The 53449-nt window shown below is 55.3% G+C and overlaps 1 protein-coding gene across 1 annotated transcript; it reads right to left on the bottom strand.

Moving 5' to 3' along the window:
- Positions 1 to 3789: 3789 nt before the first annotated feature.
- On the bottom strand, positions 3790 to 41728 carry TMPRSS2 (transmembrane serine protease 2). The gene is made up of 14 exons (XM_043593557.1): positions 41584 to 41728; positions 32775 to 32845; positions 30378 to 30600; positions 25552 to 25638; positions 24531 to 24650; positions 19164 to 19290; positions 17813 to 17923; positions 15371 to 15414; positions 11277 to 11448; positions 9704 to 9879; positions 8507 to 8602; positions 6320 to 6462; positions 5714 to 5866; positions 3790 to 5263 (listed from the first exon to the last, which is right to left on the bottom strand). The coding sequence occupies exons 2-14, from the start codon at positions 32787 to 32789 to the stop codon at positions 5252 to 5254; spliced, it is 1479 nt and encodes a 492-aa protein (XP_043449492.1). The 5' UTR covers positions 32790 to 32845; positions 41584 to 41728; the 3' UTR covers positions 3790 to 5251.
- Between the last annotated feature and the right edge of the window lie 11721 nt (positions 41729 to 53449).

Here is a 53449-nt window from a genome sequence, read left to right as displayed (position 1 = left end):
GGGGGAAGTGTACGGTCCCTTCTCCCGTGTGTTCAGGACCCAGGGAGAGAGAGCCCTGGAGTCCACTTTGGGTCACTTCTTTGCTCCGAGGGCAGCCAGCCTCAAAGGGTTCACGTGCCTCCGCAATCTCCCCTCCGCCATCCCTGCCCCACCCATGAGGGACACTGCCAGGATTAGAGCCTGCGTGCCTCTCCAGATTCTGCTGCCCACCCTAGAGCACTAGTAGGAAGGTCCATCCGTCTGTGAAGACTGTGCTAGAATGTCCGTGATGCCCACTCCCGAACCCTTTACGTTCGGTACATCTGGGGCTCTGCTGAGCCCACAGGACGGCACCGAGTCTGGAGCAGAGCATGGAGAGGGGCCACATAGAGCGGACTGACATAGAAAGCCTGGGTTTTCCAGAACACAGGGTCTGATGTGCTGTCGGTGCTTAATAAATGCGATGAGAGGGAGCGGGGCACGGGACACGCTGGGCATTTGTTCAAACGGCTTTCTGGATTCGTGACTATCTTCTAAGATGCTTCAGAGCACCTGTTTTGTTTTGTTTTGTTTTTAAGTTTATTTTGAGTGAGAGAGAGCGAGCACACACAAGTGGGCTCATAAGCGGGGGAGGCATAGAGAGAGGAGAAGAGAGAGACTCCCAAGCAGGCTGCCCGCTGTCAGCACAGCAGCCCCAAACTCCCGAACTGTGAGCTTGTTCTGGTCTCACGGAGTCAAAGCACGAGTCCCGCAGACGACAGAGAGTGAGCAGAGTGGCAGAGTGTAATGCGAGAAAGCACGAAGCTCTCAAGAGGGAGAGGGGTCCCGACTGGGTAGCCGCCCGAGCATTTCTGTCCCTGACTTTTTATGGGGACCTGATCAGGAAGTCCGTGAGGCTCCAGGCGGGGCTGGAATACCTTTCTCCTGTTGTCCCTCTCAAACCCCGCTGCCGCTCTAGCCTTCCACCTGCAGCTGCCCACGGCCTCTCCCTCACCTCCCCCTGCCTAATGTTCACCCTTTCCCCGCTCAAGGTCACCACCCGAGCTGAAGTCAAGAGTCAGACGCTTAACCGACTGAGCCCCCCCGGGCGCCCCCTGAGCACCTGCCGTTATATTGTCCTCGAGGAAAGGCAGACAAAACAATCAGGCACCCAGAGAATTCCCCCAAACGTCAGGTTTTGTTTCAGAGGAAAGGAATCCAGGCGGCGAATGTTGCACCAGGTCGCAGGGAATGAGGCACACAGCGCAGCTTCTGTCAGACCTGTTCTGTTTCTCCAGGGAAGAAAGGTCCAAGCGGTTCTGTGGGATTTCGGTTGGTTATAAGATGCATCTCTGTAGTCCCAGTGACTGACGAACACCATTTATGGGGGTGGTTCGTTAAACATGGGGCAGCTGGTACATCAGTGAATCTTTAAATGTCACTTTATTCTAGCACTTCTCTTAAAACACTGGGGAAGGGGAAGCCTCGATCAGAAGGGGAAGAGACTCTGAAATCGGAGTGGGGGCAAGGAAGCCACAGGGGGACAGAGGAAGAGCTGGGAGCAGACCCGGAACCTGGGTTCGAGGCAGGACTGTCCCCCATTGACAACTCAGCCAGGCACAAATCGAGGCGGATACATGCTTCTATAATTTATTTTAATGCTTGTTTATTTTTGAGAGAGAGAGAGTCAGAGCACGAGTCGTGGAGCGGCAGAGAGAGAGGGAGACACAGAATCCGAAGCGGGCTCCAGGCTCCGAGCCGTCAGCACAGAGCCCGACGCGGGGCTGGAACTCATAACTGTGAGATCATGAACTGAGCGGAAGTCAGACGCTTAACTGACTGAGCCACCCAGGCGCCCCTGGAGGGCACATGTTTCAGTGCTGGAAACCCACCCACTGACCCAGTGGCAAGGAGAGACACAAATCAGCACAAATGATTCACTTTTATTAATACATGTGTTTTCCCTTTAATGATGAGTGTTTGGGGTTCATTTATATCAAGCAAATTAACTTACATCTTTTATAAAGCCTTTAATCCAAAAATATCAATATTTCCCTAGCTCCAGCGTCCTGGCTAGATCTTTGAGGTGCAATCAGCCTCATCCAAAGGCCACTCACCCGGCGACTCTAGCGTGAAAAATACAACTGAAGATTGTCAACTGCCTTGGCCCATGTGGACTTTCTAGGTATACGGTTCACTGCTCTTCACAGATCCTTTATTTCTGAGTCCCCCTACCTGCTAACATTTATTTGTAATTCCAAAACCAGCACTCACGGCGCTATGGCGGCCAGGCGTGCGGGGTGGCAAAAAAAGGGGAGGTGGCTCGCCGAGGACACACAGCGGGGTCCTCCGTCTCGTTTCAGCTCTCGCTGTCAATAAATGTCCTTTTGTGATCTGATTGGTGCCAGGTTTCCAGCATTTTTGCACTTTTGGCTGGTGATCTCTGGGTTCGACACGGCCCCAGGTGTCGTGGAGAAGCGTGGTCTCCGTGAAGCGCCTCACGGGGAAAACACGCGTGCAGATAAGCAAGTTCGGGAGGGATGGAGCCATCTGCTCGGGCTCAGTGTTGGTGCAGCAGCTATATATCCAATTAGGCGTCTCTGAACAGAAGCACCCACCAAACAAGGTCATGAACCCATCGGTTGACAAAGACCGGAGGCTCGTCGACACCTGACCTTGTCTCTGTCCCCCAGAAGCAACGATTCCCCATTCACGAATTCAGCGTTCGTGATGGGTTTATGGAACATAATTACCATGAGTGAGAATCCACTGTATTTAAGGGTATTGTCTAGCAAAAATGTGTGCTTTTCCCTGTTTTTAGGACCGCTTTTTCCATAATTTTAACACGTCTTAACATAAAATTTTTAAACTTATTTTGAGGGAGGGAGAAAGCACGAGTGGGGGGGGGGAGGGGCAGGGAGAGAGAAGAAGAGAGAACCCCAAGCAGGCTCAGCACTGCCAGCACAGAGCTCGATCCGGGGCTCGAACGCGCCAATCTTGAGATCGTGACCCGAACTGAAATCAAGAGTTGGCCGCTTAACCGACTGAGCCACCCAGGCGCCCCACGTGTCTTTCCACAATTCTAACACATAATGAAAACAATCACCTGTCACGGGTGCAGGATTTGGGGGATGCAAAGGATCCGAATGGAGTTCTGTTCTCAGGCAGAGAAAAAAACTCAGTGTTTCTCTCCTGCCCACAGTCCCAGTCCCATCTCTGTGGGACTGGCGCCCAAGAGAGCTGAGGAGGCAGCTCGGTCACCCAGAAATAACAGGGACTTTGGGGAGACAGCTTCAGGGTACAAGATGTTGGGCGCGGGTTTGGACAGGCTGGGGCTGAGGATGTGTGGCATACCGGGCAGAGAGATCTGGAAGACAGTGGGGTCTCAGGGTCTGGGTCAGGGGGAAGCGGGAGCCATGGGTGACAGCCATGCGGGAGTTACCACGGACCGGGACACCAGGGTGGCTCAGTCGGTTAAGCATTTGACTTCGGCTCAGGTCATGATCTCACGGTTGGTGGGTTTGAGCCCCGCGTCGGGCTCTGTGCTGACCGCTCGGAGCCTGCTTGGGATTCTCTCACTCTCTCTGCCCCTGTGCTGCTCATTCTTTCTCTCAAATAAATAAACTTGGAAAAAAAAAAAAGGAGTTACCACGGGACACCTCCGACGGGACCACATCCACCAGCCCCTCCCAGGCCGCCCCGCACCTCAGTCCTCAGCCCCGCCCCCCTCGCCCCTGTCCCCGCCCGCAGCCGCCCCCCAGCATCACCGCCCTCCAAGGAGGTGCAGACTGGTTCTGCTCACCATCCCCATCTGCAGGGACTCCATAAATACTTGGAAAACAAATGTATAATTTATTTGTACAGTATCTCACAATTGAATTTTACAGTTTAAAAAAGGTACAAAACAGAGGACAAACAGGCGTCACATAAAAAGAAGCCAGGGACGCAACACGTTCTCGCCACGACAATGCATTTTAAGATCCGGCTCGGGGAGCGGGCACCTCGCTGTGTGGCGGGTCACGCGGAACGGAAGCATCCATCCGGGGAGTGGGGCCGCCACCGCCTCCCGCTTCAAGGTTAAGCCCTAGCCCTCCGGGGCTAAGCCCTAGGCGGTGGGATCGTTCATTTCCTTCTTGGAAACCAGTGCGCTTGAGTCCCCCCCCCCCCCCCCCCCCCCCAAGCAGGACTCAGCGCAGAGGCAATTAGGCTCCACACTTGGCAATTCAACCCCAGCCCTTCCCTCCCGGGGAAGCCTGAGGGGCTGGAAGGGGCCGCAGGTTCTCCTCTCTGTGGCCAGCACAAGCCACACCCCCGGCACAGAACACTTTGGAAAGCGCCTCAAGTCCCCCGCGCGGCCCACTTGGCAAGGCCAAGAGTGTCAAAGAGCCAATGTAGCAACTACTTAGAGACATCACAGCCAAGACTCCCGGAGCACTGAGGTAGTAACACGTAGGAACTTTACATGGAAACAGTGTATCTTTAATCACACATCCCTGATTCCCGCGCCCCCCCTCCCAGGGGGTGACCTCAATTTCCACGTAATCAGCAGGCCCCAAGAGGGTCAGCACAGCACCCCACTCCGCCGCACCCCACAATCTGAAGGGAAGAGGGTGAGGGAGTGGGGCTGGCTCTCCCCGGGGGCGCCCAGCCCCACATACAGTGGCGTCTGCGTTTGCAAGGACTTCCCTTGCCCCGAGGGGTCTGTCTACACTCTCACCCTGTTGAGCGGGAGAGAAGGTTCTTGCTGCCTTTCCATCTTGACCCGTGAAGGGCTGGTCCCTTTATCTTCAGCCACCATCCAGGGCTGCTAAGAAGGCACTAAAAAATGATCAGCGAAAACCCCTGGGGGGCGCGGGGAGACTGGCCCTCCCTAGCAGTGGCCCCAGCAGGCTGACCCTGAAAGTCCCACCTGGCTTTCTTCCCTTTCTGTCCCAAGCCGACCAGCAGCTGAGAAGTCACCAGCCCCAGGCGCATCCAAAAGGTGCATCGGCCCCCCGAGTGGGCTTAGAAGGAAGACCCCACCGGGCGGCCTCTATCCCTCTGCCCTGCGGTGGCCCTGGGCGCCCACACCCCGCTGGGCCTGGTCACGCCTTGCAGACCAGGCGTCCAGGAGCGTGGGCCTGTGGCCTGCACAGAACTATGGAGAGTGCCGAGGACAGACAAATACACTATTTAATAACAACGAAAGGACCTTCGAATCGTTTCTAAAAATACAGCACGTCACGCACGGGGAGTTAAAAATCAGCCCCTTCATTTTCTTGTGGAACGGTGTCGAGGACAAAGGCCACGCGGATTAGCCGTTTGCCTGTTCAAAAAGGAAACGAGAAAAAAAGAAACGGCTTAATTTTCTCAAGACACAAAAAGGCAGCAAATTCGTTTTGTCTCCTAGACTGACTTACAACCGAAGCAGCAAGCTTAGCGGGGCCAAGAGACGTTTTTTTCCTACAGGGCAACGGTCAAGGACTCGGGCTGCCGAAGGAAGGGGCTCCAGGCGGACAGGGCCGGACGGGGCAGGAGCGAGAACATGTGGACGTGAGCCGTGTAGCCTCGTCTGGGAGGCGCAAGTCGACCGCAGCCCATGAAGGTGCAAGTGCTTACTCAGTGCCGGCTTCCCTCTGCCGTCTGTCCCGCCACCCGGCCCTGTCCCTCCGTGCCCTGGCCAGCCTGAGCCCCCGGCAGCCACACCACACCCCACGGACTTCTGGGCTTTGGGACGAGAGTAGAGAGCAAGGTGGGGAGGGGGACAGGAACTTACCCTCATTTGTCGATAAATCCAGTCCGTAAATACGGTCACATTTCCATACACGCCTGGTCTGTTGGCTTTGGCACAGCCTGATCCCCAGCTCGTGTCCCCAATCAGCCACCAGACGTGACTCTTCATAGTGACCAGGGGGCCTCCACTGTCACCCTGGGGGAGACAGCAAGGGTGGAAGTTTAAGCCACAGCCCGCACACACAACTGGCCACACCCGGAGGGATGGGGTCAGGGCGGGGGTCGGAGTGGGGGTCCCCGTGGCAGCTATGACACAGTGTGCGGGTTTTGTGTCCCCCCCCCCAAGAGGGACAGTAATATAATCCCCAAAAGAGACTCTTCCAGTGACGACTTTTAGCCTGCACCAGGTAGCAGTTAGTTACTAAGTAAATTGTTGGCCGTATTTTAAAACGGTTGCAAAACTTATTTCTGTTCCGCTCCCAAGCCGACAAAATAAAACCCTTCGGGGCCGGTGGCCGGGCACGCGCGTGCTTCTATACCATCAGTGTCACGGCGGCTGGCCGCGGCCACCCCGGAGCTGCCCCCCCCCCCACGTGCCAGGGACATGGACCCCGTGCCCGTGGGGGCTGCGAGGGCACCCTCCAGTCACCTGGCAGGAGTCGATGGTCCCCTGCAGGTAGCCCGCGCAGATCATGGCCGGCGTGACCAGGTTGTTGTAGACATACTTGCTGTTGCAACGCCAGGGCTCGATGAGGGGCACCATGACAGCGTTCAGCTCGTCCGAGGTTTTCCCTGAGACGGAAGACAGCATCGGGTGGCCGTGCGGCCAGCGGCTCCCGTGGAACGGTGGCCTCCCTCCTGGGGACGCGCCAGTGCGCACCCGAGACCGGGGGCCACGGCCCCTCCCTCCTCCTCCTCCTCCTCCTCCTCCTCCAGGGAGGCCGGGTCATCCCGACAGCTGACGGCTCGGACTTGGCACAGCTCTTCCCAACCAGGGAGGCCTTCCTGGCCCTGGAGCTCCGGAACGCTCTGTGTTCTAGAATCTTCCTCCCTCTCCGCCCAGCGCCTTGGTTCTGGGGCTCCGTCCTCGCCAGACCGCTCCCGGGCCCACAGGGGCCAGGCTGTGTTTCCGTAGCCCCACGGGGCTCCACCGACGGTCCGGTCCCGCTTCCCGGCCCCCCTGCCCACTAAACCTCTCCACAGCAGGGTGGGCCCTTGTGTCCGTCTACCTCTTCCCTCCCATCTCGCTCCCTCCGCGTGGGGTTCTTCCAGGCGCCACGGGCCTCACGTGACAAAACAGAGCCTCTCACCGCACCCCTCCACCCCAAGTCCTCACCACCCCATCCTCCCTGGCTCGGAAAGTGGCACCACACCCACCCTGGGGCTCAGATCCCCAAGCAAGAAGCTGACCGCCCTGGATCCCTCCCTCTCCCCCTGCTGATCTTCAGTCCACCTGCAAGGTGGTGGTGGTGGGGTCTGCCCCAGACATGGTCTCCTGCCTCCAGGCCCACCTCCCACAGCTGAGCCTCCAGCGCGTCCCAGACATGATTCCCCTGCACTTGGGGTCAGCCCCCTCCTGCCTGCATCCTTTCTGTGACTCCCCAGAAGCCCACCAGCTCATGCCATTCCCCTTAAAAACTCCTGACGGCTCCCTAGCTCACGCAGAATACAAGCCAGGGTCCTCCCCAAAGCCCGTGAGGCCCCCCCACAGCCTACACCGTCACCCCTGACTCGCCATCCCCCCCCACCCCGCCACACAGCCTCATCATTCAGATCTCAAGTGTCGCCTCTTACCAGAAGCCTTCCCTGATCACCCCTTCAAAGCAGCCAGGCCCCCGCCGTGACAACTTTCTGCCCTTTGAAAGCACCCAGTTCAGCTCTTTGTTTGCTGGCTGACCACATCCCGCACCCCCCCCCCCCAGACATCCACGAGGAAATGCGACATTCCTGAGGGCAGATGTTCCTGTCTTGTGTTGTGCGGTGACGGTGACGCCCTCCCAGCCCATAGGAGGTGCTCCACAAACACGTGTCGATTTTCCCACTCGTCCGGGCTGCTGTGAGCCCAGGGTAAGGCTCAGCTGCACTAACTTTCTTTACACCAGGTGCCTGGATGCCCGGCTCGGCCACCGTCGCCCCGATCTGCCCCCACATCACCCAGCTCTCGTGCTTTCCGCCTTGTTCTAAAGGGTCTCTCGGGTGTTGCCTTGAACACTTTCCAGAAGGACGTAGACAGTGCGTGAGAGGCCTCTTTGTACCACCAAGCGCTTCTCACGCTCCGTGAAAGTGGAACCGCTAAGCTCCCCTTCTCCGGAAAGTATTCTCGGAGAGGAAAGTCAATCGTAGCAAAGCCCGCTGAGCGGGTCTGCACCACGACTGTGCAGCTTCCCCCCTTCTCTGGGGCGTCGGGGCGGACGGACGCAGCTCCAGCGGCCTGCGGCTGGCCATCGCGGGTCATGAAAGCCCACCCTCACCGAGCCCACTGTCCCTGAGCCCCCGGAGGGCACGGCCGGCTTCCGGGGCAAGCCGTTAGCAACAAGGGGACGCGATCACACAGCCTGTACGTCCCTCGCATTGATGCGGCCTCTACGCTTCGAAAAGCAGTTTCCACACACGTTGCTTCCCTTGCGTCTTAGTAAGGACACAGTGCCAGGTAAGGCAGGCACGGGTTGTTTTTTTTTTTCCCATTTAGCAGATGGGGAAACTGAGGCACGGAGCCTGAGCGACGTGGCCGAAGTGATCTAATCGCGTGGGAGCGGATCCGGGATCGACCCCCCGCCCCCCCCCCTTCCAAGCCCGGTGCTGGGCTCCGTGGGACCCGCGTGGCCAAGAGCCTCACCTTTCTCGTGGGTGGCCCCCCACCCGGAAATCCAACACGGCTGTTCCGGCTCGAGCATCAAGCCTGGGTTGGGCAGGCACACCGGCTTCACTTTGTCTGTTCCAAGGAGAGAAAACAGCCTGAGCCAGTCTGGTCTAACTGAAGGCTGTGTGCAACGACCGTCTTCAGCCCGGACCCCCCCCACCCCATCTGCACGCCGCGGGGCCCGGTGCCACCACCATCACCCCAGGAGAGTCCCAGACCCCGACCTGTCCCCGCACGCCCACGTTCTGTCCCTGCCGGGCCCCTCCTTCTCACAGGCGAGGTGCTCCCTTCTCTGGAAGTTAAGCTGCTTAGAAACAGAACTGTTTGCTAGCTCTGCTTCTAGAAATTCACGCTGAACTCTTCAAGAAACAGCACTAAGAAAGAGGCTGCAAGTAGTGAAGCGTTTTTCAAACTTAAATCTTCAAGGAACAAAAATTTGACAGTAGACCCTGTCGGCAGGGGACGAGGGGCAGAGAGGACACGCGTGTGGCTCGAGAAGCTGGTGGGCACTCCCAGCCTGCACCTCGGAGGCCATGCTGGACACGGCCCCCGTGGACCGGTTCTTCTGGGTCCACATGGTGTCCCAACTTGAATGCAAACACCTTGATGGGGGGGGGGGGGTGGTGGTGGATGAGGGTCTGGTCTGTCTCTGCCCGTGTGGGCTGGAACATTCCGGAGGACCCCTTGGATGGACTAGAATGGGGGCCCAAGCTAAGGGAAACCATGGCTTGCTTTTCGTTGTTGTAAACTGTTAAGTTTCTTGTTTTCAGGATTTCTATGAAAAAGTAAAGGCCTGACAAATTTTAGATCAGCGGTTCTCAGCTAGAGGTGATTTCACCCCCAGGGCAGGTCTCTCGACGTCCGTGTCACAACTGAAGGGCACCAGTGGCATCTGGTGGATGGGGACCAGGCCAGGACGGCTCCAAAGCGCCGTCCGACCCCGAAGGCCGGCAGCGCTGTGGTTGGAAAGCCCGTCTGGACTTTGACGCGAGTCGATTAAATCACGACTCTGGACAGTAGAGGAAAAGCACGCCACTCACTCCCTCCCCCAGCCCGTCACAGGTGCACGCCCCCCGCACGCAGCGCAACCCCCCTCCCTCTGGTTCCATCTTCCCTGGACGCGCGGTCAAAGTCGTCCACACGCCCCCGAGCCCCACGGACGCGGTCACGTACCATCAAAAGTCAGAGGCGTCTGCAACTTCATAAGAGCGATGTCGTTGTTCTTGGTCTTGGAATCATAGTTCGGGTGGGAGATCACTTTTCCCACTCGGTACCCGTGTCCGTAGAACATGAAAGATTGCCTCAAAATTCCCACGAAGGCTGTCCAGTGCCGTGGGTTGTTCAGTGGTCTGGAAGGTAAAGCCGAAGGCCACTCAGCACCGCAGAAACGCAAATGGGAAACACTCCTTGGGTGACTTCCAAAGTCACAAGCCGGAGCCAGGTGTCCCGGAGGCGCCATGACCCTCTAGAAGCAACACGGCCAGGCCGGCGAGGTCTGGGGCTCTTGTCCCTTGGCGCCTTGCCGTGGCCCCACCCACCCCTGCACCTCGACAATGAGGTCCATTCCTCCTGTGCCTCTCTCTTTTTTTAGTGTTTTTATTTATTTTAGGAGAGAGAGAGAGAGAGAGAGCAGGGGAGGGGCAGAGAGAGAGGGAATCCCAAGCAGGCTCTGCGCATCAGCACAGAGCCCGACGGGGGCTCAAACTCACAAACCGTGAGATCGTGACCTGAGCCGAAATCGAGAGGGGGTCGTTTAACTAACTGAGCCACCCAGCCCCTCCACCCCCATACTTCTGTACCAGCCGCAAACCCTCAGAACATCGAAGAACGCTGTTTCTTGGCCTGACTGCCTCCCTGAGGTTCCAAACCTCGTTTCTTGCAGGACTGGGTCTTACTTGCCTTCACGTATCAGGTGCTTAATAAGTGCATGCGGATGGCTAGATTGTAGGCCTCACAGCCATTAGGGCATTAGCTTCGTCTAGGTGTTTCCCTTTTAGGAGAACCCCAGATCCCGGGAGCTACCGGAATCCGGTGGAAGGAAGTCAGGAAGGGAACACCAGTGGGTGACAAACGTCGCTCCTTCCCCGCCCCCCACCGCCAACGGCCTTCGGGAGGGGCAGGTACACCTGTCCTGCAGGTGTGCAAAGGGGACACTGCGGTCAGACACCTTGCGTGAACGGTCCGGGGCCACACAGCCAGAGGACGGCATGGCCAGGACCGCAGCCGGCTCGAGGTCACGCTAAGTCGGAAAGACCTCTCTGCCGAGTGGTTTCCTCCAAAGGAGGCGTGTGGCCAAAAAAGTCTGTGTTTAAGGAGAAAGGAGGGGGCAGCGTCGTCCACAAAAGCGGACACTGTAAATTACGGCTGCCCCGTCCTGAGGGCCACGCTGTGGCCAGGGATGCTTGACCGTGGGTCCCAGGGAGCCTTGGGGCAGGGCAGCGGGAAGTCCCCTGGCCTGCGGCGGTGAGGACAGGCTTCCAGGGAGTCCGGCCCTCCCAGAAGGAGGGGGCTCCCGAGAGAGGCAGGAGCCGCGAAGCCGGCGGCAGGAGGGGGTCCCGCTCCCCGCGCTCCAGCCCACCAGGCCCCCCCCCCATCACGCCGCGAAGGGGGCGCCGGGCCCCACGCACGGGCCAGGACACCAGAGCTTGAAGAGATCGGAGACTCCGCCCCAGGTCACACGGCCCCAGAGCCACCTCCAAACCCTCGCCCCCCCCCCCCCGACCTCCCCCCGCCCCCGGGGACTCACTCCTCCACACAGTGGGCGGCCGTCACGATCCACTCGGGGCTGATGATGGAGCCTCCGCAGACGTGGACGCCCTGGACGTGCAGACTGGCCTGCCACGGCCAGTCCCCCGGGGAGGCGCTGCTCCCGCCCACGATGCGGCTCTGGCGGCCCATCTTCGCGGTGACCCCGCACTCTGAAGGCGACCAGCGCGGGGCAGGTGAGCGCAGGCGGGGCCGCCCCGCCGCCCCCGCAGGGTGGGCCCGGCCCCTCCACCCGAAGTCCGGCCAGGCTGGGGGAGCACCCCACGCGTTTGGGTTTGAACTACAGAGAATGCGTCCTGGTCTGTTTCCAGTTGAGGGGAGGAGGGGACGCTCCCCCAGCCCCCCCCCCCCCCCGAGGAAGCAGCACTTCCGCTGCCACTTGACGACCCCTCTCGCTGTCCCCTGCACACCCAGGCGACCATCCTGGGGAGCAAAGGCCCTGGGGCCTGCTGGAGTCGTGGACAGACTGAACGCTCAGGGGCCCCAAGACTCCTGAACGTTGCAAAAGAGGGTGGGAAAGAGGGAGGAGGGAGAAGGAGGAGGGAGAGGGAGGAGGAAGGCGAGGGAGAGAGGAGGGGAAGGCAGTAGGGAGAGAAAGGGTGGAAGAGGCAGGAGGGAGGAGGAGAGGAGGAGGGATAAGAAGGAGGGAAGAGGAGGAGGGAGAAGGAGGAGGGAGAGGGAGGAGGAAGGCGAGGGAGGGAGGAGGGGAAGGGAGGAGGGAGAGAGGGTGGAAGAGGCAGGAGGGAGGAGGGATAGGAAGGAGGGAGGAGGGAGGAGGGAGAAGGAGGAAGGAAAGGGAGGAGGAAGGCGAGGGAGAGAGGAGGGGAAGGGAGGAGGGAGAGAGGGTGGAAGAGGCAGGAGGGAGGAGGGGAGAAGGAGGGATAAGAAGGAGGGAAGAGGGAGGAGGGAGAAGGAGGAGAGAGAGGGAGGAGGAAGGCAAGGGAGGGAGGAGGGTAAGGGAGGAGGGAGAGAAAGGGTGGAAGAGGCAGGAGGGAAGAAGGGAGGAGGAAGGATAAGAAGGAGGGAAGAGGGAGGAGGGAGAAGGAGGAAGGAAAGGGAGGAGGAAGGCGAGGGAGAGAGGAGGGGAAGGGAGGAGGGAGAGAGGGTGGAAGAGGCAGGAGGGAGGAGGGGAGAAGGAGGGATAAGAAGGAGGGAAGAGGGAGGAGGGAGAGAAGGAGGAGAGAGAGGGAGGAGGAAGGCAAGGGAGGGAGGAGGGTAAGGGAGGAGGGAGAGAAAGGGTGGAAGAGGCAGGAGGGAAGAAGGGAGGAGGAAGGATAAGAAGGAGGGAAGAGGGAGGAGGGAGAAGGAGGAAGGAAAGGGAGGAGGAAGGCGAGGGAGAGAGGAGGGGAAGGGAGGAGGGAGAGAGGGTGGAAGAGGCAGGAGGGAGGAGGGGAGGAGGAGGGATAGGAAGGAGGGAGGAGGGAGGAGGGAGAAGGAGGAGGGAGAGGGAGGAGGAAGGCGAGGGAGGGAGGAGGGGAGGAGGAAGAGGAGGGGAAGGGAGGAGGGAGAGAAAGGGTGGAAGAGGCAGGAGGGAAGAAGGGAGGAGGAAGGATAAGAAGGAGGGAAGAGGGAGGAGGGAGAAGGAGGAAGGAAAGGGAGGAGGAAGGCGAGGGAGAGAGGAGGGGAAGGGAGGAGGGAGAGAGGGTGGAAGAGGCAGGAGGGAGGAGGGGAGGAGGAGGGATAGGAAGGAGGGAGGAGGGAGAAGGGAGGAGGGAGAAGGAGGAGGGAGAGGGAGGAGGAAGGCGAGGGAGGGAGGAGGGGAGGAGGAAGAGGAGGGGAAGGGAGGAGGGAGAGAGGGTGGAAGAGGCAGGAGGGAGGAGGGGAGAAGGAGGGATAAGAAGGAGGGAAGAGGGAGGAGGGAGAAGGAGGAGAGAGAGGGAGGAGGAAGGCAAGGGAGAGGAGGGGAAGGGAGTAGGGAGAGAAAGGGTGGAAGAGACAGGAGGGAGGAGGAGAGGAGGAGGGATAAGAAGGAAGGAGGAGGGAGAAGGAGGAGGGAGAGGGAGGAGGAAGGCGAGGGAGGGAGGAGGGGAAGGGAGGAGGGAGAGAGGGTGGAAGAGGCAGGAGGGAGGAGGGGAGGAGGAGGGATAGGAAGGAGGGAGGAGGGAGGAGGGAGAAGGAGGAGGGAGAGGGAGGAGGAAGGTTAGGGAGGGAGGAGGGGAGGAGGAAGAGGAGGGTAAGGGAGGAGGGAGAGAAAGGGTGGAAGAGGCAGGAGGGAAGAAGGGAGGAGGAAGGATAAGAAGGAGGGAAGAGGGAGGAGGGAGGAGGGAGAAGGAGGAAGGAAAGGGAGGAGGAAGGCGAGGGAGAGAGGAGGGGAAGGGAGGAGGGAGAGAGGGTGGAAGAGACAGGAGGGAGGAGGAGAGGAGGAGGGATAAGAAGGAGGGAGGAGGGAGAAGGAGGAGGGAGAGGGAGGAGGAAGGCGAGGGAGGGAGGAGGGAGAGAGGGTGGAAGAGGCAGGAGGGAGGAGGGGAGGAGGAGGGATAGGAAGGAGGGAGGAGGGAGGAGGGATAGGAAGGAGGGAGGAGGGAGGAGGGAGAAGGAGGAGGGAGAGGGAGGAGGAAGGCGAGGGAGGGAGGAGGGGAGGAGGAAGAGGAGGGGAAGGGAGGAGGGAGAGAAAGGGTGGAAGAGGCAGGAGGGAGGAGGGGAGGAGGAGGGATAGGAAGGAGGGAGGAGGGAGGAGGGAGAAGGAGGAGGGAGAGGGAGGAGGAATGTGAGGGAGGGAGGAGGGGAAGGGAGGAGGGAGAGAAAGGGGTGGAAGAGGCAGGAGGGAAGAGGTGAGGAGGAGGGATAAGAAGGAGGGAGGAGGGAGGAGGAGGGAAAGAGAGGAGGAAGGTGGGAAGGGGGAGAGGGAGGAGGGAAAGGGAGGGAGGAGGGGAAGAGAGGAGGGAGAGAAAGGGTGGAAGAGGCAGGAGGGGAGGAGGAAGGGAAGGGAGGAAGGAGAAGGAGGAGAGAAGAGGGAGAAGGAGGAGGGAACAGAGAGGAGGGAGGAGGAGGGAGGAGGAAGAAGGAGGGAAGAAGGAAGGAAGAGGGAGGAGGGAGGAGGGGAGAATGAAGGAGGAGGAGGGAGGAAGGAGGAAGAAGGCAGGAGGAGGGGAAGAGAAGAGGGAGGAGGGAGGAAGGAGAAGGAGGACGGAGAGCGAGTGTGAGTCCTCAATGCCTGGCCTGGCCTGCTGCTACTTGTGACAAGTTCTTTGCCAGAAAGGGAGAGGAGGCTTCCTCTCTGGAAACTCTGAGCGCTGGCGGGGAAGGAGCCACAGGACAGAGGCTCCTGGTCGTGCGGGCGGGTGATGCAGGGGCCTCAGAGGCACAAGCAGAAGTTCACAGTGGACCCATACCCAGGGAGAAAGGGAGGTTGGAGGGGATGCTAACGTCCCAGGGGCTTCCCTGGGTAAATCTCCGAGCCCCTCCAGTGTCTGCCCTGTCCCCGTCACCGCCAGGGCAAAGGAGGCGGGGCTCCACGAGGGTCCATCCAATGGGGGCTGCCTGGAGGTTTTGCTCGAGGGGGTGGGCCTCCTGCCCCACGAAGTGGACAGCGAGGTCCGGAGAGCCGGGGTGAGCACCACACCCTGTTAGTGCCTGAAAGAGCCTGAGCTGAGCCTGGCTGGGGAGTTACGGCCAGGATCCCGGGTCACGCGGTCCACCCGGGGGCATCGGCTAGTTTGTCCTGTTCACACTGCAAAGCTGAGCTGCAGGACCAGTGTTTCATTCGAAAACAGGACCAAAGAGGAGGGCACGGGGAGGGTGCCTTCCACACGGATAGAGGCTGGGAAGCCAGAAGCAAGCCAAACACGAGACGGGGAGACCCACGGCCTCCGGCGCCCCGACAGTTTCCTGAGATTGCCTGTCCCCGCAGGACGGCTGCGTCCCTGGCCCTGAGGCCGGAGGCATCTCCAGGACACTGCAGTTCCAGAAGGGTGTTCCTTGAGTGGAGCTGGGGTACGGACCGGGCGCAAGGCTCGGACACATCCCACCCCATCACCCCGCCTCCCCAGACGCAGGGGATGCATTTCTGAAGGTACAGGGTGCTCCCTTTGGAGGAAAAAAGGGGGGGGGAGGTGGAAACCAGGAATCGCTTACCTATACAGCGCAAAGAAACCACCGTTTTTGACGAACAGACATCACTACAAAAGAACAGGGGGTGTTCTGGTCACTAGAATACACGAGATGCTTGACCCTCAAAATACTTAGAAATAAACATTTTCTTCCCATGGTCGCACCCCCTGCCTCCCCAGACACAGAAGGGCCCGCGATTGAAGACTCAAAAAAGGAGAGCACGTCCACGTGGGGGACCCTGGCATCGAGCACTGAGTCCCAGCCCGGGTTTCAAGTCACAGCTGTGTGACCCCGGGCTCGTTACTTAACCTCTCTGTGCGTCGTTTCTCCCATCTGTAGAGTGGGATAACAGTACCTGGTCATAGACTGGTTGTGAGGGTAAGCACCCAATAACATGAGCTACTATTTTTATTTCCAGAACTGAAAATCGCCCTCTAATTTTGTAAGGAAGTCATCTGTAACCTTCCGGGTTCCTGTAACTGCTTTACACGTATTGCACAGAAAAACGAGACGACCCCTCGTTGGCTCAGGAGCCAAAGAAAAGTCAAGTCACTCATTTGGGAGGTAAGTGAAGTGACATCTGAAAAATAAGTAACTAGCACATTCCGTCTCAGAGTGAATCTTCCCCTGACAGATGGTGGAGGAGAGAGGGTTGGTTGCACCCAACCTAACCACATTCAGGGGGTCCACCCCCGGGGCCTGACCAGAAGCTTAGTCCAGATCACAGTGACCAACAGCCCCTCTGCTGGCCGCCAGGAGTGACGGCACCTGCTTGCCAAGCTCCGTGTAGCCTGGCTTCATGCCAGCCCCCTTCTAGAAGGAAAAAAGGCATTAAGATACCAATCGCAAAATCGCCTCGCTTCCCAACAGCATCCAATCCAGAGCAGAGCCCTGCTTCCTTGAACCTCCCCCAAACGACTCGACACAAGCCCGAGTTCCGCACATAAAGTCAGCTTCTGACACCCTCACATCGAGATGCCCCCCGGGTCCACGGACACTGTGTGTCCCAGGCGTCTTCGGCCGTGCGGCATGGCAACGCCAAGAGAAGACACGTTCCCATGAAAAGAAAATGTTTTCTGAGGGTCACAAGGCTGACTCTCCTCCATGTGGAGGGGCCGCTGTCCGGCCACCAGCGTGTGGTCACATGGAGTCTGCGACTCGGGGATCAAAGCGAAGAGAAGGGAGCCTTCCGCACCCCCCCCACACCCGGCAGCCACCTTGTGAGTCCCGGAGGTGGTGGCCCTCCCTCCCCGCGCAGCCCTGATCCCGCATGGGAGTGTCACCGGGAAGGACAGAAACACTCAGCCTCGACAAAGAGCCCAGGCAGCTGTGTTTAGCTTCCTGGGCAGGCAGACCGCGGCCCCGCCGTTTTGATGTGCACCTGGCGAGCACAGCCCTCCTCCTGGGCTCACTCTGTCACGTTCCTGGGGACAGCCAGGCTGGGCAGCTTGGGTGGAAATCGGCCCCCCAGCCACCACGGCCAGCGGCCACCAGGAACGCAAAGCCGCCGCCGGCCGCCCGCTCAAAGGAAAGGAGGGGTGCCACGTCACTTCACCCACCCCAAGGGCAGCCCCTGGCACCTGGCCCACAGGGAGGTGACGGCTTGGCCAGCCACCTGGGGCTGAGCGATCGGGCCCTGGGAGCTGACCAGGGCTTGCACACAAAGACGCCGTGCGACTTTCACATGAAAGAGGACGCAGGTAGCAACGACGGTCTGGGGAGACGGTGAACATTTTAAACACGCGCGAGACGAAACAAGCAGCTCAAGCACCCCCTGCCCCCACCTGCCCAACCAGCTAGGCCACCAATCCTGCGATCTGCCGTTCAGGTTCTCTTCCACCCACTGGACACACTGAGACCCGCCCTGGGCCACAAGTTGGCTTCGAGCTACAGGACACGTGGGCTGACCCGGACTAGCCCCTCCCTCCCGGGCCCCCCGGGGTGCCGCGCACGCCCGGCCGGGTGCCATCTGACAGGGTGGCTTGGGGGCCAGGGGACCAGCCGTCCCTGCTGCTGGGGACCGAGAGGGCCCCTGGGGAAGCAGGACTTCCGGGCTGAAACGGGCACCATCCCGGGCGAAGCGGGATGGGCTGGTCACCCCCCTTGGGACTCTGACTTTCTCGGGGGTTTGTGGAGACATACCCTGACCCGCAGTCCGTCCGTCTCTAATGTCTGGGGAGTATTTTAATGTGGTCAGGAGGACTCTCCATTTTCACTTTACCATGTTTTCCAGGGCCACCAGGGCCGAGGGCAGAGGGCACGAAGACCATGGCAAACAACCCTCAGCTGCTCCCCGAGAATGAACCACCCCCACTCCGAGTCCGATCTCCTCCCAGAGAGAAACTCTCAGCGATACTGGAATTGCACTCCGAGAACGCCACCTCGGGACCGTGACTCCCCATGGTGTCTCCTGTTCGCTCTTGTTAGAAAATTTCTTAAAGGAAAAATAAAGAAATCACCAAATACCTGTGGTACAGTTTCTTATAGAGATCCATATGGTTAGCACTTGTGTTCACCCTCATAAAGCTGGTGGCCCCACTGTCATCCGCTACTCCGTGGCTAGAATAGAAACTATTCCTAAAGGAGACAGAAAAGCTTGATTAAAATAATGGCTTCGTGACAAGCGACGGCAAATCCTTGGGCCGTATCGCCATACTTCTCTCGTACGGTGTTCGGATAAGGGGGGGACACCTTAGCATGTGGGAAACAAAACCACAAGGTCTGATCAAGTGACGCTGTCTAATAATCCTCTTTGGACCCAATAACCCGGAAGCATCAGGTGAAAGCCCTCCGTGGGCCTTTTTCTAATCTAGTTTGGGCGAGGATAGAGAAATAAGGACAAAGGGGTTGTGAGTACATGTAACCTAAGAGAATTTACGGATGTTAAAACACTCCCCCGCTATAAAATCCCGTCGGGTCCTGAACACGATGGGGGCGTTACTATGTCTGTTGGGGATGGCATTTGGAGAGATTTGGCTGGCTAAGATGCCAAGTTTCTTTCTTTTTTTAAAAACATAATTTATTGTCGGATTGGCTTCCATACGACACCCAGCGCTCATCCCGACAAGTGCCCTCCTCAATGCCCATCACCCATTTCCCCCCTCCCCCACCCCCAAAGATGTCACGCTTCTTATCAAGCAGTGATTAACCTTGACTACTGGCATACGGAGAACGCCCCAGTGCTGCGCAGAAGTCACACAGAGACACCCCGAGGAAGACGTAGTGACAATAAAATCACACAGCCTTTCCCCGTGCGGCCAGACGGCTGCCATGCACGCCAAGGGATACCCTGGGGTGCCCCTGGCTGGGAGCCCCAGGGAAGGTCCCTCCTGTCTCTCCCCCCCATCCCTGTGGCCACAGGCAGGACTGAATTCTCTTCCACGGCAATCTGATGCCACCTGTCCCCCATTCAAAGGCTCAGTGCGTCCCCCAAGCATGTATGCGGTGAACGTCTGCCCATCTGTGCCCTCTGACCTCCCCCAGCCCCCCGCCGCCCCCCCAGCCAGGGAGGCCTGAGGAGGTGAGGCCTCAGTGCTCCTTAGGAGCTCCTTGAGAAAAGGAGTCCCGGCCGGCACCCTGGACCTCGGTGACCTTGACCGTGGGTGGGAGCGGACGGGGAACCGGGAGTGGATGGAGGTCCAGGAGGCGGCAGGGCTGGGGGGTAGTGAGTCTTGCTCACCAGGTGCAGGGGACGGGGGCAGGGGGATGCGGTGGGCACCCGCTGGCTTCCCTGACCAGCTCTGGGAAGGAGCCAGAGGTCCCTCCGGGGAGGGTGGAGAGAATCTTCCCTCCGCTTCTGCGGTGGGGCCGTACTCACCGGTAGCCCATGTCCTGGCACGCGGCCCTTCCGTAGCCCTCGCTCCAGTCATCCTGACACACGGGGTGCCACGACTTCCTCTGGGACGAATACACCTGGAGGATGAAGTTCGGTCCGTAGAGGCGCACTGCAGCGAAGGAGACGCTCCGTGAGATTCTGGGGGCCGTCCCGACACCCCTCGAGCCCCCCCCCACCCCCACACAAAGGCTCAGAGGCGGCGACACGAGGGGTCCTGTCCCCACGGCACTGACCGTGCACCCCTTCCCGGCTCTAAAGTGCTCTTTACCCCCAAAGCACTGGCAGCAGGTATTCAGACAAGAGCCGGAAGGCAGGAGAACGTAAGCGACCGTGGACGGATGAATGGACACAAGGTGGCCCATCTACGCCACGGAGTGTCATCGGCCCTGAGAAGAGGCCCACGCAGGCCCATGCGCTGTATGAAACGCCCAGAGTGGGGAATCCAGAGCAACACTCAGTGGATTAGTGGTTGCGGGGGACCCTGGGGTGGGGGGAGGGGGTGAACATAGAAAAGCCGCTGAACTGTATGTTCTCAGGGATGAATTCTATGGTACGTGAGCCATATCTTGATAAAGCGAGTATTTAAAAATAAATGAAAAAGATAAAGGGTTTTTTTTTAAAAAAAAAGGTCTTTTTTTCAGTTTTATTTATTTATTTTGAGAGAGAGAGAGAGAGACAGAGAGAGTGGGTGGGGGAGGGGCAGAGAGAGGGAGAGAGAGAATCCCAAGCAGGCTCCGAGCATCAGCGCAGAGCCCGATTCGGGGCGCGAACTCACAAACTGTGAGATATGTGACCTGGGCTGAAACCAAGAGTCGGACGCTTAACTGACTGAGCCCCCCAGGCGCCCCCAGAAATGATCTTTAAACAATCATTTTGAACAACAGATCGACCGTTCTCGCCCAACACCCCGGATCCTGGCAGAGCACCAGAGACATGCCACACCCCCCTGGTGCAAGGTTCTGCCTCTAAATTCAGTCACGCTTCGCCCAAATGACCTCAGCGCTTCTGTTTAAGGAAAAGAGACACCTTAGACGTCGTCTAAACCTCTCTCTATGCCAGTGACTTCTCCCTCCCTAGGGGTAACCACAATCCAGAATTCCGAGAACGTTCCATGTGTGAACGGCTGGATCAGGAGGGGCACACCCACAGAGCGGGTCCCGCCCATATGGCTTGAGGATTAACTGGTGTCACATAGTCATACAAATGACCTTGAAAACGGCATGCCGTGAAGGAGGGCAGGCCGCTAAACGCTGTGTGACGTACGACGTTCACCGATGCGCAAAAGCATGTGAGCCCGTGTTCTGAGCTCCGGGGGGAATCTATGTGACTTAACATATAAAACGAAGACCTGATTATCACAGACCTCATTCCTACCCCGCTTCTGTGGCCCCAACTCAGTGGACGTTCTGGCTCATTCCCTGTGACGTGACCAGCCGTGGTCTGATAATTTCCTAATGCTTCCTGGATGGGTGATCCCCATGCGCCATGTGGGAGCTAGCCACGAGCTCCCTGAGGTGGCTACACAAACCGTGGTCCATCCAGGCAATGGAACATCATTCAGTGCTAAAAAGAAACGAGCTATCAAGCCAGGAAAAGCCGGGGAGGAAACTGAAATGCGTATCACCAGGTGACAGAAGCCGTTCTGAAGAGGCTACAAACTGTACTGTATGATTCCGACCATAGGACATTCTGGAAAAGGCACAACTGTGGAGTGGTTGCAGGGGTTGGGGGAGGGAGGGATGAGCGGGCAGAGCACAGAGGATTTTCAAAGCAGTGAGGATACTCTGTATGATACTGTACTGGTGGGTACGTGTCATCGCACATTTGTTCTAACCCGCTGTCCAAATGCAAACACGTCACACGTTTGTCCACAACGCCGAGTGTGAACTAAGGACTTGCGTTAATAATGACATACTAATAATTGGCTCATCCATTGAAATGAAAGTCCCATACCGATGTAAGCTGTTAAAAATAAGGGCACACTGTGTGCAGGGCAGGGGGCCCTGGGGCGCCTGGGTGGCTCCGTCGGTTAAGCCTCTGACTTTAGCTCAGGTCATGATCTCACGGCTCGTGGGTTCGAGCCCCAGGTCCAGCTCTGTGTTGACAGCTCAGAGCCTAGAGCCTGCTTCGGATTCTGTGTCTCCCCCTCTCTCTGTCCCTCCCCTGCTCGCTCTCCTCTCTCTCTCTCAAAAATAAACATGAAACAAAATTAAAAATAATTCCAAAATTAAAATAAAACTGACACTGTGGCATAGCAGAAAGTGAAGGAGACGTTTCCTTTTTGGTTTGTGGTAATTTTAGGGATTTTTTTTTCCTTCCATCTCGTGTCTCTGCAGTCAAATGCTCACTAGGACAGGTGATGGGGATTAAGGAGGGTACTTGTCAGGACGAGCACGGGTCGATGTATGCAACTATCGAATCACTCTCCTGTACACCTGAAACGAATATTACACTGTACGTGAACTAACCGCAGTTTAAATAAACACTTAGACAAATGTTAACTAGGAGAACACGACAGCGGACGCCCCAGAGAGCTGGAAACGGTCCCAAGCTCAAGTTCTTTCCTTTCTTTTTTTAAGTATCAGGAACTTCTCGGCTTTACTGAGGTATAAAGGACAGATAACAATTGTACATACTTAAGGGGTACGACCTGGTGTTTTGAGACGTGTGTACCCTGGGAACCGGGTGCCACAATCAAGCACCCCCACCACCTCGCACACATAGAGCTTTCTTTTCTTTCCTTTCTCCTGCGGTGAGAACACCTAAGGTCTCCCCTCTCAGCCGATCTCAAGTGCACAGAACAGTATGGTAACTGGGTCACCTCGAGTGGTTCTCCAGTTTCTCTGGCGACATTTAATGGCCACAGAAACCAGGGCGACGGATGTAGAAAGCGGATTAGCATTAACAATACGCATACGTTCGATAGATATATTCAAGACTACACGCACCCCCGGAAAAAGAACGCTCTCTGCGCGCACTTGAACGTTTTCAATGGGACGGGCGATATTCTTTAGCGTCAGAAGATGTGCATTTTGTTGGAAATAATGTCCGCTCCACAAGGTGGACAAACTGCAAGCACATCAAATGTGTGTTCTGATCCGACGCGGAAGACACGCATGACGTCACGGTCACCCGTTTTGCTTTATGTAAATAATCAATGTGGAAATTAAATAATCCCAAGTTAAGGTGGGTCTATCCAATTACAAAATCTGACCCAGCGATCTTGCTTCTGGAGGTATTTCCTACCAATATTCTCCTGTGCCTGGAACATGCACGTTGGGTCCCCCAGAAGAGAGGCCTCCCAAGGCATGTCTACACCCAGGAGCACGGAGTGTGTGGCTGCGGGAAAGCGAGGGCTCAATGGTCCCAGGATGTGTCATCAAGGCCCGTGCAGTCAGCGGGGCAGTGACCACTGGGAGGTGAGGACAATACAAAATATACACACACGTATTTGCTTTTTCACCTAAAAACTCTCCGTAAGAGAAGGGAGAGATGCATATCTGCTGCCCTTGAGAGAGACACGTGATTGGCTGGTGGATGGGCACATGACCGTGTGCGCGTGTGCACGCATGTGCGTGCAGGGTGGGGGAGGTTGAGTTTTCCTTGCACATCCTTGGGTACTTCCTGAGTTTGATCTGCCCGGGTACGTTAGCTCAACGCGTTGAAGGAAACAGACACAACGTAAACATTAAGAAGACAGGGAGGAAGAGGAACTTGAAGAATTCGTCTTGCTAGAGTTCAGGGTTGCCCATGTGCGCCCGCCCACGCGTATGAAAACACCAAAAGCCATCACACCTGATCGCTTCACCACGCTCTGAATCGCAACGCCCCCTACTTAGGAAAATGGCGACAAATATGTCACCAACACACGGGCAAGGCGGTGTGTTGAAAGTTTAACGAGCTGGGGGGGGGGGGTCACTGCCAAGTGCAAACGCTCTCTAGGATACCGGCAAGGCTGTGCTGTGGGGGCTCACGGACCGAGGTGTCGGCCATGGACACAGGCCGCCCCAAGAGCCACACAGAGCCGGCGCCCAGGGCCCAGCCTTCCCCACTGGGGGGTCCCACCAGCCGGGGCCAGCGGCGTGTCCCGCACAGGTGCCGTGACCTGGCTCAGAGGACATGCAGGAAAGCTGTCTTCACCCTGGAAGGCCCAGGAGAAGAAAGGGGACCCACATCCTCTGCCCCTGTGTTTAAATGTTTTTATGTTTATTTTTTTGAGAGAGGGAGACACAGAAGCCGAAGCGGGCTCCAGGCTCCGAGCTCTCAGCACAGAGCCCACCTCGGGGCTCGAACTCATGAACCGTGAGATCATGACCTGAGCTGAAGCCTGACGCTCAACCGACTGAGGCCCCCAAGCGCCCCTAGTCTGCCCCATGTTTAAATGAAACCCTCGGGAGTTAGGAGAAACTGGACAGGAGAGGAGTAAAGCCGCTCCTGAAATTTCTGGCGATGCCCCTGACGCTACAATTCCGAAATTTCTGTTTGCTTAAAAACAAGTGGTTGTCATATAAACGTGTCAGAGCGTGCGGCAGGACCCAGGGTGCGGGGACATAGCATCACAGCGCCACGGCCGTGGTCCCCGCGTGCCTGGGTCACACTGCCTAACATGTTCCGCCGGAGGACCGCAACGTAAAAGCTTTTCAAGACAAATAAGCCAGCTCCAGCCAGGGGTGGAGCTCAGTTACCGGCACCTTAGACGATGCTTCGTTCCTCCATCTCCGCCCACCCAGGCCACACGGGCACGGCCGGGAAACAACCAGCCGGCGTGCTGTCCCCTCGGCCGGTGCCGGACTGAGGTCAGACTCACTCTGCGGGTGGCTGTCGGTGGATGCAGCACCGCTCCCGCTCAGGCCCCATCTCCGATTACAGCCACGTCACCACCCTTGAAATCACTTGCAACAATCGACAGAAAATACCGGAAGCAAAGCCAGGTGCCCGCTCTGTGATGACAGACACATATGATTCCAAAGGCGAGCCGGCTTTGAAAGTACATACTGCGCCCCCCCATCTCCACGTTAAATACTTCGCTCCTGCAGTGGCTGTGAGGTGACACCCCGGGCCAGCTGGGGGCGCCCTGTCACAGTGACCCAGCCCTGCAGTCCCCCTCTGTCCCCGCTGTGTGCTGCTGGGCCAGGAGCACACCCTCTCTGAGCCTGGGTCCTCATCTGCGGTCAGACCAAAGGTACAGCCTCCAGATAGCGGTTCAGTGACCTCCCGGGTGGCCGTGCCGGACACAGCCTTGGCCATCGTGCCTAGGATGGGGCCGCGGTCTTTGCGGTGGACACCAGGAGCCGGGGCACCCCGGGCAGAGCGGTCGCATCCCCAGGCGCACGCAGTCCTGAGACTTACCGCATCGGTTCTCGTCCTCCCCGCTGGGGCAGTGCAGGACCCCGTCACACCAGTGAGAGGGGCTGACGCAGGTTCCCGAGGACCCGCACTCGATCCCGGACACCAAGCACTTGTTCTCCACTTGCAGAGAGACGGGAGGGAGACCCAGTCAGCTGGGGACACCAGGAAAACCCCACGTACCCACTGCGAGCGCCAACGTCCGCTCTCCGAGCCCCAAGCGGCAGGAGAGAAAAGCACGTCCCCCCTTTGTCTTTTTTTTTTCAACGTTTATTTATTTTTGGGACAGAGAGAGACAGAGCATGAACGGGGGAGGGGCAGAGAGAGAGGGAGACACAGAATCGGAAACAGGCTCCAGGCTCTGAGCCATCAGCCCAGAGCCCGACGCGGGGCTCGAACTCCCGGACCGCGAGATCGTGACCTGGCTGAAGTCGGACGCTTAACCGACTGCGCCACCCAGGCGCCCCCCCCCCTCCCGCCCCTTTGTCTTAATAAGGAGCAGATGCGTCCTTGACCCCATCATCTACCAAAGGAAACAGGGCTGGCCGTCAGAGGCAGGGGGGGCCCCGGTGCATCACTTCCAGGGGGGCGGGGAGGGGCTCCCAGCCTTGGGCTTGGACAGCACCCCCCGCCTTCCTCAGGTGACCTCTGGATCCGTAAATGCCCTGAGTCCCCTGCCCTGGGCGGACGGAAAGGCGGGGCTGTGGTTAAAGGGCTGCTGCAGGCAAGACCCGCCCCAGCTCATAGCAGGTGATGCTGCACAGAGATCCAGGGACAGGTGGCCCCGGGGCGGCAGCTAGCGCCCCAGAGCACCACGTAAACCCGCCGTGGTCAGTACTCCACCAACAGCATGGGATTCCCGCGACCCACGGGGTAGGAGGAAGCGGGAAAGTGACTCCTAACAACGGGGACCGTGAGATTGGAGGAGGAGGATGGGGATTCTGCGTCCCCGTCACCAAACAGAAGCAACAAGCCCCACCCCCAGAGAGCGGGACACCCCACGAGGATGCCCCCCTGCACTTACTGAACTTCCAGAGCAGGACGGCGGCCAGCACGGCTCCCGCCAGGACGGCCCCCAGGGTGAAGGTGATACACAGCACTTTCTTCGCCTCTGGGGAAAGGGGGGTGGGCACACCATGTGGTTACAGAATTTCTTAGAAGGCACACTCTCACATCTCGCTTGTATAGTACAGCATATCATGAGATAATAACTTTGTTTAAGTTTATTTATGTATTTGGAGAGAGAAAGCCAAGTGGGGGAGGGGCGGAGAGAGAGGGAGAGAGAGGGTCCCAAGCAGGCTCCACACAGTCAGCAGAGTCGGGACTCGAACCCCCAAACTAGAAGATGGTGACCTGAGCCACAGATGCCCAACCGACTGAGCCACCCAGGCGCCCCATGATAACTTTTTATACACTCAAAAATGAGGCTTTTAATTTTAAGAACGCATCCTGCAAGGTCTCAACCTCTTCCGCACACTCAATGTTATGCGTTTTAGGGCACAAAAGCAAAACAGGAAGCCATGATATGAAGTAACATATACTTATGTTAAGCTCTTCTAAAAAAAAAGTATCATCTTAAAATAGTCCGATAAGTGCTTAATGTAAAAAATTGCCCCAAAGAGGGAAAATGCCTTGTTTTAGTAATTACAAGCATAGGCGCACCTGGGTAGCTGAGTCGGTTAACTAACTTCCACTCAGGTCATGATCTCGCGGTTTGTGAGTTCGAGCCCCGCGTCAGGCTCTGTGCTGACAGCTCAGAGCCTGAAGTCTGCTTCGGATTCTCTGTCTCCCTCTCTCTGTGCCCCTCCCCTGCTTGCACACTTTCTTTCTCTCTCTCTCAAAAAATAAATATTTAAAAAAAATTAAAAAAAAAAATACAAGCGTAAGATAGCAGGAATAATGTCCCCAAACTATCACCTCCCTGGCGCTGGTGTTCAAGGTAGAATGAATTGTCTTACTCAAGGCAGGTCAGCGAATGGATGCCACAGACCCACAGCGTCCCGTTCGACAGCCACCAGCCACACGTGGCTGTTCGCACTTCAGTTACGTATCATTAGGGGTATTAAACAGTTCCGTAAATTCAGATGCTCAACAGACATGGGGCCGGGGGCTGCTGTACGGAAAGAGCGCGGTGTAGAACATTCCCATCACTGTGGAACGTTCCATCGGGCAGTGCTGACATCAGCCTTTTGGTTGGAGGAGGAGCACTGAGCTCACATCTCAGCTACGAATAAAGTCATTTGCAGAGGGTCATCAGCGTTCTCTAGTCAAAACAAAACGAGGGGCCCGTTGTTGGTCAGAGTGTAAGCCAAGGTTCAGAGGGCAGGGCCAGACAGGGCACACCCAGTAATTAGTGGCTCCGGGGTGGGGGTGGGGAGCAGAGGGTAGAGAGAGAGGCTGAGGGCAGGGAGGCGGAGAGGGCATTCAACAGACCCTCCGACCCGCTCTGTTTATAGGACACCTGGGTGTCCCGGAGGGCGGGGGAGGCCCGGGGAACCCCACCTGTACACGTCTGTGCTTCTGGAAGTCACCCGGGGCTAGAGTTCAGCTTCTGGAGTCAGGTGGACTAGGGCCGACCCATCTGTTTGGGCTCAAAGCCACGCCTCTCATCTTGTTATCAAGTTCTTAGGAATCACCAGGGAGCCTGCTAACCGGCGTTCCTGGCCTCGATCACCAGGAATTCGGATTCCACTGGGGGCGGGGAGGCATGAATTTGCAATTCTAACAGGCTCACAGGGGAGGCGGAGGCTACTGGTCTGAGGAGAGCCCTGAAGTTACCAGAACTGGGCAGGGCGGAGAGGCAGAGGACGCTCACAGGGGAAATTCCAAATGGCCAGTTTGACCCGTTAGCCAAGGACAGTTTCTCGCTTCAGGGAGCTTTCCTGTATGCTGTTTGATCTAGGATAAAATAACGTGCCCGGTGAGCTAGAAGCTACTAAGTATTCTGAACCTCTCAAGGGGCAGAGGGCAACCTGCCCCCCTCTCACTAGGAGCAGGTGCGCAGCGGGACCCCCGATCCCACCTCTGCTGGACAGGCATCCTGCAGTCAGCGTCTGGTCGGTCCAGACCTGACTCGGGGCTGGTTTGCAACCGTGCTACTATTGGGTTTAATTACAACTCACTGCCCGTGCCCCTTTGTCGTTATCGATTCGGTCTGCCGTTGATTCGGCCCTAGCGAGCCCAGGACCAAGCATCTGCATCACTGACTGTTGGCCTCGATTCCTCCCAAACCCAGTCTTTAAGCAGTGCACGCACTGGGACGCAGCGTGAAACATTTAGGACCGTTGCTACGGCAAATAGATGCATTATGTCCCCAAATGGCCCTTGCACTCCCGAATCTGTGCTATTTGAGGGCGCTGAAACTTCCGTTCTCTCCTGTGATGACGGCCAGGCCACTGTACGTTTGTCAAAACCCACAGGACGCACAAGGGAAAGACTGTGATCCTAATGGAAAACTATGGACTTTAATGACAACGTATCCATATTGGCTCATCGATTGTAACGAGCGGGGCCCGCTAGCTACGGCAAGATGAGGGGACAGACTTGGGGGTAACAGGGGTAAGAGGGACTGTGCCCTGCTGTTGGGTAAGCCTAAAAACTACTCTCAAAAACGGTCTGCTAATTAAAAAAACATTTCCAAGGCCAAACATTAGACTTATCAAATGTCCGTTGCGTCTATAGAAGTCAATTAAAAAGGTCTTAAAAATAGACAGGTAGGTTCACTCAGCCCGTTTTGAGTTTAAAGGGCAGTTTTGTAATGCAAAGTCACACATGTAGGCTCATGTTCTTCCCTTATAAAGTCACTGATAAGGACCGTACAGATTCCTGTCCAATTGCCTGTCATCACCAGGTTTCCCCCCAGAACAGTGGAAATGTGTGTGTCAGGCGAGTGGGCTCCCCAGGTCTGCCTGCCCTTTCGAGGTGCTGACCTCAAGAGGGGACCCTTGGTGTCTGATCACCACCCCCTTTTTTCTGGGAGGCAGGTACCACTGTCAGGAATTCCCTAGCCGTCTACACCTGGCTTCCTTCCAACCACCATGATGAACTAAGACTGGGGCTCTACTGACATCTTGGCTGGGTCTTCCGTGGCGGGGGGCTGTCATGGGCACCACAGGTGTTCAGCAGCATCCCTGGCACCTGCCAGTCACAGCCTCTCCCCAGTTATAACGACCAGGCCCTGCCCAGTGTCCGTGGGGGTCAAAATCAACCCTGATTAAGAACCACGGGTCTCAACCTCCCCAACTACCACCAGAAAGACATCAGTGCAGAGGAGGGCATTTCCTTGATCCGAGAGGAACCAGGGGAGGGAAAGAGGGAACCGTATAGGCAAGGAGAAGGGGTAACTGAGGAGGAGGAGGAGGACTGAAGGGTAGGAGATGTGGGAATAAAAAGGAGTAGAGGTTGGGGTGCCCGGGGGGCCCAGTCGGTGAAGCGTGTGACTTTGGCCCAGGTCACGATCTCATGGCTTGAGTTCGAGCCCCGCGTCGGGCTCTGTGCCAACTGACAGCTTCCAATTCTGTGTCTCCCTCTCTCTCTGCCCCTCCCCCGCTCGCACTCTGTCTCTGTCTCTCAACAATTGGCATTAAAAAAAAAAGTAGAGGTTGACGAGAGGAGGAAGGAACAAGAACCCTTTGCGAAGGGTGGGGGAAGCAGACAGAAGCGTCGGGGCGGAATTAAGGGTGACGGCGCTGGTTGAGGGCTACAGGGGTCCGGAGACGTGCACACGGAGCCTCGAGCAGCACAGGCCACGAGGACTCACTTCTGCGCTTTGTGATGCGCTGCGGGGGCAGGTGGAAATTCACTTTATTGTTAATCTTTGACCGTACAAGCTGTGTGTACATGCGTGCTTGCAAAATAAAAACCCCGTCGACAAAAATGCGAATTGTTGAGTCACTAATTCCAGTACTCGTTTACCTGTTCTATACCTGCTCTGCTGTGTCCACGGGATCCTTTTTTATTTTACTTTATTTTTTTTAAATGTGTACTTTAAAAACATTTTTTAAGGTTTAGTTTATTTTTGAGATTTATATATATATATATATATGTATAGAGAGAGACAGAATGTGAGCAGGGGAGGGGCAGAGAGAGGGAGGCACAGAATCCGAAGCAGGCTCCATGCTCTGAGCTGTCAGCACGGAGCCCGACGCGGGGCTCGAACCCACGAGCCGTGAGATCGTGACCTGAGTCGAAGTCGGACGCTTAACCGACGGAGCCACCCAGGTGCCCCTGTGTTTATCTATTTGGAGACAGAGAGTGTGTGTGAGCAGGGGAGGGGCAGAGAAAGAGGGAGAGAGAGAGAGAGGGAATCCCAAGCAGGCTCCGCGTTCGATCCCATAAACTGTGAGATCAGGACCTGAGCCCACATCAGAGTTGGCCGGTTAACAGACTGAGCCACCCAGCACCCCGCCCCCACCCCCCGGCCCCCCCTCCACGAGATCGTTAAAGCCACGAGATACGTCCGTGTGACAACCACACCAGCCACCTCGTTCGCTGAGCACAAAGGCCTTGTCCCGCGTCTCAAACACGACTCGCCGTTTCAGGGAACCGCACCACAAAGACAGGGTGGGTGGTGACTCCTGTGGCCTAGCTCACCACTCATTCCACACGACCCAGCGACAGGCCCCGCAGGCAAGAGCAGGACAGGGAGGCCCTGCGTGCGGACAAGGCTGCGACAGGAGGGTTAAGGAAAGTGAAGAGAGGGCTTTGCAGCGGGGCCGGAGGCCAGAAGGGCAGTGACAGCGAGGGAGAGGGGAGCCCCGGCAGACGGAGGACGGTTAGCGACAGAGCCACCGGAGAAGACAGGCCCCACCGCCTGGACTGTTGTAGGAAGTAAATGCAAAGGGGTCCTACTTGAGGTGCACACTGTCCCCGACGGGGACTTGGGCTGCGTGTGGCTGCTGGGCGTGGAAGCGTGCGTCAGCACCCTCGGCGCGTACTGGGGCACCGCGGGCGGGTAGTAGGGAGCCGGATACGCCGAGTAGGCGCCGGGGACCACGGCGGGCCGCGGGGGGTACAGGCCTTCAGGCTGGTATCCATGGTTTTCGTAGAAAGGTCCGACACCTGGCGGGGGCCCCTGGACAATGAAGAAGAAGATGAATCACATAAAACCCCAATTGCCCTAAAGGTTACACGCCCACCCGCGGTCCTCAGACAAGGTGCTGATAAGGCTGCTGCAGACTCCTGTCGGGCCAAACACGGAACTCACCTGCAGTAAGGGCTAGCCAGAACTTCCAGCTGGCTGTCAACGGCTTTTGTATTTGCTCACTAGTCACTTTTGGAAGTAAAGAGCGAGTAACGGTCAACACCGCAATTTAGTGAAGAATAAAATATGAATTAAAGACAAAACGTGCAGGAGTCTGGGAATGGCTCAATACCCGATCCCAGGGACGGAGATTCTCAGGGGGACAGTACCGGCTGTATCTGAGCGGCAGCCAGGCACCTGCACGCACGACCTCCTGGAAGCCTGACCAGACCCCCCGAGGATGGTGCAGGGATGACTGACGGACGCACCCATTTTGCAGAGACGAACGTGAATGATGGAGGCTGAGAAATTTACCTAAGGGTCCACATTAGACATGCTATTCCAAAAGTTCTTTTTCTGTCTCCTCTTCTCTTACAGAGACGTGTCACCATTTACTAACGGACATTTAAATAGCTTGTGGATGGGGGCTGTGGGCACGCACGTCCGCAGGGAGCCTGAGGGGTTCTGTCGCCCTGAGGGCAACCGCTGGGTCTCAGCGCACAGGGTGTGCCAGGGGCTGCCCCAGCCCGAGCTTTTTTTCCGGCTCCCTCCATCTTCTCCGAATGCCCTTCTCTTCTCCCTCGGCCTAAACGCCGCCTTCTCCCGGCTGCCCCTTCAAGACCCCGCCTGGACCCCCACCGTGTCCTCTGTTTCCATCGTCCTTAATCGCCCACCGGCTGGGCCACGCTGGGAGGCCACGTGTGCCCCCCAGCCTTCTTCCCACTGATTCATTTCTTCCGTTTCTTGTGGACCATGGTCTCCGACAGGACTGGTATTCCGAGCAGAGGAGGCACCACACTTAGCATTTTAAGCGGGGCCTCCAGGGAAGCGAGATTATACAGCAATGCACCAAAGGCGGGCTCTCAGGGTTCACCTCTGCTTAATAACTCACTGACGCTCTCCCTCAGAAGTTCAAAGACTAACTCTGAACCAGAGCAGTGCACAGAAAGGGAAACAGTGTAATCTGTAATCTAAATGGGGCACCAGAGGCAAAAAAAAAAAGCACACGTGTTTGGTCTCTATCGGAAGCATCTAAGAACATGCTGTCCCACCCAGGGAAGGTTGCAGCAGGCACAGTGGCCTGTCCCCGCAGTCTTGTGCAGCGGATAGGAAGTTTTAAATGGATCCAGTGACTAGCTACCGGCAATGGCTAAAGGGGAAAAAGCGTAAAGATCTATTCTCCAGATAGAAGATACGGGAAATGTCTGTTATGACACACAACTGCCCTGAACGCATGCATTCCCAGGTATAAGATAAATCAGTGAGACTTGGGTGGATCCTGAGAAACTTAACAGAAACCCATGGGGGAGGGGAAGGAAAATAAAAAAAAAGAGGTTAGAGTGGGAGAGAGCCAAAGCATAAGAGACTCTTAAAAACTGAGAACAAACTGAGGGTTGATGGGGGGTGGGTGATAGGTATTGAGGAGGGCACCTGTTGGGATGAGCACTGGGTGTTGTATGGAAACCTTTTTGACAATAAAGTTCATATATTGAAAAAAAAAAGATAAATCAGTGAGAGATAATGGGGGACACTAAGGACACTGCATTAGTCTCCAGAGTTGCTGGCGGTGGGGGCGTCCAGAGAGAGGGATGGTCAGCCCGGTGCTCCATTCGGTCACAGCCTCCCCCGGTTCATCAGGACACGCGGCTGCACCGGGGTCTGCTGTCCTTCTCTGGGACTGCCTCCCTCCGGGCACCCTCCTGCCCCTTTTCCTTCCACACATCCTATCCTGAAACCCCCCTGCAGGGCAGGAAGAGAAGAGGCCCCAGTGAGCAGTGCACATACCCCACAACCGCCCCACAGCTCTGGGGCGCTCTCAAGGGGTGCAGCTGCTGTGTCCGCACTCCCGCCCAGCCTCACCGAGAGAGGGCCCCACCAGCATCCGTGGAGCACACGCATTCCCTGCGGCCAGCTCTTAAAATGCCGCCCAGCACACACCTCAGAAAACAACAGCAGGAATTAAGGGTACGAAGAAAAGGCCGGGGAGGTCATTATTAACCACTTACTGAGTTTAAAGCCATCCTGAGTTTATCAGCAGCATCAGGTAATGGTAGAGATCCGGAACGTTCAAGACGACCTAGAAGACAGAATGATAAGACTGTGGTACTTCCATACCGGTGAGTTTTTAGGAGACCCGTGGGGAAAGAACCAGAAGGCTTTCTAGGTGAGAGTTAGCTCCGGAAGAAACGGCAGTTCTATCCGTTCACCTTGGCCCTCACTTTCGCCCGCCTCTTCCCTGCGCACGGGCCGAAGGAGCCTGGTGCTTGCCTGCGTTAGGGTCCAAGGCCAGCGACGCTTAACACGGCTCTGGCCAGACGTCCCCAGGCTGCCTCTTGCAACAGAGGATCCCGGCAACAGAAGCAGGCACGAGGTGCCTCTCAGACCCTCAAGTTCAGGCGAGGTTAACGGGGGGGCAGAGACCTGGGGTCAGCTCGTGGCAATACCCCTTCCTGGAGGTATCAGCGCCTGAACCTCTCTGAATCTGGCACAAAAATGGATACGGAGTCGGCCACGGTCCCGTTCCGATGAGGATTTTTTTTTCTTTTTTAACGTTTACTTATTTTTGAGAGAGAGACAGAGGCAGAGTGTGAGCGGGGGAGGGGCAGAGAGAAAGGGAGACAGAATCCGGAACAGCGGTCAGCACAGAGCCCGACGCGGGGCTCGAACTCACAAACCGCGAGATCGTGACCTGAGCGGAAGTCGGACTGAGCCACCCAGGCGCGCCCCCCCCCCCCCCGTGAGGATTTCATGAGGGGGCCCCGGCAAGCAACAGCCGGCCAGGAGAGGCTCCCTCCCTCGCTCCTGCTGAGCGCCCACGGGGACGGGGTGGGGGTTGGGGGGGTAGGTGTCCCCTGGAGAGCACGTGGTCCAGAACAGTACCCGAGGGAGGTCACACCGGACTTTCCAAATAAGCCATGTGGAATCTCCTACTTCTGAATAAACACATGTAAAAAACCCTCCATAAAACACGTCCACACACGCCCATTACACCACCTACTACCCCCAATCCAAAAAAAAAAACCAGTTCGGAACTGACCATTTTGATCGTTTCTGAGGTTGGCGGTAATGAAAAGAAGGCGCTTTTGTTTGCAGAGGTTTGTGAACAGTTGTGACAGCAATTTCTAGAAACACCATCCACACGGGATGCGTTATAGTAAAGCCCCCATTCGGCCATCACTCCCTCCCTCTTGTGGGCACAGGAAGGGCTGCCCTGGGCCCCTCCCTGCTGTCTCGGAATGGCCAAAGAACACTGCAAGAAATGGCCCTCCCAGCCCTCCACCCACGAGACCGTGCTCCCAGTGAGAAAGTTCTGGCCTTCACACGGCCCGTAAAGTGCCTGGCACACAGCAGGTGCTCAAACGGCGGCTGGCAGCACAGTGCAGTGGGTGAGCCCGTCCCCTCCGGGACCTGGGACCTGGGGCAGGTCAGCTAACGTTCCCATGCCCCAGCGTCCTCATCCACAAAAGGAGATCAGAGCAGCCCCCACTACCGGGTTGATGAGCTGTGAACTGAGTGGATACCCATGTAGCCCTCGGTGTCTGCAGCAAGGTCAGAGATGCAGACATTTCTGTTAAATAAAAGTGATTATAAAGCTGACAGATGTTGCCGCTGGGGGGCTGGGGGGCTGGGGACTGAGAGGAGGCATTTGCACACTTGCCTTGGGTACTTCTCCCCAACGGCCAAGTCCTCCCGCCCCGAAACCCCAGGGGAGCGAGATGCGACACTCCAGCCCACGATCATCACTGGACTCGTCAAACTCAAAACGCACGTTAACTTGCTGTAAATGAAAATGTGAGGATGGCTTTGTAATCTTGGGAAACCTCCCTGAGCGGGTCACGATAAACAGGCACCACGTCACTTCTTTACTGTTCACATAGAGCCAAAATACACGCGTGAGTCCATAGGGACAGCTGTGGGATTTTTTCACTTTAAAAAATCAAAAAGGGGCAACGCTGTTCTAGATACGAGGAAAGAAACCTGAGCAGTATGCACTTGGGAGGGTCCCCATGGAAGCCTCTACATGGTGTGATTATCACATATTAAAACACCTGTCCAGGGCGCCTGGGTGGCTCAGTTGGTTAAGTGTCCGACTTTCGATTTCGGCTCAGGTCATGATCTCACAGCTCGTGAGTCAGAGCCCCGAGTTGGACTCTGTATTGTCAGCTCAGAGCCTGCTTGGGATTCTCTCTCTCCCTCTCTCTCGGACTCTCTCTCTCTCTCTCTCTCTCTCTCTCTCTCTCTGGCTCTTTCTCAAAATAAATAAGTAAACTTAAAAAAAAAATCCACCTGTCCTATGTGTGCCCCTTGAAGAACAAGGGCTCTAAGACCCAACACATACAGTGTCTCCCGCTCCCCTCTGGTCCAAGTTGGGGGAAAAAAAATCATAGCACATCCCCAAGGTTACTTTGTGAAGCACTCTGCCTAAGCAAACATTCTCAGCCCTCTGGTTTCCGGCTCCCCGCGCCTCTGAGCTGTCTCACCGGTTATAGGTTTGGGTGAAGTTTCAGGAAATGAAAATCTGATCCCTCTGGTGTCTTTCCCAGTTGGAGAGCCCTCTGAAAAGAATGATCGCTCAACGCTCGAAATCCATGCTCCTTGTCCATTCGAGATCCCTAACAGAGAGAGACGAGGAAGCCAGGGAAGGAAGCAGCCCAGGCGGCCGCAGCCATGAATGATCCAGTAAAAGCCACAGGACCCAGAAGTCATGACAGGATAATCCTATCTCATCCAGAGATCCCACGAGCCACACAACCTTAGAACCAGAAATATCCGGTGCGCCCAGATCAGCCTCCCCGGACTTTGGAACAGAAGACGGGAGTCACACTGCCTGTAATTTTCTCTGGCTGAAAAGAAAGGAAGGGGCAGGGTCTCACTCTGGAACTGGATCTCTAAGAAGCCCCGCCCGGGAGGCCACACGGGGGCGGGTTCATCTTCAAAACCGGCACGTGTAGAAAAAAGGTTACGTGTCACAAAAACACACAACAAACCAAAACAAATACAAACCCCTACGCATTTCCACAGCAAAGCAAATCTCTTCAACTGGTTTTTGAGCCGAGCAAGACAGCCTAGATGGGGAGAGAAGTGGTTTCTCAAACATCCTTTCCTATCATTTAAAGGACACAGATGCTTGTCCTCGATTCCGGAAAGCCAGCCATAACGAAGCACTTTTCTCTTTAAGTGACAAAAGAGCAGATGTGTGACCAAGCTCCTAGCCCCTCCTTGGCCCCGGCCAGCTCCCCACGCCGGCACCGAAAGGTCCACTTGAGTCACACAACACGACACGGTGGTTTCGGTCACTCGGGGCTCTCTTTGCAGAGAGCTGGGTCACCCCGAGCACCTGCCCGGCCACTGCTCGGCAGGACCGTGCCGTGGAGTCCTGCCTGCACCCCGTGACATGACGAAGCTGTTTCCAAGCGATAAATTTCTTCTTTGGAAATCTCAGAAAGCATTTGCTTTCTGAGGCCCCCCCCTTCCTTGACCCCTGTACCCCTTTCTTCAAACTTCGAAGCGAGCAACACCAACAGACACTCCTTATCCAATGAACAAATGATCAAGGACAGCCCCTTTATGCCTCAACCACTGCGTCAAATCACAAGTGTCGTTATAGGGCGCCTGGGTGGCTCAGTCGGTTAAGCGTCCGACTCTTGGTTTTGGCTCAGGTCCTGATCGCGCGGTTCGTGAGTTCGAGCCCCGCATCTGACAGCGCAGAACCCATTTGGGATTCTCTCTCTCTGCCTCTCCTCTGCTCATGCTCTCTCTCTCTCGAAATAAATAAATAAACTTAAAAAAATGTTTAACCCCCCCCTCCCCAAACCCAAAGCACTGTTAGATGCAAATTATCGGACAGTGGTGGGTTTAAGTAGCAAGTCAACATGAACGAGTATAAGACAATCGGACAAAAGGCCTACGCGGTGATTCACACAGGAACAGTGCAGGCACACAGAGGCAGAGTCATCACCTCAGGAGAGGTTCTGCCCGCATCCTCCAAGTTTCTTTCTCTATGAATGCCTCATTGTCCCGGTTGAGATTACAAACTTTTTAGGGCAGGAATTGGGTCGGGTCCCTTTTTTTCTGTCTGTCTTTTTTCTTACAGCTAAGCTTTGTTAGCTTACTAGCATACAAGAAAGCGTTCCGATATGTCTTGAGTTCCAGAGGCCAAAGGAGTAAGACGGAATCTGAGGGACAGAGCAAGCTGGAAAGTCTGCACCTGGACAAGACAAAACCAGCCTCCAAGGTGAGGACGTGGGTGACCTCACGGGCCCAGGTGCACAAGACTGACTGCGCACCTAATGGGACAGGCCGGCTGGGGAGGCGTCCGGGTCCCTGCAGGGGAGAGGAGTCCCGAGACGTGCAAAGGCCCTGGCTAGGGTTGAAGACCTTGCCCAAGTCTATCTGTGGAATGGGATAATAAGGTAATAGGGTTGTTTCGAGGACCAAGTGTGTCCGTTTCCAACACCGTGGCCAACACACGCTAGGCATTGAACAAACACATCGTGACAGCAGCTAAGATCTGCTTGCCTGTAGCGAAGGGACTGTCATGTGCGAGAGACATTCAGTTTAGTCTGTGTAAATCCAAAGGACGCAGCCAGGATCAAAGCGGTCAGCAGTATCAGAAAGGCAGGTGTAACCCGATCCCGGGAAACCAAATTTCCAACAGTGAGGAAGTTTAAATAGTCAACTAGTTGCCTTGGAGAGAACAGAGCTCCTCAAACGGAAGCATGTTTGATCTGAGACTGGCAGGTGGGCTCTCCACGTGTATTGGTCCAAGCGTATTCTAGAACGCTGCTGAGCTTTGACTGGCGGGGGGCCAGGGACGATGAAGTCTTATTGCCTGAGGTCAGACACCTGAAGAATGACCCAGCACCCCTGGAAAACAGGCCCCACGTCCCCGGAGTTCAGATCAAGGGTTGAAATGAGCTCAGGTGTGGGGTCCTGCCAGGACGGCCCCTCGCAGAGCAGTGACCTTGAGGGACTCCGATGCTGGGTCTCCTGCCTCATACACCAATAAGTGGTCATGAGGCCCAGGCCACGTCTCCTTCCAGCTCAGCTCTCGCTTGACGATATTTCTCTGTCGAATGTCCGCTGGACGCCGCGGCCTCCTGCCGGTTTCCCCTGAGCCCCCAATCTCTCCCGCCATCGCACGAGCTTCCAGAATGCCGCTACTGCACGTGGTGCCCTTGAAACGTCCTGTGCTCCCCTACCACACCCTTGCACCCTCATACAGCGGGGACGCCCACGGCTGAGCTCTGTCCACACCAACAAAATGCCCTGGGTTTCTACCCAGCAAGCCCTGTCCTCCTCCTCCTGGACTCGCCTCTACGAGCATGTCTTTGGGCCACCTTCCCTCTTCAAAGTTCACACCGTTCACAGTCCACATGACTACCAGCACTCCCACCGCAAAATCGGCGTCTGCCTTTCTCCCCCGATGCCTCTAAGGCTGCCCGTGACCGTGACATTTCCATACGTGCTGGTGCCTCTGCTCCCAACCACCGTGCAGTGGCCGGGACAGACCGAGTCCCTGGCCGGCTCTTCTCCTTCCTGACGGCCAGCTTTGCCCCTACGGCGTCCCCCTCAAACTGCCTGTATGACCAGCCAAGCCCTTTGCTACTCCCCAGGATTCCTCATGTACTTGAGGCCAGGGTGGCCCAGAGCACAGAGGGCCCACTACCCAGGCCCTCTACCCCTGGCCCACTACCCCTGGAGGCATACAAGCCAGGGCTCCCCGAGATGGCCTTTCGGGTCCCCAGCACCAAACCAGGATGGGACTCACGGTGCTTTCCCAACTCAGGTCTCAGCGCTCAGGTATGTGATGCCCTCACACCCCATCCGCAGAGGCCACCAACTCATCCTGGGAGGACCCAATGTCAGCAGGTCCCTGCAGGTGCCCCGGAAAGGTGGGGCGGGGAAGGCGAGCAAAGGCCGAGCAGCTGTGAGAAGCAGGATGACCCCGGGAGATCCAGAGCAGCAAAGGAAACCAACATGGAAAAGCACTCAGACCCCCAGAGCCTCTCCAGACGCCCTTCACCGCCCTCATCAGAGGCCGGCTTCCAACATGTACGTAATCGAACTGGTCACCACTAACTCGACCCTGCCAATTTTCCTATTATCAAGGCTTAGACCTGCCCCTGGCCCTCAAGCCCTGGGATTTTCTGGAGAGCTTAGGAAAGTATATTCCCAAGCTCCGCCCCACTGTCAGTCTGATACAGCGACGAACCAGGACAATTACCTGGATCTCATTAGGAAGCTCTCCCAGGACCCCTGCCACAGGTTTGGGTGGAAAAGAGTGAGCCACTGGCCTGGGCTCCTGCTGTGCAATCCCGGGTAGGCCCCCAGGTATCTGGGCTTCCTTGTCTACTGCACATGTTCGCCTGAGTCTTGTCCCTCAATGTCCCAATAGCCAGGGAGTTCAGCTCTCCCCGCGGAGGATTCCTGCACACGTCTGCCTGGATTATTCTGGAAGATTCAGCACCGAGTCCAGGTGGGGCTGTGGGCAGGTGCTCCAATATTAGGATAGGGGGAACGAGCCTGGCCCCCAAGCAGGTCCCTTCCGTGTGAGGTTTCCTTGGGCCCTGCTCTCAGCTCCCTGAGCCCTTGTCCACACGGTTTCTATGACACTCCCATCTTCTAGAGGAAGGAAAGGCAGTCTCACTACCTGTCAGAGCCCTAAGGAGCCAGACAGCCTGGCTTCTTCCCCAGGTCTTCCCAGGGGTTACGGGACCCGGAGCAAGTATCTCACCTCTCTGCCTCAGTTTCCCCATAATTAAGTACGCTACAAAGAGTTTGGAATGACACCTGGCTGGAAGAGAGTGCCTCGTCCAGGTTTGCCATTATTATTATAACACCGGTGCGGCCCCGTTTTCTCCTGCAATCCCGGGGACTGAGCCCAGGGCAGAGCCAGCCACGGGTGCGAGGCCCGAGCTCCAAGCCGTGTCCGGGGCTCTGGCAACAACACAGCCTTGTTAGGAGAAGCCTGACCTTGTGAATGTTGAAGGGAAAAGTGGCTTGGCCTGACTCATCCAAGCCAAGAACAAAGGCCACACTGCTCCCGGGTTGATATTTAAAAACAAAAAACAAAAACAGAGGAAGGAGTTGAGTGACCCATCTCCAGGCAGAGGGTCTCCACTGCGGGAACGCCCCCCACCCCCCAGCTCTTGGGCTGAGCGTTTGCTTGCTTGGCCATGCCCTTTCCTGGTAACCCCAACCCCCAGTAAGGCCTGCCGTGGTGGAGGGAGGCAGGCAGGCCTCATCTCTGGAAACGCTGAGAAAAGGAAGCCAGCGACTTCCTGGGGGTTCCCCCCCCCACCCGACCTGGCTCACCAGGTCCCCTTGCCTCACCCAGCAGCGGCAGCCTGAGAGCCTACGTCCCCAGGTTCCTGGGCCTGGGTAATCTTTGTCCCCGTTCCCAGCCCCTACCGGCCTTCAGGGGAGGCTGGCACCGGCCTCACTTCCGGGAGAACCTCCCCCCACCTCCCAGGCTAAGTCAACAACCCTCACTTCAGGGTTCCTGAACACCTTAAAACTCCCTCCGGGCGGCCTTTGTAAGTTTCTATGACCCGGGTGAGGCTCTGTAGCTGCTAGGCCAGGAGCACAAAGGCCAGCGCCCCCCTGGGTGTGCCCATCTTAGCCCCGGAACTGCTGCTCCAGTTGGAATCTAGGGGTCCGCGGTGTCAGGGCCGAGCCCCTGGTGACGCCTGCCCACCAGGTGGACCTCGGCCTCCCAGCTATCATTTCCCTCCCAAATGAGCCACTAGGATTCCTCTTGACCGCTCCCCGCCTCCCCTGTGCGTTGGAAAGGGAGTCTGGCTTTGGGGTTCCAGGCCACCCGGCTGTGCCCTCGGGTGGGGGCGACCGCTTCAGCACCGGCTCAGGGCTCTGGGCTGGCAAATGCCCTCTGGGGTGTGGACGCACGAACTTTGGGGCCATAACGCAATTCTTCCGCAGAGCACGTGGGGCCACGGGCAGGACGCCTGTCCACGGCCAGGCCGGTGCGCTGAGCCCCGCAGCCACTGTCCAGCTCCGGGCCTGACGGCGTGCGGTGGACCGGAGCGCCGGGGCGGCCCCGTCCTTGTCCCCGGCAGGGAGCGCGCGGCCGGGGCCAGGAGCGCTCCTCCCGGGCGGCTTCCTGCGGACCCCGGTGCCCGGGCGGCCCGGCTTTGATCCGGGCTGTGGGCCAGTCCCTCCCCGGAACGGCCGAGCCGTTCGCGCCTCGCCCGGGGGCCCTCCGGGCCCTGTCCCCGCCGTCCCCGCCGCGCCGGCCGTATCGCTCCCGGCATCTACAGCGAGTTTCCAGTTTCTCCCCACCTCGGGAGGGAACCAAGAAGTAGAAGGAGTTCAGGTAACACTCCGGGGCTGCAGAGATTTTGCCGAAACAAAGAAACGGATAGGCAACGCTCTGTCCTCCTCGTCCCCCCAAAGGAAAAGGCGCACCCCTGGTCCCCAGCTCCGGGGCCGCAGAAGGCGGGGGGTCCTGGAGCCGGCTCTGGCCGAGGGGACCCACCCCGAGGGACCCCGAGGCACTCTCTGCTCCGACCAATGAGCCAGGGACGCGGAGCGACGTTCCCGGCCGCGCGAAGCCGGCCCCCTCCGGCCCCCACCGAGGGCGCGCTGCCCGGCCCTGCCCGGGGCGTCCCGCCGGCGGGAGGACGCACCTGCTGCGCTCGCGCTGCTCACACCTGGCCTCACCTCCAGACGCCGCCCCCCAGCGCGGGGGGGAGGGGGACGCCTGGCTTGTCCCCTGGCGCCCAGATCCTTCTTTTCGCGCCTGGGACCCGCGCCCCAGACTCCGCCGGGAGACCCGGCCGGCGCGCCGCTCACCTGCGGGGCTCCCCGCCCGGCGCTCTCCGCCCCTGGCTCGTCCTCCTCTTCCTCCTCTTCCTCCGCCTCCTCGGCCTCCTGCGGAACTCGCGTCTTCCTCTGCCCGGAGTCCCCGCTTTAATCCCGGGAGGCGGTGTCGGAGCGCCCAGGGCGACACCCCTAAACGCGGTCCCGGGGCACCTCGGGCACCGGGAGGGGACGGGGCGGGGCGGCGGGAGGAGGAGTTTCTTCCCGGGAAAGCCCGGGGCGCTCTCCTGGTCCCCGCCCGCGGGGTGGACCCCTTGGAGCTCCGGCTAGGTCCCCGGAGGGCCGAGGGCGGCGTAGGGCTCTGAGGGGCGCGCCTCCCTCCCCTCGTCCCCTGGAGCGCCCCCGTTGCGAGCGCTTTGGGGCCCCGAGGTCTCGAGTTTGGGTTAAGGAGGGAACTTCTGGGGGGGCAGTGATTGAGTCCCTGCCTGAGCACCCCCCCCCCCCTCGGGAGCTCCTGGACAGAGCGTGTGGCCTCTGTCCCCACGCAAGGACCACCGAGGACCCTCTCCAGCCCTCCTGTGCCCGCCTTTTTTTTTGCCTTCGGATCCCAAGTCACCCCCACCTTCCCCTTGTCCCCAGCAGTGGTTAAAGGGCTGCCCACCATCACAGACAAGGGGGGCGAGGGGGAGGAAAGCGGGGGAGATAAACCTTCCTCCAGAAGGCAGGCTCTTCCCTGTCCTTAGGAACTCTTTCCAAGTTTGCAATACACAAAACATGGATTGCTTTCCGATAAAGTGGGAGCCGAAGAAAACCTACCTCCTGCCAACTCACATGACTCTTTGGCGGGGAGCTGGGCTTCCCTAGTAAGTTCTTCCCTTCCCGACCTTTCCTTTGTCTCCCACCCTCACAGCCACCGAGGGGACCATCCCGAATATTCCCCAGCACCCACCCATCTCGCATACTTTACAGGTGTCCGGGTTGTCCCCAGTAGAGGACATTGCCCAGGCGGGGTTGTGAATGACAGATAGGTCGGGTCGATGGTCTCCTCCCGGCCACTCACTTATCTCGGTTTTGAATGGCGTGTTCGGGGCTGTCCAGAAATGAGCCCGGGTTCCACCAAACCCCCAAGTCCACCTTCACACCAGGTGGCACATGTGTCTCTGTGTTCATCCCTTTTCTGCTGGTTATTCTCACAACGTCCATTTCTCCTTCTCTGCCCACGGCTGCGGGGAACGTTTGTTGGAGTGGACACACCTCCCAGGAGTGGACCATCAGCCTGGGAGCCAACTTGACCTCCGCGCTGGAGGTGGCCATGTGGCCAGTCTCGGCTCAGCCGCTCTGTCCCGTTCCCTGCCAGAATTCCTGCTTCAGGGATGAGCTCACGACTGGCTCATGGCCCGCGAGGTGAGGGGCTTAGGGGAGGGGCTTGGGGATTTTCTTCTCAGGGAACGTTCAGAAACCTACTGCCTTGTGCAGTGGAGAAAGTCCCTCCTTCCAAAATGACAGCATAGAGAAGACTAGAAACCCAGCTCTTCATGGCATCATTGAACCACAGCGTCACATCGGCTCCCAAGTTAGGCCCACGTTGGCACCTCTTTCATGAATACAGGCGGCAAATCAGAATGGCTTACCAAGGGGAGTAGCTGTGATACAATGAAAGCAGAACCTTAATTTCTTTTTTCATTAAAAAATTTGTAAACGTTTATTCATTTTTGAGAGAGAGAGCATGAGTGGGGGAGGTGGGGAGAGAGAGGGAGACACAGAATCCGAAGCAGGTTCCAGGCTCTGAGCTGTCAGCACGGAGCCTGACGCGGGGCTCCAACTCATGAGCCATGAGATCATGGCCTGAGCTGAAGTTGGACGCTTAACCAACTGAGCCCCCCAGGGGCCCCTGTTAATGTCCTTTAAAATTACAGCTGCATTGGGGCCCCTGGGTGGCTCAGTTGAACATCCAACTTCGGCTCAGGTCATGGCCTCACGGTTTGTGGGTTTGAGAACCCACATTGGGCTCACTGCTGTCAGTGCAGAGCCCTCTTGGGATCCTCTGCCCCGCCCCCTGGCCCCCCACTCAAAAATAAGTACACATTAAAAAAATTACAGCGGAATTTGCAAGAAGAACTGGGAACTTCTCAGACACAAAAGCGAACTGTGGGTCTGTATCCGGGGAAGGGAGGAAGGAGCCACAGTGGCACACATCCTGAAGCCATCAAAAGTTCTGAAGAGCTTTACACCCAGGGGATGAGGGTGAAAGGCAAAGTCAAAGGCTTCAGCAAGGTGGGAAGTTGGCTAGGATACCACCACAGCACGTCAAAACACACAAAGCTCTCTCAGAAAGAAAGAGGATGCAAAGAAAAAATTGCTATCCATCCCACTGGAAGGTGATGACCAACAAACTTGTCTGTATCTTAGTCTTGGCTCTCTGTAGAGAAGGAATAATACTCCCCTGAGAATTTGTAACTACAAACAGGTCCTCCTATGACAGTTTAAGTTTTGAGCCTAAATTCTCACTACCTTGGTGGCCAGAAAACGTCGAGCCAAGAATTTAATCTAAGATGGTTCTAGATTGGGGATGTCCCAGCACACGGCCAGAGCCAACTTGGATCCTCTCTCGTGGAATGCTGCTTGTGTTGGTTGATTTTATGTGTCACCTCGACTGGGCTAAAAGAGGTCCAGCTTGCTGGTAATACGTTGTTCCTGGGTGTGGCTGTGAGGGTGCTTCTGGAAGAGATTGGTATTTGAATTAGTACACTGAACACTGTCCTCACCAATGCAGGTGGAAGCAGAGTAAGGGCGAAGTATGCTCTCTCTGCCTGACCTGGGACATCCATGTATGCCCGCCCTCCAACACTGGTGCTCTTGATTCTCAGACCTTTGACTCAGATTAAATCATGCCGCTGGCTTTTCTGTTCTCCAGAGTGCAGAGAGCAGATTCTTGGCCTCCATAATCACACGAGCTGATTCTAAGAGAGAGAGAGAGAGAGAGAGAGAGAGAGAGAGAGAGAGGAGAGAGGTGGATCTATCTTGTTGGTTCTGTTTTCTCTGGATGACCCTGACTATTCACCCCTCAGCCCAGTGGAGGGGCGGGGGGGGGGGGGCGGAAGTCCTATACAGTCACAATTAAAGAGAGCATTAATTTAGTTAAAATTAGGAGTTAGGAAAAAAGTCAGCGAGAACAACAAGCCATGGAATCAGACCATAGCTACTGGAGTTATTAGATACAAATGAGAAAATAAGTATGTTCGCTATATTTTAAAAAAGAGAGGGGCGCCTGGGTGGCTCAGTCGGTTGAGCTTCCGACTTCAGCTCAGGTCACGATCTCAAGGTCCGCAAGTTCGGGCCCCGCGTCGGGCTCTGGGCTGATGGCTCAGAGCCTGGAGCCTGCTTCCGATTCTGTGTCTCCCTCTCTCTCTGCCCCTCCCCCGTTCATGCTCTCTCTCTGTCTCAAAAATAAATAAACGTTAAAAAAAAAAAAGAGAGAGACTCTACAAATGAATAAGAAGCAAGGATCTGTAAAAATAACGTAGCAGACCTGCAGGGGGAAACACTAAAGAGAACTTCCAAAGAAAAAGAAGCATTCCAGTAGCTGAAGAGGGAATTCATGACACGGGCTGGAGAATTTATCCAAAACGCACACAAAGGGACTAAGTTATTTTTTAAAATATATGAAAAAGAAGCTGAGTGGTATGGAGAACAGAGGAAGAAGATCTAAACTATGTCTGGGGGCTCCTGGGTGACTCAGTCGGTTAAGCGTCTTTCTCGATCTCAGCTCAGGTGTTCATTCTGAGGGTGGTGAGTTCAAGCCCCTGTGTTGGGCTCCTTGCTGGGCATGGAGCCCACTTAAAAAAAAAAAAAAAAGATAAATAGGTCTGATTAGATCTCCAAAATGTGATAACAGAGAGAATGAAGTAAAAGTGATGATTAAAACTTTTCTAAAATTGATAAAAGTCATGAATCTTTAGATTATTGAAGCACAACAAATCCAAAGTGGGAAAAAGAGGAATCCATAGTTAAACATCCTATAGTAAGAATGCAGAACCCTTAAAATAAAGAGGAGACCCGAAAAGCCTCCTGGAGCAGAAGACTTCCCCACCCCACCCCCTCCCAGGACAGGTAGCATAGGAAGGAATCAAATGTTCAGAGTGTTGGAGAAAGTGACTGACAACCTAGGATTTTATATCCTGTAAAAAAATTTCTTTCAAGGAAGAGGGAAAAGCCATTCCCAGACACATCAAGACAGTATTAACCACAAGAAGGAAACTTGAAAAGGATGTAGTTCAGGAAGAAGAAAATCCCAGAAGGAAAGACTGACACACAGAGGCAGGAGGGAGCCAAGGACGTGGTAAAAATGTGGATAAATCTAAACCAACATTGACAGCATAAAACAGCATCCATGAGGAGCATGTGGGTGGCTCAGATGGTTAAGCGATTAAGTGTCTGACTCTTGATTTCCGCTCAGGTCATGATCTCGTGCTTCATGGGATTGAGCCCCATGTGGGGCTTTTGATTTCAGCTCAGGTCATGATCTCACAGTTCGTGAGATCGAGCCCTGCATGGGGTTCTGCACTAACAGCATGGAGCCTGCTTGGGATTCTCTCTCTCTCTCTCTCTCTCTCTCTCTCTCCTTCTGTCTTTCCCCTGCTCTTTCTTTATCTCTCAAAGAAAAAAAAACCAAAGAAACAAAAAGCAGTACCCCCAATAATGTGTAATTTGCAAAGGTAGAGTAGAAACAACAGCAACAACAACAAATAGAGCTAAAATATCAGAAAATAATAGCATGAAAACAGTGGTATCCCCAGTGGAATGAACAAGATCAACATATTTGAATGATTGGATTCCTCTGGAGGAGAACAAATATACTGATTAACATTAGGCATTGCTGATATGCTTGTTAAAAGGATAATTACAAAAGAATAAGAAATAGAGTATATGTTGATATGTCCAACTGCAAAGAGGAAAAAAGGGAATAAGTGGGAAAGAACTAAATGAAGTCAAACAAAATGAAGCAAAGAAGAATAAGGGAGGGAAAAGGAGGAAAAGTGAACCCAGAAAGAACAGGACAGATAGAAAGCACAAAGTATACATGTAGAAGTGTATGCAAATTCATCAGTAGTCATACTACATGTAAATGCTCTACGCTGCCCAGGTAATAGGAATGGATTTTTTTTAATACATAAATTATCTGATCATCTAATTTTAAGACAGCCATGTGCTATGCTGTTTATGAAACATCTGTAGAATGGACATATGTAAAAGAAAGCTGGTTTGGTTTTATTAATAATGGACAAAATAGATCTGAGAATAAAAGGCTGTATTGGAAATAAGGGAGGGTCACTTATCATGATAAAGTAAACAGATCTCTTGGACAATATAATAGTTGTGAACTTATATATACCTAACAACAGAGTTTTAAAAAATGTATAAAGGAACATTTATATAGTGATGAGATCTTTACAAAACTGCCTTCTTCTCTCATAGCCATCAAAGATCAAGCAAACAAGCAAATAAACATCAGTAAAAATATAGAAGTTGTGTACAACATAATGAGCAATCTTTATTAATTAGTAGACGCTTACACCAAATAATTGGCCAGATGATTTTCCAGGTTAATTCCTAGAAACAGTTAAGAGGGCACCTGGGTGGCTCAGTCGGTTGAGCATCCGACTTCAGCTCAGGTCGTGATCTCACAGTTCATGAGTTTAAGCCCCGCCTCAGGCTCTGTGCTCACAGCTCAGAGCCTGGAACCTGCTTCAGAGTCTGTGTCTCCCTCTCTCTCTGCCCCTCCTCCATTTGCCCACTCACTCTCCCTCTCTCTCAAAAATAAATAAACATTAAAAAATCTTTTAAAGGAACAGTTAAGTAACTTCCTATTCTAGTCTTTCAAAAATTCTTCCAAGAAATCGAAAAACAAACAAACAAAAAATTCATTTATTTGTCAAGGTCCAAACCAGCAAAGACTGTTCAAGGAAAATTACAAGCCAATTTAACTCATGAATATAAATGTAAAAATCCTAAACAAACATTAACAAAATGAATCCAACCCTTTACAAAAAACGATCGTGATCAGGTTGGATTTCCCCTGGGAATATACTATTGCTTTAACATTAAAAAAGCTATCAGTATAGTTCAACACAATAACAAACCTTCCCTAATAGATTTAAAAAGAACATTCAGTAAAATTCAGCATGCCTCCATAATAAAAAATAAAAGTCCTTGGCAAAGATGAAATAAAAAGAAGCTTTCTTATCTGGTGAAGGAGATCTATAAAAATCTCCACAAACATCACCCTTCGTGGTGAAATGAAAGGGATTATTGCTAGCACCAGTTCTAGTCAGCATTGTACGGAATGTTTTGGCCAGGGTGAGAAATTAACCTGATGAGAATTTCCAAGGAAGAAACTAGTCTGTCATTATTTGAAGATGATGTGACTGTGTACCTACAAAACCTCAAAGACTCAAGAGGAAATCAGTAGGATTGCTAAGAAAGGTTAGCTGTCAATGTAGATACGGAGAGAGTGCACCAAAAAGTCTGCTTTCTTCTACGTCACCAACTAGCCACTGGAATGTTCTTTTTATTTATTCTTTATGTTTTTATTTTTTCTAATGTTTATTTATTTTTCAGAGAGAGAGAGAGATAGAGAGTGAGCAGGGGAAGAGCAGAGAGAGAAAGGGAGACATAGAATCCCAAAGCAGGTGCCAGACTCTGAGCTGTCAGCAGAGACCAATGTGGGGCTCGAACTCACGGACCATGAGATCATGACCTGAGTTAAAGTCAGACGTTTAACTGGCTGAGCCACCCAGGCCCCCCTAGAATGTTCTTTTTATTTTTATTTTTATTTTTTATTTTTTTTTTAAATTTTTTTTCAACGTTTATTTATTTTTGGGACAGAGAGAGACAGAGCATGAACGGGGGAGGGGCAGAGAGAGAGGGAGACGCAGAATCAGAAACAGGTTCCAGGCTCTGAGCCATCAGCCCAGAGCCCAACGCGGGGCTCGAACTCACGGACCGCGAGATCGTGACCTGGCTGAAGTCGGACGCTCAACCGACTGCGCCACCCAGGCGCCCCTAGAATGTTCTTTTTAAACGTATCATTTACGTAACAATGGTAGCATGATTTGGTGGCAGAATGTCATTCTCAGAAGAGGCACGTGGAAGGATTGAGGCATGAAGGGTCATGATGTCTGCAATTTAATTTCAAAGGGTTCATCAGAAGAAGCCATCTAATTGGCTGTAGGAGGAGTGTGTACATGTGTTCATTATACTAATATTCCATACTTTCTGCATCTTTGAACCGTGTCATCATAAAATTTGAAAAAAAAAAAGCCCAACAAAGGTAACAAAAAATTAGTTGCCTTGAATAAATCTTACAAAAATATGTGAAAACTCTTATGGAGGAAATTATAAGCCTTTACTGAAAGATATGAAAAACCCCATAAATGGAAAGAAACACAATTCATGTATAGAAGATTCAATATTATAAGGATGTCAACTGTCCCCTCCAATGGACATCACACATTTAGCACAACAGCATCCAAACTTCTGACACGTGTGTAGTGACGATCACTGATGTAGTCTAAACTACATATGCACGAGTGTGAAAGAACACAGGGCCAAAAACAGGCAAGACACGCCTGACAGGGAGCAAAGACATGGCAGGATTATTTCCAAATAAACGGTCTCAGAAGACCAGTTGCAGGAGATAGGGTCTGATGACCTCATTATAAAAAGCTGTGCAACGATGCTGGTGTGGGGAAAAGAAGACAGTGAATAGGGAAGACCAGAGAGCCAAGAAACAGAACCACGGGTGTACGGGGTCTTGAAGTGTTAACAGGCGACACGCAGATCGGTGGAGAAGTCTAATGCAAACCGAGTATCGAGTGGCTAAAGATGGCGTTAGAATCCTGTATCGCATCGTATGTGTAGGCGGTTCTGGTGAATTACAGACCATATGTGAACGTAAAAGTGCTGGCACTTTTCGGAGAGGAGGTGGCTTTGCAATGACACGACATCACCAGAACTCCCTGTCTTGTGTGCACCTGTTGGGGTCGGGCCATAAGGGGTCCTGGGGAGGCCAGAAGTGAAGCAGGTCTGGTTTCTGCTCCCGTATCGTGTTGCTGGTCAGCTATGCACCTCCTTGCACGAGGTAGTGGCCAGGCCTTTCCCCGGATCCTCCCGCCTCTCCGACTCCTGGGCCAGGCGTGTGTGTTTAGGTCTGTGTTGACGAACCCTTGCCCCAGCTTCCGGAGGACACCTGCATCAAGGTCATGGGCAACCGTCTGGCCCCATGGCCTCCAGCCCATGCACGTGGGTTCCAGCTTGTCTTTGCCATCCCCCATTTTATATCTGTTGTGGACTGAATTATGATCCCCCAAATTCGTATGTTCAAGTCCTAACCCCCAACGGGACCGTATGTGGAGATGGGGTTTTGGATAATTCAGGTGAAATGAGGTCACAGGGTGGGTTGTTGATTGATGGGGTTGGTGCCCTAATAACAATGAGAAGAGAGACCTCTGTGTGTGTGTGTCTGTCTGCGCCTCGGTCTCTGTCTTGTCCCTCTCTTCTTGCGCGCACGGCCACATGAAGACACGGCAGGAAGGCTGCTACCTGCAAGCCCGGGAGGGAGCCCTCACCAGGAACCAAAGAGGCCAGAGCCCTGATCTTGAGCTTCCCGCCTCCAGAACTGTGTTTATGCCACCCTGCCGTGGTATTTTGCTGTAGCAGCCCGAGCTGGCTAAGACGGCATCCTTCCCTGCCCTGCGGTCTCCAAGCTTCAGCATAACTTGCGCAGACAAGAAGCACACAGCGGCCGCTGGCAGCTCCCTCAATTGCATGATCCCAGATCCTCTCCCCAGTGCCCTGGAGAACACACAGACACGTGCCGTTACGGGACGTGGAACACAAATTAAAACTCGGAGTGCTCCAACGTGGAGGCGCCTTGAGGACGTTATGTGGAGCGTAGTAAGCCAGACACAAAAGCACAAATATTATACGATCCCACTGATATGAGGTCCCTAGAGTAGTCAGAGTCCTAGAGGCAGAAAATAGAGTGGGAGTCCCGGGGGGTTGGGGGAGGGGTTACTGTTTAATCGGGATATTGGGTCCACTGGAGAAGATGGAACGTTCTGGAGATGGATGATGGTGATGTCTACACCGCAAAGTCAATGCATTTAAAGACCACTGAACTATACCCCTAAAAATGGTTAAAATGGCAAATTTTATGTAGCGTGCACACACACACACACACACACACACACACACACCAGACTAGCAAAAATTAAAGTCACTCAATACTGTGTTTGACCAAAATTGAGTCAGCTGCAGGGAGGGGAAGAGAAAGGAGGAAGGGTTTAAATTCGTACAACCGCTTTGAAAACCTTTTCAGTATTAGGCTGTAATGTTGAAGACACATAAAACTTTCACCCAGAAATTCCACTCTTTTTCTAAAACATTTTTTAATGTTTTTTTTTTGAGAGAGAGAGACAGAGCTCAAGTTGGGGAGGGGTAGAGAGAGAGGGAGACACAGAATCCAAAGTAGACTCCAGACTCTGAGCTGTCATCACAGAGCCCGACGCGGGGCTCGAACCCACAAACCACGAGATCATGACCTGAGCTGAAGTCGGACACTTAACCGGCTTAACCACCCAGGCGCCCCGTAGAAATTCCACTCTTAAGTGTGTGCCCTAAAGAAAACTCTAGCAGTGTGCCCAGAAACTCCCACAGGAGTGTTCACAAAAGCACTATTTCTGTTGCAGAAACCTGGACGCCACGAAACTCCTGTCAAATCACAGCTGTACCCATTATCGTGAATAAATCCCACAACATGTTGAGCAAAAAAGCAAGTTGCAGCAGGGCACATACAGGTGGCTCCAGTCACATAAATATCTAAACATTCAACATCAGTGACATCTTGTTTCCAGGTATATGCGTATATACTTACCTATAAAGACCATGAAACATAGAAAGAAACGGGCAAACCCCAGATGCAGGATTGTAGTTTCCCCGAGTGGGAATGGCGGAGGGTGCAAAGCGAGAGCCTGACAGGCTGGGGTCGGTGACAATCTGTTACCCGGGACGGTGACAACATTGGGGTCCCCTTCCTTTTCTCTTCGTACCTTCTTTTTGTAGTATCTGTACTCTGTTGTACGGATGGAATGTTTCCTAAGTTTAAAAATGATGTACGATGGGGCGCTTGGGTGGCTCAGTCGGCTAAGTGGCCGGCTTCGGCTCAGGTCATGATCTCGTGATCCGTGAGTTCAAGGCCCGTGTCGGGCTCTGTGTTGACAGAGCCTGGAGCCTGTTTCCCATTCTGTGTCTCCTTCTCTCTGACCCTTCCCCATTCATGCTCTGTCTCTCTCTGTCTCAAAAAAGTAAAATAAACGTTAAAAAAATTAAAAAAAAATAAAAATAAAAATGATGTATGAATAACCGTCCAACTGACTGGTTTTGAAATGTGTGTCCCTGACAGCAAATCCATTGATGGGAATAGTTCGTGGTCCGCTGTTGGTAAGACCTCGGGCCCCCCTGCTATTTAAGACGGAGAAGCTAGTTTTGTACTTTGATGGTCACTTTAACGAGCTCAGAGTCCCGTAGTCAGAAGGAATGGCGGAGAAAGAACACACCCCCTGCAGAAGACGGGACACAGAGAATTGATTCCCAGCAGAGTGCTGTCGGAAGGGCGTCAGCGCTTTGTTTAGGAAACCATTTGAAACCTTCTCTGGGTGAGCTCAGGACCTCCGGGGTGTCCTGAAGAGACGGACGAGGCCTCTACTAGACGCCACTCCTGGGCCCCTTCATGCAGACACCGTGCTCCCAGCGGGTTCCTCAAGTAAATCCACATCCCAGTTGTTCAAACAGGGAAGAAGTTTTCAATAGTTGTTCTTTTCCGTGGTGGAAGCAAGTGACAAGGCGTGGCTCCGAGGCTCAGTGGGCACTGGGTCCCCGGCCCTGTAAAAATGACAACGACCTTTTATCAAGCACGTATCACGCCAGTGACCTGGTTGCAAGACAGGCGCGTGGGTTTCCCCGTTTTACAGCCGAGGAACACGGGGTCTCCAGGAGGGCACCTCGGCTCCCCGGGTCCCTCGGGTGTGCCGAGACCTGGGCTGGCTCTCTGGCCTCGGGTGTGTCTTGGGCAACCAAGTAGGAATGGGGGGCTGGGCTGACGTGCACTCATTGAGATCAGCAGGGCCCCTCGGCCTGGCTCTGGAGGCCAAGTTACGACGTAAACTGTCCCCAACACACCTGAGTCATAATGATGGAGGAAAAATAGGATAATTGCAATAGAAAGGTCCACTTGAGAAGGGGAGGGAAGAAGCAGCGTTTGGTGGTCACATGGCTTCCCTCAGACGCTGTCCAGCAGGGAGGACCACGGCCCCTGCCCTGCCATCCTGAGAGGTCCCAGGGGCCCCAGCTCTGCCCTCGGGGGACTTCCTTGGTCCTGTGGTCCAGAGCGGAGGGCTCTCCTTGCCTCCTGTTGCCTGGGCGGGCATCTGGGTGCATCTGTGCCTCCGGGCAGAGGGATTACAGGCTTTTCTGGGCTAGCCCAGGGCCCCTCTGGGCTGAGGTCCGTGCCAGGCTCCCTGAGGATGTGGGTTCCATCAACCAGGGTCCTGGTCAGACAAGCTCCTCGAAGCTAGACTCAGGCCTGGTCGGCTGGCCTTTATGGCCCATGTCCTGTCACAGAGAACAGAGGAGCTGAGAAGAGGTCCCGCCTCCTCCCTGGGAGACCCAGCCAGGCCAGGGGGGGCGGGCCACGCTCTGGCCTTTCTCATGGCTTTGTGACCTTTTTCTCGCCCCACGTTTTCTCTCCTGGGCAGACTATGAATTCCCGAGCTATCAGGCTTCCTTGTAGGCGACCCTCTCTCTACCCTCTCGCGGTGGTGGATGAACAGGGATACAGCTC

This window comes from Prionailurus bengalensis, chromosome C2 (genome assembly GCF_016509475.1).
Source record: "Prionailurus bengalensis isolate Pbe53 chromosome C2, Fcat_Pben_1.1_paternal_pri, whole genome shotgun sequence".
Lineage (NCBI taxonomy): Eukaryota > Metazoa > Chordata > Mammalia > Carnivora > Felidae > Prionailurus > Prionailurus bengalensis.
The sequence above is the reverse complement of the archived record's forward strand: the minus strand, read 5'-3'. Positions and strand labels throughout refer to the sequence as shown.

Excerpts from the sequence above, each read along its gene's own strand:
- TMPRSS2 (XM_043593557.1), bottom strand. Across the intron at positions 17,924-19,163 it reads TGCCAGGACATGGGCTACCG|GAATAGTTTCTATTCTAGCC; the intron begins GTGAGTACGGCC and ends TGTCTCCTTTAG. Across the intron at positions 8,603-9,703 it reads GACGCCTCTGACTTTTGATG|ACAAAGTGAAGCCGGTGTGC; the intron begins GTACGTGACCGC and ends TCCTTGGAACAG.